The following is a 72,089-nucleotide window of genomic DNA, read 5'->3' on the forward strand; positions in this document are numbered from 1 at the left end:
TTGTTGTGTATATGTTTCTCGAACTTGGAGATGCGCCCAAGGACCAACAGGGAGGGGACACTAGATCATTAAAACTGTTGGGTAGGTGTGATGTCGTCCGACCCCCACTCGCCGACGCTGAACCGAGACAACATTGAGCCCGAGAATATGGAGCTAGACCGGGAGATCGGGGAGTTCCTGGGGGCCAACTGGGCTTGGCCTTTCCGGGTGGACCCTGGGGACGTCCTCGAGCTGGACTGCTCCGACCTCGAAGACGGGGAGGAAACGTCGTGGCCATTTTCACCGGAAGCGGAGCCGCTACCACGGGCAGAACGACCGCCATCTCCGGCGGTGGATCCCCAGCCGGCTGGCGGCCATCTAACAGTTCCGCCACCTCGCCGCCGAGTTAGATTTGCTTCGCCACCTTCACCCAATTCTATCCGCCCCGACCGCACATTCGCCCTGCACCTATACCCCGTCCACGCCCTCACCCAGTCTCACCGCTCCGTCATCGTCGGCGTCCCGCCTCGCCGTCCCGCCTCGCCGCCCCGTGGATGGGTGGACACTATCACTAAGCTAATATTCAATTGTAATTTTTTAATATTTTCCACAGGTAGCAAAAGCCAAAAAAAAGGAAAAAAACTTAATTGGTGTTACTACTGCTGTAGTATGCAAAGCCGACTGATGGCAACCTCTGCTCCTCGGCATATGATTGCTAAACATCAAAAACTGTGATGAAGGGAAGAAATACTTGAAAATAAATTATAGAGACCCGAAACACCAACTAATAAACGGAAAGAAGCGTGCAAGTGTATTATCAATCAAGCAAACAAAAGATTTAACAAATAAGCGCTTTACATAGAAGATTCAACTGCATTAATTCCTGTAAAAAAACCTAAAGACAAAAGGCCAACATCCAAGACCCACACAATTTGCTACGTCTGAGGTGGGTTAATGCCAAAGAATTATTTTAAGCATCACCGTGATTTTTGCATAAAAAGAACGTCACTTGTGGGTGATAAAAATCAAGACTCGCCCAAAAACACTTTTTATGCAAACCTTTGGATGCCAAGTTCTTAATACGTACTGCAAAAAAGATCCTAATTAACATATATCATGCCAGAATTAATGAAGTAGTCGTGTCCGACCCATTGATATTGGAATGATTTTTGAATTTTGGAAGAACTCTCTGAAATGAAAAGAAGTAAATCAAAACACAAACAGTTCATGGCATTGATGAATAGTGATTGCAGTGTAAATGCATTTTACTGTATTTATACAAATAGTATAAATAGTACAGTAATGATATTGTTTCTTTACTATGATACTTGTTTTTATTTATGTATTATATTTTATTATTTATTGTTTTATTTATTATGATAATTGTTGACACCAGTTGTTTTCATTATAAACTGATATTGAAGTGCTTCACACTCTTCACTGGGCAACACTGCAGAATCGCAGGCTGCAGCGCTGTCTGACATGCAGCGCAGTAAGCATAGACTCAGCTCGAAATTCCAAAATATGTCTGTTTTGTAGTGGGTGAGTAGAGTAAACAATAAGCCTCATGAAATAGTTCTAAATTTTACATTCTTGTATTACTGTTAGTATTGTTATTTGGTGTGTGGAGTCAATCTCCACAACACAACACTGTTTGAATGTCCCGCCAATCTCAACCCCTACCGCTGCTCGCGCATGCGCAGGGAGCAGGCGGGTAAGACGAGTGAGAAATCGCTCTGTCGTGCACCTGACTTCGGACATCATGGAAGGCTAAGTTCTTTTGGGAAATGGGGGGACGCCCCCTTAAGGTATTGTGTCGTAGTAGTAGAATTAAATAATATGTAATTTCAGATCATCACATCAAATCCAATATATCATTCATTGCATCATTAATTATCAGTCATTTATTCAGATGTTAGTTCACGTTGTGTCCAGTCAACTTATATATTAGTTATATTTCATATGTTGAACCAAGTACATATTTCTCAGATATAAATGCATTAATTAATCAAACAATCATCAAAGCTGGCTCTTGGGGCCTGTGAATTTCGGTAAATTGTCTCCTCTGTTTTATATAATGTGTTCAGTTTACGTTTCCAACAAGAACGATTTGGTCTGGAATTTGATTCACATGACCAGATCACCAAAATGTGCCACCATTATGCCACAAGTGGTAGCAGAGCAAAAGCGTTCGATCCAATTTTATAGACAAACCGCAATTTTAGCAGGTCCGAAGTCATTAAAAAAATGTTTTAAATTAAATTTGCCTACACGTGTTGTGCGATCTGGCATGTGTCGACAGGAAACGATGACTCATGTCCCAGCCGGTCAAGGTTACGCAATACGTGTGGTAGTTTCCATTGCAGTTCAAACTCTTGCTGAACGCATTTTACTCCGATCAAAGTTGTTAAAATAGCTATGTAGGCCCAGTGATTTAAATTTTTTCCCGTAACTACGCAATTGTAAGTTGTAATATCACATAGTTAATTTTGTCACTTTTGTAGTTTGTCAGTTTGTGTATTCAGGCAAAAAAAATATAAATAAATATTAATAGATCAGTGTAGGACAAAAAAATGAATAATACTTGATTGCTAGCAGTAAATATTTTATTCTAGTATGACCTTGGAGGATTGTTGGATCTACATAATTTAATGATTATTTTCAGAAGCTTCATATCTTGTTCATGTCTATTACTTGGTAACTAATTAATTGTTGTATAATTGTCATATTTAATATTTATTGTGTTACCAATATTTGAAGTTTAAGATCCAGCAATATCTCTGGTCTTAGTTTTAAGTGTAATCAGGTGTTGTTTATTTGTGGACAGGAGATTTAAATGAGTGCTATTTTGCAACAATAGATACTTTACAACTTTGTAATATGTCCACGAGCTAGAGAGTTGTAATTGTTCAACATTGATCGTGAAAATAAAAATATAAAAAAAAAATAATAAAAATGTAAAAAGGTAAAAAAAAAAATCTGAATACACGAATCGTTAAGCTTTAATTGGAGTCCAACAGAGTTCAATCAACCCAGTATTATTTATGTGTATTTTCAGCAGTATGTCACCGTATGTTTAATTCACGAGTTTAATTTAGTATTTGTAGTTAATTTAATTGGTAAATATTTAATTCAATTTCATTGCTTAGTCACTAGGATTTTTTCAATATTGTGTTTATTACACCAGCATTTTACAAACACATTTACATTAGTTTTCAACAATACAGTTTTCAATTTATGCTACTCTTGAGAACAGCGCAAACATCGAACCAATAGATTTAATATCCTGCCGACAGTAGCCAAACAGCTGACTATCATTTGACCGGGTTTGACCTTGGCCCACATAGTTTCCTTTGTTCGCGCGGAACTCGTTTGTTTACTAACACAGCCGTAGCATTGAACACTGTCCAATATCAACTACAGACATTCGCATCAGAATAAAATTGAGTCTTTAGGATTACTCTCGTCGCACAAATCTTGTTAATGCATTTCCCACGAACATAATAGGTTGACAGATTTACAATCGCAGCTATTTACCACCACAATCCATACCATTTGTATTATATTTGTATTACTGTATTTGTGCTATTTATTCTGACTTGTCATTACATTGTTCATTAACTTGTCATTACATTGCTCATTACATTTGCATCTCTCATTAATTTGTTCGTCATATTGTTAGATACATTATTAATTATGCAACGACAATTACCCGAGATATTATTGGTAGGGGATTCCCAATTTTGTAGGTACAGAGATTATTTAAATAAACTTCCTTCGCACATGCAACAATTGAAGGTCAATTCGAATAGCATAACAGTGTCTGGAACTACGACGGCCAACTTGAAGGCAATTTTAAAACAACGTCGCCGACAATTAGCTAGTATGTGTGTTAGGCCAATTGTAGTTTTATTCGCAGCTACGAATGACATTGCGAGGCAAACACCAAGTGAGCATTTACACGCACAATATTCATCACTTGTTCGACTCATCATTAAGCTCTGTCACCCACAATACATTATCACACTCACCTTACCAATGTATCCTAGGTACCTTTATTCACCCTCCCACATGCAGCGATTAGCCGAATTCAATAAATTTCTCGCAACCTTGCAAAGCGAAACCATCTTTGTTCTACGATTGTGTTTTCATGAGTCTACAAATGAGTTATTTTTCGAACAGCAATACAAGTATTCACGTCGACTGGACCAACTACATTTGAATAAGAGAGCCTTTGAAATTTTAACACAACAGTTATCAAACATAATAGGGACAAAATAAATATTAGTTAGTAGTAAAATAAAATAAAATGTGTTTTTCTTTTTTTTTGAAACCAAAGCTGGCTGAATAGGAGAATTTTGCAAACTCCAGGATCCTACAAAACACAATCAGCACATATCTCACAAACACGACTTCTTATCGCGCTTACCTGAGTTACGATATTGTTCAAGCACACGTCGCTGCAATGTCGTTAACTTCTCCAATCTTCTCAATGCTTGTTAGCATTGAACCAAAATAATTTTGTTTTATAGATACCAACCCACAACCCTACCTACCTTAATTATACACCCAGGCTTTAAGACTGTCTTTAGGCTTAGATTAGAATTTGTCTCTATCAAACAAGGGTCAACCTCTGTAACCTATTGCCACTAGGATTTTTTTTTATATACCGGGATATTAGAAGGTATGTCTACACGTCATCATGCACAATGATATTTTGTTTCAAGTTTCAATAAACAAGTGCTAGCTAAAAAGAAAAAAAAAAAAAAAAAGTGCACATTACCCTCTCACTCCTTGAATATCCACATGAATAAATGGCCGAATAAGTGTGTCGTACTTGACTAATAAATAATAAGCACCTGCAACTTGCAATTAATAATGGTGCAGACAACTGGATTATGGATTTGGCCGCCCTGGCATTTAAATGTAAACTCATCAATGGATTGTAACGACACACACTTGCATAGTAACTTACCCACAATCCTTACCCTAAACCCTGTAAAAAAAAAGAAAAAAAAAAAGCTTGCATTTGTTGTAGAGTATCAAATTGTTATCATGTGTATCGTGATGTTGGACATACCTGGTGCACCATAATTAATTTTATTTTTACCATTTTTTGTACTTTCATTTTCAAATGCGATGGTAACTAGTATTTGTTTACCCAACTCTGGGTTTTCTACTCAAAAAAAAAAAAAAAAACGAGTGTCGACGTTGCATGGTTGTCTTGGTAGATGTGGCAAAAAGGTCAGAGAACCCAGGGCGTATATTTCTCTGTCTTGTATATTGTTGTTCCGCATTTACTAGGGCGTCTGGGTGTAACCAAACCATTTCCTTACCCCACCAAATGATCAAGTAAATAAACAGAAAATAAATAAAATCTCACCACATCCCAGGTGAAATCAAACCTCATTCAAATATTCCAATTGCATCAAATGGCAATGGAATGTGAAGTGTGTTCATTAGCACACAACCATACACAAGTTAGGTATTACTGTCACATTACACGTCGAGTTTGTCAAAATAACTCCTCAGCCCAGCTCAAATCAGTATGATAGCTTACATTATTTTTAGTGCAATAGTCAAAACCCTTTTTTTTTAAAAAACAATCTACTTGTGTATATGTATATATCTATATGTGCTTATATGTATGCAGTTCAAAAATGTATAAATGTTAATAATAATCAACACTGAAATCTACACACACACTGACCTCACAGGGAAGCTACCCCCACCCTCATTCAAATGATTAATATGCCTATACATGAAACAAATGATATTCCCTCAACCCGCTCTTGGGTAAAGGATCTAAATGCTGCAGAAGCAGTTGCACAGTGCAAGGCTTGGAATCTTAATCCGGCGAACACACTGGCAGAAAATAGGGTAATTCTGCGCCAATTCATAATGGACTCAAAGACTACCAATGATGTAACCGCTAGCGATAGTGACAGCGATGCGCGCGACAACGAGCAGCAAGTCGCGCGCACCGGCCAAAGCGTTGCCGGGGAACCTCACTCCGAAAACCAAACCCCGCAACCTACTCAACCCGACCAGAACCTAACGCTACCCGACCAGAACCTAACGCTACCCAACCAACAACCCCTGTGTACCCCAACCAACCTAAATGATACCAATTTGCAAACCCTGATAACTTCACTACAATCGATGACCCTCAATGCCGTAGCCCAGACCACAGCTGCCTTTTCAAGCCAAATACAGATGATTGCCAAACCCTCTTCACCAGTGGAATCAATCTCATGCCCACCTCTTGTGAGAGAATTATTAAAAGAGATACCCAGAGCATCTGGTCACGACCCTAACCAGGTCGTGATTTTTTGTAAACTGATACACAAAATCATTGAAATGCAAATCGCACCAGATAAAGCTGTATTGATGAATGTTCTCCCATACACGACGGATAGGTTCAGACAATTTTGGATGGCCTCCATCTCACACATTACAGATTGGGCATCTATTTTACAAAACATTAATAAAAATTTTTTCACTCCCGAGGTCCTGAGGCAGCTTCAAAGCCAACTGCTTTACAGACAACAATCCTCAGATGAGCACCTGGCTGACTACGTCCGCGACATCCAAATATCGTATTTGATTTTATCCCCATCCACTCAACCACAAGAGATATTCCAAAACATATTCCGGGGAATAAACCCCCAAACCAGGATCACCTTTGCCGGCCTTAAGCCCATAACCAGCATACAGGAGTTACTCGAAATTGCCCCTTTTGCCCAAAGCGTCACTCATCAATCAATCATCCCACATCCTGAAACCAACACACCCTCCAACAGCAATCAATTCAGCCATCAAAAGCGAACGTCTCATGGCCATCAGCTCAGTCATCATTCCGATTCCCGTCCCAGATTCCAACCCCGAAATTACTCAAATCAACCTGCATTCCAACCCCGAAATTATCCAAACCAACCCAGATTCCAACCCCGAACACCTCAACCATGGAGGTCACCCTTCTTCCTCTTAGCTGCTCGGGGGAGGGGGGGAGATCTTGTGGAGTCAATCTCCACAACACAACACTGTTTGAATGTCCCGCCAATCTCAACCCCTACCGCTGCTCGCGCATGCGCAGGGAGCAGGCGGGTAAGACGAGTGAGAAATCGCTCTGTCGTGCACCTGACTTCGGACATCATGGAAGGCTAAGTTCTTTTGGGAAATGGGGGGACGCCCCCTTAAGGTATTGTGTCGTAGTAGTAGAATTAAATAATATGTAATTTCAGATCATCACATCAAATCCAATATATCATTCATTGCATCATTAATTATCAGTCATTTATTCAGATGTTAGTTCACGTTGTGTCCAGTCAACTTATATATTAGTTATATTTCATATGTTGAACCAAGTACATATTTCTCAGATATAAATGCATTAATTAATCAAACAATCATCAAAGCTGGCTCTTGGGGCCTGTGAATTTCGGTAAATTGTCTCCTCTGTTTTATATAATGTGTTCAGTTTACGTTTCCAACAAGAACGATTTGGTCTGGAATTTGATTCACATGACCAGATCACCAAAATGTGCCACCATTATGCCACAGGTGTAAAAGATTATTGGAGACATTTTCCATCTCGGATTCTGAAAGCAAGGAACATTTAACATTTTGAAAGCTCATTTGATGTTGTGCTCGAATATTATCAGAGCTTCAAATAACGACAGGCAACACAAATTAGGGTGTCTAGTAGTCGGGAAAATCGGGAAAGTCGGGAATTAGTATTGAATTTCAAAACGGTCTTGAAAAGTCGGTATTTAGTCTTAAATTTGAATTCAAAGTCGGGAATTTCCATGATTTTGCCGTGATCGTCGTCTAGCGCTTACGTAATATGAAATAAATTAGTTTATTTCTTAGTATGGTTCTGTTATAATTTTTACAAAATGTAATAGCTTGAAACTTAAAATAAAAGAATTTAGGGAAGATTTTATGAACCTTGAAGAGGCATATCTCTCAGTGTGTTATGCCATTTTGGTCTTAAATTGTGAGTAATTTAATGTAGTTTTAAAGTAATTATGGTCGTTTTTATGAATAATAATTAGAAAGTTATGCTTTAGGGTTGACGCAACGGTTAACGTTTGCCAAACTAAAAAAGATCAAAACGTTGTAATTTTAGCCGTTGTTTGCGGAGTCATATCTTGAAAACTATTAGGCCTGTAATAATCATTTTGGTCTTAAATGATAGGTAATGTAATGTACTTTAAAAATGGTCATGGTTGTTCTGTATGAAAAAGTGATGCTTCAGGGTCAAAATCGGACAAACGTAAAAATAATGCGAAATTCCACCGAATTTTAAGCTTTTTGGAGGTGATTCGGAAGGTCGCCGAGGTCTAAAATTTGGATTTAGCAACTCGGTACTATTACAAACAACATAAAAAAACCTACTACCCCATTTCATGCAAGGTAAAATGTGTTAGGTTACTGGGTTAAATGATGCATCTTCCCAGTTTTCTATGATACTTGTTGACACCAGTTGTTTTCATTATAAACTGATATTGAAGTGCTTCACACTCTTAACTGGGCAACTTGGCCATTAGGTGGATCATATTTAATCCAAACGCATCCAGTTCACTGCTCACTTCTTGTTATTTTTTTTTTATTTTGAAAACTGAGTTTATTAATAAACTTTGCCTATTAGACACAGTAAAAAAAAACTTAAATTTACGATATAAATAACATGTAACATAGATTAATAACGTTGTCCATATAAATGATTTTGAATGATTTTACATGATTCTTTTCGCACTTTTATGACTATTTCATTTTTTAATTTTGATGGAAGATTATATTTTTTTAAAAATTCGTCAAAAAATTTTGTAATAGTCCCTCTTGCACCAATCATTATGCCAATTACTGATATTGAATTTAGATTATATTTGTTTCTTAAATAAGTTTCACATTTACTATACATTTTCCTCTTTTCTTCATCTACTTCTAGGGGTTGGTTTGATGATGTTTCGAACCTTATTGTTGGATCAATTACAATTCCACTTTTAGATTTTGTATCATAAATTAAAATGTCCAATCTTCTGTTCGATCCACCATCTTCAGTGCAATGTATTTCTTCTACTACTTGCCAGCCTTTTTTTCGTAGTTCTTCTGCGATCATTGCTCTTACAGCATGGTGTCTTGCATTACGCAGTAAGGCACCAAAGGGACAAGAGCCAAGGACATGCGGAAGGGTTTCAGGCTCCTTGCAATGTCTGCAAAGGGTTCCATCCTGGCTTCGCCCTGGTACGCTGCGTACTGGTACAACACCAGATATCATTTTTAATGAAGTGATCCATTCTCCTGTAGTAAGGCCATTTTTTAAATAAATCCATGTGTTGCTACTAGGCACTTCTTTGAATAATTCTATTCCTCTACCTTTACATGGTAATTTAGACCAAAGTTCAAATTCTTTCAACTGTAATTTTGATCTCAAATTTAAACCAATTCTTTTTTTCTCTTTAAATTCAAAATCATGTGTAAAAATATCATCAATTTCTATTTGAAGTTTTTGAAGTGACATGGTAATTCTTTGGGGGATGTTTATTAGCTCGTTTACATGGCTATTTTGTACGTTTTTTTAGAATTACACACATATTTATATGCTGTATAGAACTTTCCCATTTTGCTCGAATTATTCCCAGACCTTTGAACCTTTTAGGGGAATATAAGAAAGAATTGGGTGTGTCACTTGGTAGAGTGAGAATTTCTTTTACTGCACTTCTAATAATTTTATCGATGTCCTCAAGAAATGTAATACTTATTAATTCGTTTGGTGTTACTTGCAAAATATATGTTAGTCTAGGCCAGAGGTACTGATTTATGATATTCAATTTCTGATTTGGGCCTAAAACATTAGTTCCAACTAATCTTTCTAGATCTTTATGAAAGTTTTGTATAACTTCACACCTATCAAAAACTATTTCATTTTCAAAATTTACACCAAGATATTTAATTTTTTCCCCAAGTTTTAGAGTATTGAATTTAATAACATTTTGTTCATTTTCAATGTAGATGTCCTCTTCAACAAGTTTACCTTTCTTAATATTAATTATTTTTGATTTATTTATATTAATATCAAGGTCAATTTGAGAAAGTAGTTCTTTTGTTGGAACTAAACCCAGCTCGAGTTTTCATCCAGGCAACCTCTTTAAGACGTTACCCTTTGCTTAAAAATCTCACTCGAGCAAAAATACGTCACACAATTTTGGCGCCCGAACAGGGACTGGTCAAAGGTCAACCAGGAAAAAAATTTTTTTTCTTGTTAGAAGCAAATTCTTTTTGAGAGTAGGTTACACTGTTGACACCTCATTACATAGAAAATTTTTATAAACAGGACACAAAATGCTCCCAAACTCATTTACACGTTTGTTGAACGTTACCCTACAGTTATTACAACTTCACATCTATCCTGGACCAAACACTCCTAGAAAAGACCATGAACCTCCGAATCCGCCTCTCCCTACTGTGACGGAACCTAGTAAAACTACTGTTACTGAGACGAGTAGGAAAGGTGAAATACCTGGAGGTGCAATACCCTCTGTGCAAATGCAGGCAACGTCGAAGAAACAGAAAGAAAAATGGAAGAGAAGAAAGAAGAAAAGAAAGAAAAGGAAAGGATTAACATTTATGAAGATAGTACACTTACAGTAAAATGAATCTAATCTGGTTATAAAAAAAAGCTATCCTAAAAAAACCAAAAAAGAGAAACACTAAAAAAAGAAAGTTATAATTTGAAAAATGGTTAGGAAACCGCAAAAAAGTAAAAAAAAGGAAAAAGAAAAATGTTTACAAAAGTTTGTTTTGTTTTGAAGGTAGTTTGTTTGTTTTTAAAGAAGATTTTTGTTTTGTTTTCAAAGAAGTTTGTTTTGTTTTCGAGGAAGGTTTTTACGTTAAAGAGGAGTTTTAGTTTGTTAGCTCCAAGTACCCCGCATTTTTTTTCACAGTTTTTTTTCTTTGTTAAAGTAAGAGGGGGGTGTAACGGTAGTAAAATTTAGGTGTGTATTTTTTTGCTCAACGCAATCAGTTTGGTAGTTATAAAGTTGCTCTTGGGATCAAGATAGACAAGCGGTGTGAGCCTTTGGTAGCTAGCTAACGAAATGTCAACATCAAATGCCCAGATCTCCAGGCCAGGTGGACCCTGCGATGTTGCAGTACCAATTAACCCAGAGAATCCTGGAACTGGCTCGGCCCGCACTCAAGGAGAAGGCCGTCAAGAAACCAACAAGATACAAGAAATCACCTTCTGCTTTCTACGTGTTTCTCGTTGTAACGGCTTACTGCAGCGTAAGCCCCATGGTAGAAGGCCAGGAGATTGTGCATCTATATGAACCAGTTTTCAGAGACCTGAAAACCGGTTTACTGAACACGCTGTACATTCTACTTCTAATTGCCACATCTCCAGTGGTTGTCAGAACAATTAAATTATCCGTCTGGCTATACCAAAAATGCCGACGGAATCAACCCCCTTCGACACCTCCGACACCTCCGCAACCGACAGTTAACAGTGAGATGACGGGCTCCGGTAACGTGGCTGGGGGAATGAACCAAAGTGCCAAACCAGGCCGATTAGTGAACCAACAGCAGATTAATATCTGTCCATTGGTTATTAATCAAAGAAGAAAGGACTCAGAACCATACGCAAGACATCCACCGCCAGCACCCACCAAAGAATCACAGGAGCCCAAAGCAAAATAAATTTTAGTGTTCTGTTCCTCTACTTAATTAGTATATTCTGTTTATGAGTGAAAATTAAAAAACGTAAGTTTTCAGAAAAAAAAGGTGTAACGGTAGTAAAATTTAGGTGTGTATTTTTTTAAATCAACATAATGTGAAGGGGATTTGAATTATAAACTGAGCATATATTTTTTTCAATGAAGTAATAGTAGCCAGATTGCCAATTTCTAACAATCAGTAAGATAATCAGTCCTCAAGTCGGAGGTCAAGGGCCATAGTCAATATCAGTCAGGACGGCTGCATGAGCTCCGTGATGTCTCACTGAGTACTGGTCTGTCCCCTCCACCAAGGAGTGGGCACGGCGCGCATGCGCACCAAGGTACGCTCTGGGTAATTACTTAATAGTCTAGGACTTGTAAAAACTAATCAGTTGAGAGTCATAGTTGAAATCAAATTTAATAGTAATATTTCGATCATTTAACTTTTGAATTAATTTCAGTATTAAAATCTTATTTAAAATATTTAAATAAATATTAACAGTAAATTAAAGTTTCTTTTACTTTAAACAATCTTATTCAGGTCCGTGCGAACACGGTACCCTCGGGATTTGTTAAACAGTAACATATAACTCAGTTAACGTCAAAAATAAACCAACTAAACCATAATCATTCAGGTCCGTGCAAGCACGGTTGATTAAATCAGTATTTTAATAAAAGCTAAAATAGTGAATTAAACTTAAATTATACAGGTCCGTGAGAACACGGTGCCGTAGGGAATTGCTAAACAGTAACAGTCAATTTATTTAACGTTTAAAGAAACAACTAAACTAATCTCTATAGGTTCGTGCAAGCACGGATGATTAATTAAGTGTTTTGCTCAAAGTTAGGAACAAACCTTAAATCATACAGGTCCGTGAGAACACGGTACCATAGGGATTACGTAATAAATCAATCCAGTTAGGCCTATAGAATATTAATTATCAGAGGAATAATAACCTATTAAACGTTTGTAAAATAGAGGTTCCTAGCAGACACGGACTAATTTTAGATAGTTGAAATAGCCTAAAATCAGAGTAGGCCCGTGCTGACTAAATAATACCTTGAGTATTGATTTGTGGGTTAAATAATATTTACTAAATGATTCTGGAAAGGTTAGTGTAGTGGCGGATGATTAATTAAGTATTGTACTCGCAGAATAGAGGCAAACTTAGATCATACAGGTCCGTGCAAACACGGTAACCTTTAATCAGCAGATAATCATTGTAAATCGTCGGTAAAATAATTATTAAACCATCCAATACAGGTTCGTGAGATCACGGAAGGTTAATTAAGTCTATTTTAATCACATAATTGTTGATAATAGCTTAAACCAAAGATCCGTGTAAAGAATACTGAAGGATAGGTGCAGTATATTTAAATAAATAAAAGGTTGTTAATAATCCTCTGCAGGTCCGTGAGAACACGGTGCCCTATAATAATTAATTATTCTTGCTAACTGAGAGCCGTTATCAAAAACTAAATCCAGGTCCGTGAGAACACGGTACTGTAGGAACAGTTTAGGCTTCGAGTGAACTTATAAAAATCTAAAAATAAACGTCTAAATAAATCTAGATAGCTGAATTACTTTCAGGAGAAGTTTTAAGCCCAATAATAAGCTATATTCAGGTCCGTGACAATACGGTACCATAAATATACCATAGGCTTCAATTCATCGTGTCATTAAACCATTACCAATAATAATTAAACTTAATTACACCCTTGTGAGTAAACTAAATCCAGGTCCGTGCGAACACGGTACTATAGGACTAGTGTTGGATCTGTCTGATTGATTCATAAAAGTATAAACCACTATAAACTTGATTAATACAATAAAGCATTAATAATTCACTGTGTGAAGTAGGATATATTTGTTAACAAGTTGAAGGCAATAGTTTTAAACACAAGCTTACAATAAATCAACAGTAAACCCAGTGATATTCCAGAGTGAGATATCGTAAAGATAACAAGGTACACGACCCAGGACTTGACCAAAAGTGTGATTCATGAAATATACGATTATTATCCTTTAATCATTGTTTTATACTGGTTGTAGACACTAATGAGTAAATAGTAATTGGAACAGAAGAATCAAATATTTTATTTTATATATATACTGAAGTTACTCTGGCTACATACAACTGAACATCAATAATTGATTTTACGTTAGAACATTATTTACATACACACCAAGGCATTGTTAGGTCCGTGACAAAACGGTTCCTGCCACTTTAATAAAGATCTTGATAATTGGAGGTCCGTGAGAACACGGTACTTATTGATTATTGCTTATTGCTTGCTTGCTTACATCAATTGCACGTTGTTAAATGTAGTAGTGATTGTTACACTGACACCTACACTTTTGGTACTGCAACAATTATTTACTACCTTGTACTGTCACCGATTATACAATACACAGTACCGTCAATACCAATTGTGACATTGACACTTTGGAAAATCAACGCAAGCTAGAAATATTAACTGCCAATAACAGTAAGTGCCCATAGAGCCACCAAGTATCAATTTTATATTGAAAAATATTAAAAGAATTTATTTTCTGGGAATCTTGAAACACAATTAAAATCATATCAAATTATTCCAGTCTTATTGTAAGACCACAACTTTACCTTAACTGACTCTCTTCTCTGTTGATATTCTTATCTATACTATCATACTTAATTATAGCTAGGACTAACTCTTTGTTAACACCTATCCTAGTTAACTACCAATTAACTACCTAACCATCTATTCTGTTGCTATGTTCGTGCCATACGGACTTATAACATTCAATTAACCGAATATCACATACTAATTCTCTATATACAACTTCTGGTACTATACTTTATCTATGTTCGTGCAAGGCGGACATACATAGTTAGTAGTCTGTCAAGAGCTAGGACTATCTCTATCTCTTTCTAACCACTGAGATAACTTCTACTCAGTTCGTGGCACACGGACGCTAACCCTCTAATCAGTTAACCAAAAGTTGCAACAACGGGACGAGCGACGGCAATGAAGTCCTCACATTCAAGTACGACGGCAAGTCCCAATCGACATCCGACGCAATTTTATTAATAAGAACTCCATCCCGGGGGCCGTGTTTCAAAACACGCTGCTAACTAACCCCGATGCGATAATACCTGCCGCGTACGGTCCTGAAGACCTACGCAACGACCTCTACGCTGTGAAGAACTGGATCGAAACAGCCACCGACCTACGAGGAAGTCGAGAGAAATGGTCTACACAGTTACATGCTTCTGAACTTGAACATGGAAACGAGAGTGTGCCGACGTCATGTCAATCAGAAAACCTTCGGATCTCACTGGACGCAGATGAAAATTCGATGATCGAAGGTGATGTCACAGAATTTTGGTTTCGTAGCGCTATGTCGGACCAAATGATCTTTTACGGAACATACCATCTTGCTAGCGAATTTGCATCAACAGTTCGATACATCTATCCTGGCTACTGCTCAAGAGTTAAAAGCGCAAATGGCGTGGTCACAAAGCGCAGCTTTCGTGGAGGCGGAATGTAGCGAAACCGACGTCCTAACAGAGGACCAATTACATCTAACTCAATCGAACAACGGGACGAGCGACAGCGAGGCCGAGGCAGAATGTAGCGAAACCAACGTCCTAACAGAGGACCAATTACATCTAACTCAATCGAACAACGGGACGAGCGACAACGGGACGAGCGACAGCGAGGCCGAGGCAGAATGTACCGAAACCGACGTCCTAATAGAGGACCAATTACATCTAACTCAATCGAACAACGGGACGAGCGATAGCGAGGCCGAGGCAGAATGTAGCGAAACCAACGTCCTAACAGAGGACCAATTACATCTAACTCAATCGAACAACGGGACGAGCGATAGCGAGGTCGAGGCAGAATGTAGCGAAACCAACGTCCTAACAGAGGACCAATTACATCTAACTCAATCGAACAACGGGACGAGCGATAGCGAGGTCGACGCAGAATGTAGCGAAACCAACGTCCTAACAGAGGACCAATTACATCTAACTCAATCGAACAACGGGACGAGCGACAACGGGACGAGCGACAACGGGACGAGCGACAGCGAGGCCGAGGCAGAATGTACCGAAACCGACGTCCTAACAGAGGACCAATTACATCTAACTCAATCAAACAACGGGACGAGCGATAGCGAGGCCGAGGCAGAATGTAGCGAAACCAACGTCCTAACAGAGGACCAATTACATCTATCTCAATCGAACAACGGGACGAGCGATAGCGAGGTCGAGGCAGAATGTAGCGAAACCAACGTCCTAACAGAGGACCAATTACATCTAACTCAATCGAACAACGGGACGAGCGATAGCGAGGTCGACGCAGAATGTAGCGAAACCAACGTCCTAACAGAGGACCAATTACATCTAACTCAATCGAACAACGGGACGAGCGACAGCGAGGCCGAGGCAGAATGTACCGAAACCGACGTCCTAACAGAGGACCAATTACATCTAACTCAATCGAACAACGGCACGAGCGATAGCGAGGCCGAGGCAGAATGTAGCAAAACCAACGTCCTAACAGAGGACCAATTACATCTAACTCAATCGAACAACGGGACGAGCGATAGCGAGGCCGAGGCAGAATGTAGCGAAACCAACGTCCTAACAGAGGACCAATTACATCTAACTCAATCGAACAACGGGACGAGCGATAGCGAGGCCGAGGCAGAATGTAGCGAAACCAACGTCCTGACAGAGGACCAATTACATCTAACTCAATCGAACAACGGGACGAACGATAGCGAGGTCGAGGCAGAATGTAGCGAAACCAACGTCCTAACAGAGGACCAATTACATCTAACTCAATCGAACAACGGGACGAGCGATAGCGAGGTCGACGCAGAATGTAGCGAAACCAACGTCCTAACAGAGGACCAATTACATCTAACTCAATCGAACAACGGGACAACCGACAGCGAGGCCGAGGCAGAATGTAGCGAAACCAACGTCCTAACAGAGGACTTATTACATCTAACGCAATTGAACAACGGGACGAGCGACGGCAATGAAGTCGCCACATTCAAGTACGACGGCAAGTCCCAATCGACATCCGACGCAATTTTATTAATAAGAACTCCATCCCGGGGGCCGTGTTTCAAAACACGCTGCTAACTAACCCCGATGCGATAATACCTGCCGCGTACGGTCCTGAAGACCTACGCCACGACCTCTACGCTGTGAAGAACTGGATCGAAACAGCCACCGACCTACGAGGAAGTCGAGAGAAATGGTCTACACAGTTACATGCTTCTGAACTTGAACATGGAAACGAGAGTGTGCCGACGTCATGTCAATCAGAAAACCTTCGGATCTCACTGGACGCAGATGGAAATTCGATGATCGAAGGCGATGTCACAGAATTTTGGTTTCGTAGCGCTATGCCGGACCTAATGTTCTTTTACGAAATATACGATCTTGCTGGCGAACTTGCATCAACAGTTCGATACATCTATCCTGGCTACTGCTCAAGTTAAAAGTGTCATAACCAGCATGAACTTATGTACACAGCAAGTCGGCGCTCTGTTTCAATGCATCGCCACATTCAAGTACGACGACGTCCAATTTGTGCCGCTCTTTCCATCACATCAGTATGATAACAGGCGTAGACTGATCCCTGTGCCCGAGGTCGTCTATCTAACCAGTCTACGGCAGACGGTTGAGAGTCTTAGCGATCGGCAAGTCCCAATCGACATCCGACGCAATTTTATTAATAAGAACTCCATCCCGGGGGCCGTGTTTCAAAACACGCTGCTAACTAACCCCGATGCGATAATACCTGCCGCGTACGGTCCTGAAGACCTACGCAACGACCTCTACGCTGTGAAGAACTGGATCGAAACAGCCACCGACCTACGAGGAAGTCGAGAGAAATGGTCTACACAGTTACATGCTTCTAAACTTGAACATGGAAACGAGAGTGTGCCGACGTCATGTCAATCAGAAAACCTTCGGATCTCACTGGACGCAGATGGAAATTCGATGATCGAAGGCGATGTCACAGAATTTTGGTTTCGTAGCGCTATGTCGGACCTAATGTTCTTTTACGAAATATACGATCTTGCTGGCGAACTTGCATCAACAGTTCGATACATCTATCCTGGCTACTGCTCAAGTTAAAAGTGTCATAACCAGCATGAACTTATGTACACAGCAAGTCGGCGCTCTGTTTCAATGCATCGCCACATTCAAGTACGACGACGTCCAATTTGTGCCGCTCTTTCCATCACATCAGTATGATAACAGGCGTAGACTGATCCCTGTGCCCGAGGTCGTCTATCTAACAAGTCTACGGCAGACGGTTGAGAGTCTTAGCGATCGGCAAGTCCCAATCGACATCCGACGCAATTTTATTAATAAGAACTCCATCCCGGGGGCCGTGTTTCAAAACACGCTGCTACCTAAACCCGATGCGATAATACCTGCCGCGTACGTCCTGAAGACCTACGCAACGACCTCTACGCTGTGAAGAACTGGATCGAAACAGCCACCGACTTACGAGGAAGTCGAGAGAAATGGTCTACACAGTTACATGCTTCTGAACTTGAACATAGAAACGAGAGTGTGCCGACGTCATGTCAATCAGAAAACTTTCGGATCTCACTGGACGCAGATGGAAATTCGATGATCGAAGGTGATGGCACAGAATTTTGGTTTCGTAGCGCTATGTCGGACCAAATGATCTTTTACGGAACATACCATCTTGCTGGCGAATTTGCATCAACTGTTCGATACATCTATCCTGGCTACTGCTCAAGAGTTAAAAGCGCAAATGGCGTGGTCACAAAGCGCAGCTTTCGTGACGTATTGTTAGCCATAGAGTCCTAAGGCTAACGCCAGGAGGCCGAGGCAGAATGTAGCGAAACCGACGTCCTAACAGAGGACCAATTACCTCTAACTCAATCGAACAACGGGACGAGCGAAAGCGAGGCCGAGGCAGAATGTAGCGAAGACAACGTCCTAACAGAGGACCAATTACATCTAACTCAATCGAACAACGGGACGAGCGATAGCGAGGCCGAGGCAGAATGTAGCGAAGCCAACGTCCTAACAGAGGACCAATTACATCTAACTCAATCGAACAACGGGACGAGCGATAGCGAGGCCGAGGCGGAATGTAGCGAAACCGACGTCCTAACAGAGGACCAATTACATCTAACTCAATCGAACAACGGGACGAGCGACAGCGAGGCCGAGGCAGAATGTACCGAAACCGACGTCCTAACAGAGGACCAATTACATCTAACTCAATCGAACAACGGGACGAGCAACAGCGAGGCCGAGGCAGAATGTAGCGAAACCGACGTCCTAAAAGAGGACCAATTACATCTAACTCAATCGAACAACGGGACGAGCGATAGCGAGGCCGAGGCAGAATGTAGCGAAACCAACGTCCTAACAGAGGACCAATAACATCTATCTCAATCGAACAACGGGACGAGCGATAGCGAGGTCGAGGCAGAATGTAGCAAAATCAACGTCCTAACAGAGGACCAATTACATCTAACTCAATCGAACAACGGGACGAGCGATAGCGAGGTCGACCCAGAATGTAGCAAAACCAACGTCCTAACAGAGGACCAATTACATCTAACTCAATCGAACAACGGGACGAGCGACAGCGAGGCTGAGGCTGAATGTACCGAAACCGACGTCCTAACAGAGGACCAATTACATCTAACTCAATCGAACAACGGGACGAGCGACAGCGAGGCCGAGGCAGAATGTAGCGAAACCAACGTCCTAACAGAGGACCAATTACATCTAACTCAATCGAACAACGGGACGAGCGATAGCGAGGCCGAGGCAGAATGTAGCGAAACCAACGTCCTAACAGAGGACCAATTACATCTAACTCAATCGAACAACGGGGCGAGCGATAGCGAGGTCGAGGCAGAATGTAGCGAAACCAACGTCCTAACAGAGGACCAATTACATCTAACTCAATTGAACAACGGGACGAGCGATAGCGAGGTCGACGCAGAATGTAGCGAAACCAACGTCCTAACAGAGGACCAATTACGTCTAACTCAATCGAACAACGGGACAAGCGACAGCGAGGCCGAGGCAGAATGTAGCGAAACCAACGTCCTAACAGAGGACCAATTACATCTAACGCAACTGAACAACGGGACGAGCGACGTCAATGAAGTCGCCACATTCAAGTACGACGGCAAGTCCCAATCGACATCCGACGCAATTTTATTAATAAGAACTCCATCCCGGGGGCCGTGTTTCAAAACACGCTGCTAACTAACCCCGATGCGATAATACCTGCCGCGTACGGTCCTGAAGACCTACGCAACGACCTATACGCTGTGAAGAACTGGATCGAAACAGCCACCGACCTACGAGGAAGTCGAGAGAAATGGTCTACACAGTTACACGCTTCTGAACTTGAACATGGAAACGAGAGTGTGCCGACGTCATGTCAATCAGAAAACCTTCGGATCTCACTGGACGCAGATGGAAATTCGATGATCGAAGGCGATGTCACAGAATTTTGGTTTCGTAGCGCTATGTCGGACCTAATGTTCTTTTACGAAATATACGATCTTGCTGGCGAACTTGCATCAACAGTTCGATACATCTATCCTGGCTACTGCTCAAGTTAAAAGTGTCATAACCAGTATGAACTTATGTACACAGCAAGTCGGCGCTCTGTTTCAATGCATCGCCACATTCAAGTACGACGACGTCCAATTTGTGCCGCTCTTTCCATCACATCAGTATGATAACAGGCGTAGACTGATCCCTGTGCCCGAGGTCGTCTATCTAACCAGTCTACGGCAGACGGTTGAGAGTCTTAGCGATCGGCAAGTCCCAATCGACATCCGACGCAATTTTATTAATAAGAACTCCATCCCGGGGGCCGTGTTTCAAAACACGCTGCTACCTAACCCCGATGCGATAATACCTGCCGCGTACGGTCCTGAAGACCTACGCAACGACCTCTACGCTGTGAAGAACTGGATCGAAACAGCCACCGACTTACGAGGAAGTCGAGAGAAATGGTCTACACAGTTACATGCTTCTGAACTTGAACATGGAAACGAGAGTGTGCCGACGTCATGTCAATCAGAAAACCTTCGGATCTCACTGGACGCAGATGGAAATTCGATGATCGAAGGCGATGTCACAGAATTTTGGTTTCGTAGCGCTATGTCGGACCTAATGTTCTTTTACGAAATATACGATCTTGCTGGCGAACTTGCATCAACAGTTCGATACATCTATCCTGGCTACTGCTCAAGTTAAAAGTTTCATAACCAGCATGAACTTATGTACACAGCAAGTCGGCGCTCTGTTTCAATGCATCGCCACATTCAAGTACGACGACGTCCAATTTGTGCCGCTCTTTCCATCACATCAGTATGATAACAGGCGTAGACTGATCCCTGTGCCCGAGGTCGTCTATCTAACCAGTCTACGGCAGACGGTTGAGAGTCTTAGCGATCGGCAAGTCCCAATCGACATCCGACGCAATTTTATTAATAAGAACTCCATCCCGGGGGCCGTGTTTCAAAACACGCTGCTACCTAAACCCGATGCGATAATACCTGCCGCGTACGTCCTGAAGACCTACGCAACGACCTCTACGCTGTGAAGAACTGGATCGAAACAGCCACCGACTTACGAGGAAGTCGAGAGAAATGGTCTACACAGTTACATGCTTCTGAACTTGAACATAGAAACGAGAGTGTGCCGACGTCATGTCAATCAGAAAACTTTCGGATCTCACTGGACGCAGATGGAAATTCGATGATCGAAGGTGATGGCACAGAATTTTGGTTTCGTAGCGCTCATTTGATGTTGTGCTCGAATATTATCAGAGCTTCAAATAACGACAGGCAACACAAATTAGGGTGTCTAGTAGTCGGGAAAATCGGGAAAGTCGGGAATTAGTATTGAATTTCAAAACGGTCTTGAAAAGTCGGTATTTAGTCTTAAATTTGAATTCAAAGTCGGGAATTTCCATGATTTTGCCGTGATCGTCGTCTAGCGCTTACGTAATATGAAATAAATTAGTTTATTTCTTAGTATGGTTCTGTTATAATTTTTACAAAATGTAATAGCTTGAAACTTAAAATAAAAGAATTTAGGGAAGATTTTATGAACCTTGAAGAGGCATATCTCTCAGTGTGTTATGCCATTTTGGTCTTAAATTGTGAGTAATTTAATGTAGTTTTAAAGTAATTATGGTCGTTTTTATGAATAATAATTAGAAAGTTATGCTTTAGGGTTGACGCAACGGTTAACGTTTGCCAAACTAAAAAAGATCAAAACGTTGTAATTTTAGCCGTTGTTTGCGGAGTCATATCTTGAAAACTATTAGGCCTGTAATAATCATTTTGGTCTTAAATGATAGGTAATGTAATGTACTTTAAAAATGGTCATGGTTGTTCTGTATGAAAAAGTGATGCTTCAGGGTCAAAATCGGACAAACGTAAAAATAATGCGAAATTCCACCGAATTTTAAGCTTTTTGGAGGTGATTCGGAAGGTCGCCGAGGTCTAAAATTTGGATTTAGCAACTCGGTACTATTACAAACAACATAAAAAAACCTACTACCCCATTTCATGCAAGGTAAAATGTGTTAGGTTACTGGGTTAAATGATGCATCTTCCCAGTTTTCTATGATACTTGTTGACACCAGTTGTTTTCATTATAAACTGATATTGAAGTGCTTCACACTCTTAACTGGGCAACTTGGCCATTAGGTGGATCATATTTAATCCAAACGCATCCAGTTCACTGCTCACTTCTTGTTATTTTTTTTTATTTTGAAAACTGAGTTTATTAATAAACTTTGCCTATTAGACACAGTAAAAAAAAACTTAAATTTACGATATAAATAACATGTAACATAGATTAATAACGTTGTCCATATAAATGATTTTGAATGATTTTACATGATTCTTTTAGCACTTTTATGACTATTTCATTTTTTAATTTTGATGGAAGATTATATTTTTTTAAAAATTCGTCAAAAAATTTTGTAATAGTCCCTCTTGCACCAATCATTATGCCAATTACTGATATTGAATTTAGATTATATTTGTTTCTTAAATAAGTTTCACATTTACTATACATTTTCCTCTTTTCTTCATCTACTTCTAGGGGTTGGTTTGATGATGTTTCGAACCTTATTGTTGGATCAATTACAATTCCACTTTTAGATTTTGTATCATAAATTAAAATGTCCAATCTTCTGTTCGATCCACCATCTTCAGTGCAATGTATTTCTTCTACTACTTGCCAGCCTTTTTTTCGTAGTTCTTCTGCGATCATTGCTCTTACAGCATGGTGTCTTGCATTACGCAGTAAGGCACCAAAGGGACAAGAGCCAAGGACATGCGGAAGGGTTTCAGGCTCCTTGCAATGTCTGCAAAGGGTTCCATCCTGGCTTCGCCCTGGTACGCTGCGTACTGGTACAACACCAGATATCATTTTTAATGAAGTGATCCATTCTCCTGTAGTAAGGCCATTTTTTAAATAAATCCATGTGTTGCTACTAGGCACTTCTTTGAATAATTCTATTCCTCTACCTTTACATGGTAATTTAGACCAAAGTTCAAATTCTTTCAACTGTAATTTTGATCTCAAATTTAAACCAATTCTTTTTTTCTCTTTAAATTCAAAATCATGTGTAAAAATATCATCAATTTCTATTTGAAGTTTTTGAAGTGACATGGTAATTCTTTGGGGGATGTTTATTAGCTCGTTTACATGGCTATTTTGTACGTTTTTTTAGAATTACACACATATTTATATGCTGTATAGAACTTTCCCATTTTGCTCGAATTATTCCCAGACCTTTGAACCTTTTAGGGGAATATAAGAAAGAATTGGGTGTGTCACTTGGTAGAGTGAGAATTTCTTTTACTGCACTTCTAATAATTTTATCGATGTCCTCAAGAAATGTAATACTTATTAATTCGTTTGGTGTTACTTGCAAAATATATGTTAGTCTAGGCCAGAGGTACTGATTTATGATATTCAATTTCTGATTTGGGCCTAAAACATTAGTTCCAACTAATCTTTCTAGATCTTTATGAAAGTTTTGTATAACTTCACACCTATCAAAAACTATTTCATTTTCAAAATTTACACCAAGATATTTAATTTTTTCCCCAAGTTTTAGAGTATTGAATTTAATAACATTTTGTTCATTTTCAATGTAGATGTCCTCTTCAACAAGTTTACCTTTCTTAATATTAATTATTTTTGATTTATTTATATTAATATCAAGGTCAATTTGAGAAAGTAGTTCTTTTGTTGGAACTAAACCCAGCTCGAGTTTTCATCCAGGCAACCTCTTTAAGACGTTACCCTTTGCTTAAAAATCTCACTCGAGCAAAAATACGTCACACAATTTTGGCGCCCGAACAGGGACTGGTCAAAGGTCAACCAGGAAAAAAATTTTTTTTCTTGTTAGAAGCAAATTCTTTTTGAGAGTAGGTTACACTGTTGACACCTCATTACATAGAAAATTTTTATAAACAGGACACAAAATGCTCCCAAACTCATTTACACGTTTGTTGAACGTTACCCTACAGTTATTACAACTTCACATCTATCCTGGACCAAACACTCCTAGAAAAGACCATGAACCTCCGAATCCGCCTCTCCCTACTGTGACGGAACCTAGTAAAACTACTGTTACTGAGACGAGTAGGAAAGGTGAAATACCTGGAGGTGCAATACCCTCTGTGCAAATGCAGGCAACGTCGAAGAAACAGAAAGAAAAATGGAAGAGAAGAAAGAAGAAAAGAAAGAAAAGGAAAGGATTAACATTTATGAAGATAGTACACTTACAGTAAAATGAATCTAATCTGGTAATAAAAAAAAGCTATCCTAAAAAAACCAAAAAAGAGAAAAACTAAAAAAAGAAAGTTATAATTTGAAAAATGGTTAGGAAACCGCAAACAAGTAAAAAAAAGGAAAAAGAAAAATGTTTACAAAAGTTTGTTTTGTTTTGAAGGTAGTTTGTTTGTTTTTAAAGAAGATTTTTGTTTTGTTTTCAAAGAAGTTTGTTTTGTTTTCGAGGAAGGTTTTTACGTTAAAGAGGAGTTTTAGTTTGTTAGCTCCAAGTACCCCGCATTTTTTTTCACAGTTTTTTTTCTTTGTTAAAGTAAGAGGGGGGTGTAACGGTAGTAAAATTTAGGTGTGTATTTTTTTGCTCAACGCAATCAGTTTGGTAGTTATAAAGTTGCTCTTGGGATCAAGATAGACAAGCGGTGTGAGCCTTTGGTAGCTAGCTAACGAAATGTCAACATCAAATGCCCAGATCTCCAGGCCAGGTGGACCCTGCGATGTTGCAGTACCAATTAACCCAGAGAATCCTGGAACTGGCTCGGCCCGCACTCAAGGAGAAGGCCGTCAAGAAACCAACAAGATACAAGAAATCACCTTCTGCTTTCTACGTGTTTCTCGTTGTAACGGCTTACTGCAGCGTAAGCCCCATGGTAGAAGGCCAGGAGATTGTGCATCTATATGAACCAGTTTTCAGAGACCTGAAAACCGGTTTACTGAACACGCTGTACATTCTACTTCTAATTGCCACATCTCCAGTGGTTGTCAGAACAATTAAATTATCCGTCTGGCTATACCAAAAATGCCGACGGAATCAACCCCCTTCGACACCTCCGACACCTCCGCAACCGACAGTTAACAGTGAGATGACGGGCTCCGGTAACGTGGCTGGGGGAATGAACCAAAGTGCCAAACCAGGCCGATTAGTGAACCAACAGCAGATTAATATCTGTCCATTGGTTATTAATCAAAGAAGAAAGGACTCAGAACCATACGCAAGACATCCACCGCCAGCACCCACCAAAGAATCACAGGAGCCCAAAGCAAAATAAATTTTAGTGTTCTGTTCCTCTACTTAATTAGTATATTCTGTTTATGAGTGAAAATTAAAAAACGTAAGTTTTCAGAAAAAAAAGGTGTAACGGTAGTAAAATTTAGGTGTGTATTTTTTTAAATCAACATAATGTGAAGGGGATTTGAATTATAAACTGAGCATATATTTTTTTCAATGAAGTAATAGTAGCCAGATTGCCAATTTCTAACAATCAGTAAGATAATCAGTCCTCAAGTCGGAGGTCAAGGGCCATAGTCAATATCAGTCAGGACGGCTGCATGAGCTCCGTGATGTCTCACTGAGTACTGGTCTGTCCCCTCCACCAAGGAGTGGGCACGGCGCGCATGCGCACCAAGGTACGCTCTGGGTAATTACTTAATAGTCTAGGACTTGTAAAAACTAATCAGTTGAGAGTCATAGTTGAAATCAAATTTAATAGTAATATTTCGATCATTTAACTTTTGAATTAATTTCAGTATTAAAATCTTATTTAAAATATTTAAATAAATATTAACAGTAAATTAAAGTTTCTTTTACTTTAAACAATCTTATTCAGGTCCGTGCGAACACGGTACCCTCGGGATTTGTTAAACAGTAACATATAACTCAGTTAACGTCAAAAATAAACCAACTAAACCATAATCATTCAGGTCCGTGCAAGCACGGTTGATTAAATCAGTATTTTAATAAAAGCTAAAATAGTGAATTAAACTTAAATTATACAGGTCCGTGAGAACACGGTGCCGTAGGGAATTGCTAAACAGTAACAGTCAATTTATTTAACGTTTAAAGAAACAACTAAACTAATCTCTATAGGTTCGTGCAAGCACGGATGATTAATTAAGTGTTTTGCTCAAAGTTAGGAACAAACCTTAAATCATACAGGTCCGTGAGAACACGGTACCATAGGGATTACGTAATAAATCAATCCAGTTAGGCCTATAGAATATTAATTATCAGAGGAATAATAACCTATTAAACGTTTGTAAAATAGAGGTTCCTAGCAGACACGGACTAATTTTAGATAGTTGAAATAGCCTAAAATCAGAGTAGGCCCGTGCTGACTAAATAATACCTTGAGTATTGATTTGTGGGTTAAATAATATTTACTAAATGATTCTGGAAAGGTTAGTGTAGTGGCGGATGATTAATTAAGTATTGTACTCGCAGAATAGAGGCAAACTTAGATCATACAGGTCCGTGCAAACACGGTAACCTTTAATCAGCAGATAATCATTGTAAATCGTCGGTAAAATAATTATTAAACCATCCAATACAGGTTCGTGAGATCACGGAAGGTTAATTAAGTCTATTTTAATCACATAATTGTTGATAATAGCTTAAACCAAAGATCCGTGTAAAGAATACTGAAGGATAGGTGCAGTATATTTAAATAAATAAAAGGTTGTTAATAATCCTCTGCAGGTCCGTGAGAACACGGTGCCCTATAATAATTAATTATTCTTGCTAACTGAGAGCCGTTATCAAAAACTAAATCCAGGTCCGTGAGAACACGGTACTGTAGGAACAGTTTAGGCTTCGAGTGAACTTATAAAAATCTAAAAATAAACGTCTAAATAAATCTAGATAGCTGAATTACTTTCAGGAGAAGTTTTAAGCCCAATAATAAGCTATATTCAGGTCCGTGACAATACGGTACCATAAATATACCATAGGCTTCAATTCATCGTGTCATTAAACCATTACCAATAATAATTAAACTTAATTACACCCTTGTGAGTAAACTAAATCCAGGTCCGTGCGAACACGGTACTATAGGACTAGTGTTGGATCTGTCTGATTGATTCATAAAAGTATAAACCACTATAAACTTGATTAATACAATAAAGCATTAATAATTCACTGTGTGAAGTAGGATATATTTGTTAACAAGTTGAAGGCAATAGTTTTAAACACAAGCTTACAATAAATCAACAGTAAACCCAGTGATATTCCAGAGTGAGATATCGTAAAGATAACAAGGTACACGACCCAGGACTTGACCAAAAGTGTGATTCATGAAATATACGATTATTATCCTTTAATCATTGTTTTATACTGGTTGTAGACACTAATGAGTAAATAGTAATTGGAACAGAAGAATCAAATATTTTATTTTATATATATACTGAAGTTACTCTGGCTACATACAACTGAACATCAATAATTGATTTTACGTTAGAACATTATTTACATACACACCAAGGCATTGTTAGGTCCGTGACAAAACGGTTCCTGCCACTTTAATAAAGATCTTGATAATTGGAGGTCCGTGAGAACACGGTACTTATTGATTATTGCTTATTGCTTGCTTGCTTACATCAATTGCACGTTGTTAAATGTAGTAGTGATTGTTACACTGACACCTACACTTTTGGTACTGCAACAATTATTTACTACCTTGTACTGTCACCGATTATACAATACACAGTACCGTCAATACCAATTGTGACATTGACACTTTGGAAAATCAACGCAAGCTAGAAATATTAACTGCCAATAACAGTAAGTGCCCATAGAGCCACCAAGTATCAATTTTATATTGAAAAATATTAAAAGAATTTATTTTCTGGGAATCTTGAAACACAATTAAAATCATATCAAATTATTCCAGTCTTATTGTAAGACCACAACTTTACCTTAACTGACTCTCTTCTCTGTTGATATTCTTATCTATACTATCATACTTAATTATAGCTAGGACTAACTCTTTGTTAACACCTATCCTAGTTAACTACCAATTAACTACCTAACCATCTATTCTGTTGCTATGTTCGTGCCATACGGACTTATAACATTCAATTAACCGAATATCACATACTAATTCTCTATATACAACTTCTGGTACTATACTTTATCTATGTTCGTGCAAGGCGGACATACATAGTTAGTAGTCTGTCAAGAGCTAGGACTATCTCTATCTCTTTCTAACCACTGAGATAACTTCTACTCAGTTCGTGGCACACGGACGCTAACCCTCTAATCAGTTAACCAAAAGTTGCAACAACGGGACGAGCGACGGCAATGAAGTCCTCACATTCAAGTACGACGGCAAGTCCCAATCGACATCCGACGCAATTTTATTAATAAGAACTCCATCCCGGGGGCCGTGTTTCAAAACACGCTGCTAACTAACCCCGATGCGATAATACCTGCCGCGTACGGTCCTGAAGACCTACGCAACGACCTCTACGCTGTGAAGAACTGGATCGAAACAGCCACCGACCTACGAGGAAGTCGAGAGAAATGGTCTACACAGTTACATGCTTCTGAACTTGAACATGGAAACGAGAGTGTGCCGACGTCATGTCAATCAGAAAACCTTCGGATCTCACTGGACGCAGATGAAAATTCGATGATCGAAGGTGATGTCACAGAATTTTGGTTTCGTAGCGCTATGTCGGACCAAATGATCTTTTACGGAACATACCATCTTGCTAGCGAATTTGCATCAACAGTTCGATACATCTATCCTGGCTACTGCTCAAGAGTTAAAAGCGCAAATGGCGTGGTCACAAAGCGCAGCTTTCGTGGAGGCGGAATGTAGCGAAACCGACGTCCTAACAGAGGACCAATTACATCTAACTCAATCGAACAACGGGACGAGCGACAGCGAGGCCGAGGCAGAATGTAGCGAAACCAACGTCCTAACAGAGGACCAATTACATCTAACTCAATCGAACAACGGGACGAGCGACAACGGGACGAGCGACAGCGAGGCCGAGGCAGAATGTACCGAAACCGACGTCCTAATAGAGGACCAATTACATCTAACTCAATCGAACAACGGGACGAGCGATAGCGAGGCCGAGGCAGAATGTAGCGAAACCAACGTCCTAACAGAGGACCAATTACATCTAACTCAATCGAACAACGGGACGAGCGATAGCGAGGTCGAGGCAGAATGTAGCGAAACCAACGTCCTAACAGAGGACCAATTACATCTAACTCAATCGAACAACGGGACGAGCGATAGCGAGGTCGACGCAGAATGTAGCGAAACCAACGTCCTAACAGAGGACCAATTACATCTAACTCAATCGAACAACGGGACGAGCGACAACGGGACGAGCGACAACGGGACGAGCGACAGCGAGGCCGAGGCAGAATGTACCGAAACCGACGTCCTAACAGAGGACCAATTACATCTAACTCAATCAAACAACGGGACGAGCGATAGCGAGGCCGAGGCAGAATGTAGCGAAACCAACGTCCTAACAGAGGACCAATTACATCTATCTATATCGAACAACGGGACGAGCGATAGCGAGGTCGAGGCAGAATGTAGCGAAACCAACGTCCTAACAGAGGACCAATTACATCTAACTCAATCGAACAACGGGACGAGCGATAGCGAGGTCGACGCAGAATGTAGCGAAACCAACGTCCTAACAGAGGACCAATTACATCTAACTCAATCGAACAACGGGACGAGCGACAGCGAGGCCGAGGCAGAATGTACCGAAACCGACGTCCTAACAGAGGACCAATTACATCTAACTCAATCGAACAACGGCACGAGCGATAGCGAGGCCGAGGCAGAATGTAGCAAAACCAACGTCCTAACAGAGGACCAATTACATCTAACTCAATCGAACAACGGGACGAGCGATAGCGAGGCCGAGGCAGAATGTAGCGAAACCAACGTCCTAACAGAGGACCAATTACATCTAACTCAATCGAACAACGGGACGAGCGATAGCGAGGCCGAGGCAGAATGTAGCGAAACCAACGTCCTGACAGAGGACCAATTACATCTAACTCAATCGAACAACGGGACGAACGATAGCGAGGTCGAGGCAGAATGTAGCGAAACCAACGTCCTAACAGAGGACCAATTACATCTAACTCAATCGAACAACGGGACGAGCGATAGCGAGGTCGACGCAGAATGTAGCGAAACCAACGTCCTAACAGAGGACCAATTACATCTAACTCAATCGAACAACGGGACAACCGACAGCGAGGCCGAGGCAGAATGTAGCGAAACCAACGTCCTAACAGAGGACTTATTACATCTAACGCAATTGAACAACGGGACGAGCGACGGCAATGAAGTCGCCACATTCAAGTACGACGGCAAGTCCCAATCGACATCCGACGCAATTTTATTAATAAGAACTCCATCCCGGGGGCCGTGTTTCAAAACACGCTGCTAACTAACCCCGATGCGATAATACCTGCCGCGTACGGTCCTGAAGACCTACGCCACGACCTCTACGCTGTGAAGAACTGGATCGAAACAGCCACCGACCTACGAGGAAGTCGAGAGAAATGGTCTACACAGTTACATGCTTCTGAACTTGAACATGGAAACGAGAGTGTGCCGACGTCATGTCAATCAGAAAACCTTCGGATCTCACTGGACGCAGATGGAAATTCGATGATCGAAGGCGATGTCACAGAATTTTGGTTTCGTAGCGCTATGCCGGACCTAATGTTCTTTTACGAAATATACGATCTTGCTGGCGAACTTGCATCAACAGTTCGATACATCTATCCTGGCTACTGCTCAAGTTAAAAGTGTCATAACCAGCATGAACTTATGTACACAGCAAGTCGGCGCTCTGTTTCAATGCATCGCCACATTCAAGTACGACGACGTCCAATTTGTGCCGCTCTTTCCATCACATCAGTATGATAACAGGCGTAGACTGATCCCTGTGCCCGAGGTCGTCTATCTAACCAGTCTACGGCAGACGGTTGAGAGTCTTAGCGATCGGCAAGTCCCAATCGACATCCGACGCAATTTTATTAATAAGAACTCCATCCCGGGGGCCGTGTTTCAAAACACGCTGCTAACTAACCCCGATGCGATAATACCTGCCGCGTACGGTCCTGAAGACCTACGCAACGACCTCTACGCTGTGAAGAACTGGATCGAAACAGCCACCGACCTACGAGGAAGTCGAGAGAAATGGTCTACACAGTTACATGCTTCTAAACTTGAACATGGAAACGAGAGTGTGCCGACGTCATGTCAATCAGAAAACCTTCGGATCTCACTGGACGCAGATGGAAATTCGATGATCGAAGGCGATGTCACAGAATTTTGGTTTCGTAGCGCTATGTCGGACCTAATGTTCTTTTACGAAATATACGATCTTGCTGGCGAACTTGCATCAACAGTTCGATACATCTATCCTGGCTACTGCTCAAGTTAAAAGTGTCATAACCAGCATGAACTTATGTACACAGCAAGTCGGCGCTCTGTTTCAATGCATCGCCACATTCAAGTACGACGACGTCCAATTTGTGCCGCTCTTTCCATCACATCAGTATGATAACAGGCGTAGACTGATCCCTGTGCCCGAGGTCGTCTATCTAACAAGTCTACGGCAGACGGTTGAGAGTCTTAGCGATCGGCAAGTCCCAATCGACATCCGACGCAATTTTATTAATAAGAACTCCATCCCGGGGGCCGTGTTTCAAAACACGCTGCTACCTAAACCCGATGCGATAATACCTGCCGCGTACGTCCTGAAGACCTACGCAACGACCTCTACGCTGTGAAGAACTGGATCGAAACAGCCACCGACTTACGAGGAAGTCGAGAGAAATGGTCTACACAGTTACATGCTTCTGAACTTGAACATAGAAACGAGAGTGTGCCGACGTCATGTCAATCAGAAAACTTTCGGATCTCACTGGACGCAGATGGAAATTCGATGATCGAAGGTGATGGCACAGAATTTTGGTTTCGTAGCGCTATGTCGGACCAAATGATCTTTTACGGAACATACCATCTTGCTGGCGAATTTGCATCAACTGTTCGATACATCTATCCTGGCTACTGCTCAAGAGTTAAAAGCGCAAATGGCGTGGTCACAAAGCGCAGCTTTCGTGACGTATTGTTAGCCATAGAGTCCTAAGGCTAACACCAGGAGGCCGAGGCAGAATGTAGCGAAACCGACGTCCTAACAGAGGACCAATTACCTCTAACTCAATCGAACAACGGGACGAGCGAAAGCGAGGCCGAGGCAGAATGTAGCGAAGACAACGTCCTAACAGAGGACCAATTACATCTAACTCAATCGAACAACGGGACGAGCGATAGCGAGGCCGAGGCAGAATGTAGCGAAGCCAACGTCCTAACAGAGGACCAATTACATCTAACTCAATCGAACAACGGGACGAGCGATAGCGAGGCCGAGGCGGAATGTAGCGAAACCGACGTCCTAACAGAGGACCAATTACATCTAACTCAATCGAACAACGGGACGAGCGACAGCGAGGCCGAGGAAGAATGTACCGAAACCGACGTCCTAACAGAGGACCAATTACATCTAACTCAATCGAACAACGGGACGAGCAACAGCGAGGCCGAGGCAGAATGTAGCGAAACCGACGTCCTAAAAGAGGACCAATTACATCTAACTCAATCGAACAACGGGACGAGCGATAGCGAGGCCGAGGCAGAATGTAGCGAAACCAACGTCCTAACAGAGGACCAATAACATCTAACTCAATCGAACAACGGGACGAGCGATAGCGAGGTCGAGGCAGAATGTAGCGAAACCAACGTCCTAACAGAGGACCAATTACATCTAACTCAATCGAACAACGGGACGAGCGATAGCGAGGTCGACGCAGAATGTAGCAAAACCAACGTCCTAACAGAGGACCAATTACATCTAACTCAATCGAACAACGGGACGAGCGACAGCGAGGCTGAGGCTGAATGTACCGAAACCGACGTCCTAACAGAGGACCAATTACATCTAACTCAATCGAACAACGGGACGAGCGACAGCGAGGCCGAGGCAGAATGTAGCGAAACCAACGTCCTAACAGAGGACCAATTACATCTAACTCAATCGAACAACGGGACGAGCGATAGCGAGGCCGAGGCAGAATGTAGCGAAACCAACGTCCTAACAGAGGACCAATTACATCTAACTCAATCGAACAACGGGGCGAGCGATAGCGAGGTCGAGGCAGAATGTAGCGAAACCAACGTCCTAACAGAGGACCAATTACATCTAACTCAATTGAACAACGGGACGAGCGATAGCGAGGTCGACGCAGAATGTAGCGAAACCAACGTCCTAACAGAGGACCAATTACGTCTAACTCAATCGAACAACGGGACAAGCGACAGCGAGGCCGAGGCAGAATGTAGCGAAACCAACGTCCTAACAGAGGACCAATTACATCTAACGCAATTGAACAACGGGACGAGCGACGTCAATGAAGTCGCCACATTCAAGTACGACGGCAAGTCCCAATCGACATCCGACGCAATTTTATTAATAAGAACTCCATCCCGGGGGCCGTGTTTCAAAACACGCTGCTAACTAACCCCGATGCGATAATACCTGCCGCGTACGGTCCTGAAGACCTACGCAACGACCTATACGCTGTGAAGAACTGGATCGAAACAGCCACCGACCTACGAGGAAGTCGAGAGAAATGGTCTACACAGTTACACGCTTCTGAACTTGAACATGGAAACGAGAGTGTGCCGACGTCATGTCAATCAGAAAACCTTCGGATCTCACTGGACGCAGATGGAAATTCGATGATCGAAGGCGATGTCACAGAATTTTGGTTTCGTAGCGCTATGTCGGACCTAATGTTCTTTTACGAAATATACGATCTTGCTGGCGAACTTGCATCAACAGTTCGATACATCTATCCTGGCTACTGCTCAAGTTAAAAGTGTCATAACCAGTATGAACTTATGTACACAGCAAGTCGGCGCTCTGTTTCAATGCATCGCCACATTCAAGTACGACGACGTCCAATTTGTGCCGCTCTTTCCATCACATCAGTATGATAACAGGCGTAGACTGATCCCTGTGCCCGAGGTCGTCTATCAAACCAGTCTACGGCAGACGGTTGAGAGTCTTAGCGATCGGCAAGTCCCAATCGACATCCGACGCAATTTTATTAATAAGAACTCCATCCCGGGGGCCGTGTTTCAAAACACGCTGCTACCTAACCCCGATGCGATAATACCTGCCGCGTACGGTCCTGAAGACCTACGCAACGACCTCTACGCTGTGAAGAACTGGATCGAAACAGCCACCGACTTACGAGGAAGTCGAGAGAAATGGTCTACACAGTTACATGCTTCTGAACTTGAACATGGAAACGAGAGTGTGCCGACGTCATGTCAATCAGAAAACCTTCGGATCTCACTGGACGCAGATGGAAATTCGATGATCGAAGGCGATGTCACAGAATTTTGGTTTCGTATCGCTATGTCGGACCTAATGTTCTTTTACGAAATATACGATCTTGCTGGCGAACTTGCATCAACAGTTCGATACATCTATCCTGGCTACTGCTCAAGTTAAAAGTGTCATAACCAGCATGAACTTATGTACACAGCAAGTCGGCGCTCTGTTTCAATGCATCGCCACATTCAAGTACGACGACGTCCAATTTGTGCCGCTCTTTCCATCACATCAGTATGATAACAGGCGTAGACTGATCCCTGTGCCCGAGGTCGTCTATCTAACCAGTCTACGGCAGACGGTTGAAAGTCTTAGCGATCGGCAAGTCCCAATCGACATCCGACGCAATTTTATTAATAAGAACTCCATCCCGGGGGCCGTGTTTCAAAACACGCTGCTACCTAAACCCGATGCGATAATACCTGCCGCGTACGTCCTGAAGACCTACGCAACGACCTCTACGCTGTGAAGAACTGGATCGAAACAGCCACCGACTTACGAGGAAGTCGAGAGAAATGGTCTACACAGTTACATGCTTCTGAACTTGAACATAGAAACGAGAGTGTGCCGACGTCATGTCAATCAGAAAACTTTCGGATCTCACTGGACGCAGATGGAAATTCGATGATCGAAGGTGATGGCACAGAATTTTGGTTTCGTAGCGCTATGTCGGACCAAATGATCTTTTACGGAACATACCATCTTGCTGGCGAATTTGCATCAACTGTTCGATACATCTATCCTGGCTACTGCTCAAGAGTTAAAAGCGCAAATGGCGTGGTCACAAAGCGCAGCTTTCGTGACGTATTGTTAGCCATAGAGTCCTAAGGCTAACACCAGGAGGCCGAGGCAGAATGTAGCGAAACCGACGTCCTAACAGAGGACCAATTACCTCTAACTCAATCGAACAACGGGACGAGCGAAAGCGAGGCCGAGGCAGAATGTAGCGAAGACAACGTCCTAACAGAGGACCAATTACATCTAACTCAATCGAACAACGGGACGAGCGATAGCGAGGCCGAGGCAGAATGTAGCGAAGCCAACGTCCTAACAGAGGACCAATTACATCTAACTCAATCGAACAACGGGACGAGCGATAGCGAGGCCGAGGCGGAATGTAGCGAAACCGACGTCCTAACAGAGGACCAATTACATCTAACTCAATCGAACAACGGGACGAGCGACAGCGAGGCCGAGGCAGAATGTAGCGAAACCAACGTCCTAACAGAGGACCAATAACATCTAACTCAATCGAACAACGGGACGAGCGATAGCGAGGTCGAGGCAGAATGTAGCGAAACCAACGTCCTAACAGTGGACCAATTACATCTAACTCAATCGAACAACGGGACGAGCGATAGCGAGGTCGACGCAGAATGTAGCAAAACCAACGTCCTAACAGAGGACCAATTACATCTAACTCAATCGAACAACGGGACAAGCGACAGCGAGGCTGAGGCTGAATGTACTGAAACCGACGTCCTAACAGAGGACCAATTACATCTAACTCAATCGAACAACGGGACGAGCGACAGCGAGGCCGAGGCAGAATGTAGCGAAACCGACGTCCTAAAAGAGGACCAATTACATCTAACTCAATCGAACAACGGGACGAGCGATAGCGAGGCCGAGGCAGAATGTAGCGAAACCAACGTCCTAACAGAGGACCAATAACATCTAACTCAATCGAACAACGGGACGAGCGATAGCGAGGTCGAGGCAGAATGTAGCGAAACCAACGTCCTAACAGAGGACCAATTACATCTAACTCAATCGAACAACGGGACGAGCGATAGCGAGGTCGACGCAGAATGTAGCAAAACCAACGTCCTAACAGAGGACCAATTACATCTAACTCAATCGAACAACGGGACGAGCGACAGCGAGGCTGAGGCTGAATGTACCGAAACCGACGTCCTAACAGAGGACCAATTACATCTAACTCAATCGAACAACGGGACGAGCGACAGCGAGGCCGAGGCAGAATGTAGCGAAACCAACGTCCTAACAGAGGACCAATTACATCTAACTCAATCGAACAACGGGACGAGCGATAGCGAGGCCGAGGCAGAATGTAGCGAAACCAACGTCCTAACAGAGGACCAATTACATCTAACTCAATCGAACAACGGGACGAGCGATAGCGAGGTCGACGCAGAATGTAGCGAAACCAACGTCCTAACAGAGGACCAATTACGTCTAACTCAATCGAACAACGGGACAAGCGACAGCGAGGCCGAGGCAGAATGTAGCGAAACCAACGTCCTAACAGAGGACCAATTACATCTAACTCAATTGAACAACGGGACGAGCGATAGCGAGGTCGACGCAGAATGTAGCGAAACCAACGTCCTAACAGAGGACCAATTACGTCTAACTCAATCGAACAACGGGACAAGCGACAGCGAGGCCGAGGCAGAATGTAGCGAAACCAACGTCCTAACAGAGGACCAATTACATCTAACGCAATTGAACAACGGGACGAGCGACGTCAATGAAGTCGCCACATTCAAGTACGACGGCAAGTCCCAATCGACATCCGACGCAATTTTATTAATAAGAACTCCATCCCGGGGGCCGTGTTTCAAAACACGCTGCTAACTAACCCCGATGCGATAATACCTGCCGCGTACGGTCCTGAAGACCTACGCAACGACCTATACGCTGTGAAGAACTGGATCGAAACAGCCACCGACCTACGAGGAAGTCGAGAGAAATGGTCTACACAGTTACACGCTTCTGAACTTGAACATGGAAACGAGAGTGTGCCGACGTCATGTCAATCAGAAAACCTTCGGATCTCACTGGACGCAGATGGAAATTCGATGATCGAAGGCGATGTCACAGAATTTTGGTTTCGTAGCGCTATGTCGGACCTAATGTTCTTTTACGAAATATACGATCTTGCTGGCGAACTTGCATCAACAGTTCGATACATCTATCCTGGCTACTGCTCAAGTTAAAAGTGTCATAACCAGTATGAACTTATGTACACAGCAAGTCGGCGCTCTGTTTCAATGCATCGCCACATTCAAGTACGACGACGTCCAATTTGTGCCGCTCTTTCCATCACATCAGTATGATAACAGGCGTAGACTGATCCCTGTGCCCGAGGTCGTCTATCTAACCAGTCTACGGCAGACGGTTGAGAGTCTTAGCGATCGGCAAGTCCCAATCGACATCCGACGCAATTTTATTAATAAGAACTCCATCCCGGGGGCCGTGTTTCAAAACACGCTGCTACCTAACCCCGATGCGATAATACCTGCCGCGTACGGTCCTGAAGACCTACGCAACGACCTCTACGCTGTGAAGAACTGGATCGAAACAGCCACCGACTTACGAGGAAGTCGAGAGAAATGGTCTACACAGTTACATGCTTCTGAACTTGAACATGGAAACGAGAGTGTGCCGACGTCATGTCAATCAGAAAACCTTCGGATCTCACTGGACGCAGATGGAAATTCGATGATCGAAGGCGATGTCACAGAATTTTGGTTTCGTAGCGCTATGTCGGACCTAATGTTCTTTTACGAAATATACGATCTTGCTGGCGAACTTGCATCAACAGTTCGATACATCTATCCTGGCTACTGCTCAAGTTAAAAGTGTCATAACCAGCATGAACTTATGTACACAGCAAGTCGGCGCTCTGTTTCAATGCATCGCCACATTCAAGTACGACGACGTCCAATTTGTGCCGCTCTTTCCATCACATCAGTATGATAACAGGCGTAGACTGATCCCTGTGCCCGAGGTCGTCTATCTAACCAGTCTACGGCAGACGGTTGAGAGTCTTAGCGATCGGCAAGTCCCAATCGACATCCGACGCAATTTTATTAATAAGAACTCCATCCCGGGGGCCGTGTTTCAAAACACGCTGCTACCTAAACCCGATGCGATAATACCTGCCGCGTACGTCCTGAAGACCTACGCAACGACCTCTACGCTGTGAAGAACTGGATCGAAACAGCCACCGACTTACGAGGAAGTCGAGAGAAATGGTCTACACAGTTACATGCTTCTGAACTTGAACATAGAAACGAGAGTGTGCCGACGTCATGTCAATCAGAAAACTTTCGGATCTCACTGGACGCAGATGGAAATTCGATGATCGAAGGTGATGGCACAGAATTTTGGTTTCGTAGCGCTATGTCGGACCAAATGATCTTTTACGGAACATACCATCTTGCTGGCGAATTTGCATCAACTGTTCGATACATCTATCCTGGCTACTGCTCAAAAGTTAAAAGCGCAAATGGCGTGGTCACAAAGCGCAGCTTTCGTGACGTATTGTTAGCCATAGAGTCCTAAGGCTAACACCAGGAGGCCGAGGCAGAATGTAGCGAAACCGACGTCCTAACAGAGGACCAATTACCTCTAACTCAATCGAACAACGGGACGAGCGAAAGCGAGGCCGAGGCAGAATGTAGCGAAGACAACGTCCTAACAGAGGACCAATTACATCTAACTCAATCGAACAACGGGACGAGCGATAGCGAGGCCGAGGCAGAATGTAGCGAAGCCAACGTCCTAACAGAGGACCAATTACATCTAACTCAATCGAACAACGGGACGAGCGATAGCGAGGCCGAGGCGGAATGTAGCGAAACCGACGTCCTAACAGAGGACCAATTACATCTAACTCAATCGAACAACGGGACGAGCGACAGCGAGGCCGAGGCAGAATGTACCGAAACCGACGTCCTAACAGAGGACCAATTACATCTAACTCAATCGAACAACGGGACGAGCAACAGCGAGGCCGAGGCAGAATGTAGCGAAACCGACGTCCTAAAAGAGGACCAATTACATCTAACTCAATCGAACAACGGGACGAGCGATAGCGAGGCCGAGGCAGAATGTAGCGAAACCAACGTCCTAACAGAGGACCAATAACATCTAACTCAATCGAACAACGGGACGAGCGATAGCGAGGTCGAGGCAGAATGTAGCGAAACCAACGTCCTAACAGAGGACCAATTACATCTAACTCAATCGAACAACGGGACGAGCGATAGCGAGGTCGACGCAGAATGTAGCAAAACCAACGTCCTAACAGAGGACCAATTACATCTAACTCAATCGAACAACGGGACGAGCGACAGCGAGGCTGAGGCTGAATGTACCGAAACCGACGTCCTAACAGAGGACCAATTACATCTAACTCAATCGAACAACGGGACGAGCGACAGCGAGGCCGAGGCAGAATGTAGCGAAACAAACGTCCTAACAGAGGACCAATTACATCTAACTCAATCGAACAACGGGACGAGCGACAGCGAGGCCGAGGCAGAATGTAGCGAAACCAACGTCCTAACAGAGGACCAATTACATCTAACTCAATCGAACAACGGGGCGAGCGATAGCGAGGTCGAGGCAGAATGTAGCGAAACCAACCTCCTAACAGAGGACCAATTACATCTAACTCAATTGAACAACGGGACGAGCGATAGCGAGGTCGACGCAGAATGTAGCGAAACCAACGTCCTAACAGAGGACCAATTACGTCTAACTCAATCGAACAACGGGACAAGCGACAGCGAGGCCGAGGCAGAATGTAGCGAAACCAACGTCCTAACAGAGGACCAATTACATCTAACGCAATTGAACAACGGGACGAGCGACGTCAATGAAGTCGCCACATTCAAGTACGACGGCAAGTCCCAATCGACATCCGACGCAATTTTATTAATAAGAACTCCATCCCGGGGGCCGTGTTTCAAAACACGCTGCTAACTAACCCCGATGCGATAATACCTGCCCCGTACGGTCCTGAAGACCTACGCAACGACCTATACGCTGTGAAGAACTGGATCGAAACAGCCACCGACCTACGAGGAAGTCGAGAGAAATGGTCTACACAGTTACACGCTTCTGAACTTGAACATGGAAACGAGAGTGTGCCGACGTCATGTCAATCAGAAAACCTTAGGATCTCACTGGACGCAGATGGAAATTCGATGATCGAAGGCGATGTCACAGAATTTTGGTTTCGTAGCGCTATGTCGGACCTAATGTTCTTTTACGAAATATACGATCTTGCTGGCGAACTTGCATCAACAGTTCGATACATCTATCCTGGCTACTGCTCAAGTTAAAAGTGTCATAACCAGTATGAACTTATGTACACAGCAAGTCGGCGCTCTGTTTCAATGCATCGCCACATTCAAGTACGACGACGTCCAATTTGTGCCGCTCTTTCCATCACATCAGTATGATAACAGGCGTAGACTGATCCCTGTGCCCGAGGTCGTCTATCTAACCAGTCTACGGCAGACGGTTGAGAGTCTTAGCGATCGGCAAGTCCCAATCGACATCCGACGCAATTTTATTAACGCTTCTGAACTTGAACATGGAAACGAGAGTGTGCCGACGTCATGTCAATCAGAAAACCTTAGGATCTCACTGGACGCAGATGGAAATTCGATGATCGAAGGCGATGTCACAGAATTTTGGTTTCGTAGCGCTATGTCGGACCTAATGTTCTTTTACGAAATATACGATCTTGCTGGCGAACTTGCATCAACAGTTCGATACATCTATCCTGGCTACTGCTCAAGTTAAAAGTGTCATAACCAGTATGAACTTATGTACACAGCAAGTCGGCGCTCTGTTTCAATGCATCGCCACATTCAAGTACGACGACGTCCAATTTGTGCCGCTCTTTCCATCACATCAGTATGATAACAGGCGTAGACTGATCCCTGTGCCCGAGGTCGTCTATCTAACCAGTCTACGGCAGACGGTTGAGAGTCTTAGCGATCGGCAAGTCCCAATCGACATCCGACGCAATTTTATTAATAAGAACTCCATCTCGGGGGCCGTGTTTCAAAACACGCTGCTACCTAACCCCGATGCGATAATACCTGCCGCGTACGGTCCTGAAGACCTACGCAACGACCTATACGCTGTGAAGAACTGGATCGAAACAGCCACCGACTTACGAGGAAGTCGAGAGAAATGGTCTACACAGTTACATGCTTCTGAACTTGAACATGGAAACGAGAGTGTGCCGACGTCATGTCAATCAGAAAACCTTCGGATCTCACTGGACGCAGATGGAAATTCGATGATCGAAGGCGATGTCACAGAATTTTGGTTTCGTAGCGCTATGTCGGACCTAATGTTCTTTTACGAAATATACGATCTTGCTGGCGAACTTGCATCAACAGTTCGATACATCTATCCTGGCTACTGCTCAAGTTAAAAGTGTCATAACCAGCATGAACTTATGTACACAGCAAGTCGGCGCTCTGTTTCAATGCATCGCCACATTCAAGTACGACGACGTCCAATTTGTGCCGCTCTTTCCATCACATCAGTATGATAACAGGCGTAGACTGATCCCTGTGCCCGAGGTCGTCTATCTAACCAGTCTACGGCAGACGGTTGAGAGTCTTAGCGATCGGCAAGTCCCAATCGACATCCGACGCAATTTTATTAATAAGAACTCCATCCCGGGGGCCGTGTTTCAAAACACGCTGCTACCTAAACCCGATGCGATAATACCTGCCGCGTACGTCCTGAAGACCTACGCAACGACCTCTACGCTGTGAAGAACTGGATCGAAACAGCCACCGACTTACGAGGAAGTCGAGAGAAATGGTCTACACAGTTACATGCTTCTGAACTTGAACATAGAAACGAGAGTGTGCCGACGTCATGTCAATCAGAAAACTTTCGGATCTCACTGGACGCAGATGGAAATTCGATGATCGAAGGTGATGGCACAGAATTTTGGTTTCGTAGCGCTATGTCGGACCAAATGATCTTTTACGGAACATACCATCTTGCTGGCGAATTTGCATCAACTGTTCGATACATCTATCCTGGCTACTGCTCAAGAGTTAAAAGCGCAAATGGCGTGGTCACAAAGCGCAGCTTTCGTGACGTATTGTTAGCCATAGAGTCCTAAGGCTAACACCAGGAGGCCGAGGCAGAATGTAGCGAAACCGACGTCCTAACAGAGGACCAATTACCTCTAACTCAATCGAACAACGGGACGAGCGAAAGCGAGGCCGAGGCAGAATGTAGCGAAGACAACGTCCTAACAGAGGACCAATTACATCTAACTCAATCGAACAACGGGACGAGCGATAGCGAGGCCGAGGCAGAATGTAGCGAAGCCAACGTCCTAACAGAGGACCAATTACATCTAACTCAATCGAACAACGGGACGAGCGATAGCGAGGCCGAGGCGGAATGTAGCGAAACCGACGTCCTAACAGAGGACCAATTACATCTAACTCAATCGAACAACGGGACGAGCGACAGCGAGGCCGAGGCAGAATGTACCGAAACCGACGTCCTAACAGAGGACCAATTACATCTAACTCAATCGAACAACGGGACGAGCAACAGCGAGGCCGAGGCAGAATGTAGCGAAACCGACGTCCTAAAAGAGGACCAATTACATCTAACTCAATCGAACAACGGGACGAGCGATAGCGAGGCCGAGGCAGAATGTAGCGAAACCAACGTCCTAACAGAGGACCAATAACATCTAACTCAATCGAACAACGGGACGAGCGATAGCGAGGTCGAGGCAGAATGTAGCGAAACCAACGTCCTAACAGTGGACCAATTACATCTAACTCAATCGAACAACGGGACGAGCGATAGCGAGGTCGACGCAGAATGTAGCAAAACCAACGTCCTAACAGAGGACCAATTACATCTAACTCAATCGAACAACGGGACGAGCGACAGCGAGGCTGAGGCTGAATGTACTGAAACCGACGTCCTAACAGAGGACCAATTACATCTAACTCAATCGAACAACGGGACGAGCGACAGCGAGGCCGAGGCAGAATGTAGCGAAACCAACGTCCTAACAGAGGACCAATTACATCTAACTCAATCGAACAACGGGACGAGCGATAGCGAGGCCGAGGCAGAATGTAGCGAAACCAACGTCCTAACAGAGGACCAATTACATCTAACTCAATCGAACAACGGGGCGAGCGATAGCGAGGTCGAGGCAGAATGTAGCGAAACCAACGTCCTAACAGAGGACCAATTACATCTAACTCAATTGAACAACGGGACGAGCGATAGCGAGGTCGACGCAGAATGTAGCGAAACCAACGTCCTAACAGAGGACCAATTACATCTAACTCAATTGAACAACGGGACGAGCGATAGCGAGGTCGACGCAGAATGTAGCGAAACCAACGTCCTAACAGAGGACCAATTACGTCTAACTCAATCGAACAACGGGACAAGCGACAGCGAGGCCGAGGCAGAATGTAGCGAAACCAACGTCCTAACAGAGGACCAATTACATCTAACGCAATTGAACAACGGGACGAGCGACGTCAATGAAGTCGCCACATTCAAGTACGACGGCAAGTCCCAATCGACATCCGACGCAATTTTATTAATAAGAACTCCATCCCGGGGGCCGTGTTTCAAAACACGCTGCTAACTAACCCCGATGCGATAATACCTGCCGCGTACGGTCCTGAAGACCTACGCAACGACCTATACGCTGTGAAGAACTGGATCGAAACAGCCACCGACCTACGAGGAAGTCGAGAGAAATGGTCTACACAGTTACACGCTTCTGAACTTGAACATGGAAACGAGAGTGTGCCGACGTCATGTCAATCAGAAAACCTTCGGATCTCACTGGACGCAGATGGAAATTCGATGATCGAAGGCGATGTCACAGAATTTTGGTTTCGTAGCGCTATGTCGGACCTAATGTTCTTTTACGAAATATACGATCTTGCTGGCGAACTTGCATCAACAGTTCGATACATCTATCCTGGCTACTGCTCAAGTTAAAAGTGTCATAACCAGTATGAACTTATGTACACAGCAAGTCGGCGCTCTGTTTCAATGCATCGCCACATTCAAGTACGACGACGTCCAATTTGTGCCGCTCTTTCCATCACATCAGTATGATAACAGGCGTAGACTGATCCCTGTGCCCGAGGTCGTCTATCTAACCAGTCTACGGCAGACGGTTGAGAGTCTTAGCGATCGGCAAGTCCCAATCGACATCCGACGCAATTTTATTAATAAGAACTCCATCCCGGGGGCCGTGTTTCAAAACACGCTGCTACCTAAACCCGATGCGATAATACCTGCCGCGTACGTCCTGAAGACCTACGCAACGACCTCTACGCTGTGAAGAACTGGATCGAAACAGCCACCGACTTACGAGGAAGTCGAGAGAAATGGTCTACACAGTTACATGCTTCTGAACTTGAACATAGAAACGAGAGTGTGCCGACGTCATGTCAATCAGAAAACTTTCGGATCTCACTGGACGCAGATGGAAATTCGATGATCGAAGGTGATGGCACAGAATTTTGGTTTCGTAGCGCTATGTCGGACCAAATGATCTTTTACGGAACATACCATCTTGCTGGCGAATTTGCATCAACTGTTCGATACATCTATCCTGGCTACTGCTCAAGAGTTAAAAGCGCAAATGGCGTGGTCACAAAGCGCAGCTTTCGTGACGTATTGTTAGCCATAGAGTCCTAAGGCTAACACCAGGAGGCCGAGGCAGAATGTAGCGAAACCGACGTCCTAACAGAGGACCAATTACCTCTAACTCAATCGAACAACGGGACGAGCGAAAGCGAGGCCGAGGCAGAATGTAGCGAAGACAACGTCCTAACAGAGGACCAATTACATCTAACTCAATCGAACAACGGGACGAGCGATAGCGAGGCCGAGGCAGAATGTAGCGAAGCCAACGTCCTAACAGAGGACCAATTACATCTAACTCAATCGAACAACGGGACGAGCGATAGCGAGGCCGAGGCGGAATGTAGCGAAACCGACGTCCTAACAGAGGACCAATTACATCTAACTCAATCGAACAACGGGACGAGCGACAGCGAGGCCGAGGCAGAATGTACCGAAACCGACGTCCTAACAGAGGACCAATTACATCTAACTCAATCGAACAACGGGACGAGCAACAGCGAGGCCGAGGCAGAATGTAGCGAAACCGACGTCCTAAAAGAGGACCAATTACATCTAACTCAATCGAACAACGGGACGAGCGATAGCGAGGCCGAGGCAGAATGTAGCGAAACCAACGTCCTAACAGAGGACCAATAACATCTAACTCAATCGAACAACGGGACGAGCGATAGCGAGGTCGAGGCAGAATGTAGCGAAACCAACGTCCTAACAGTGGACCAATTACATCTAACTCAATCGAACAACGGGACGAGCGATAGCGAGGTCGACGCAGAATGTAGCAAAACCAACGTCCTAACAGAGGACCAATTACATCTAACTCAATCGAACAACGGGACGAGCGACAGCGAGGCTGAGGCTGAATGTACTGAAACCGACGTCCTAACAGAGGACCAATTACATCTAACTCAATCGAACAACGGGACGAGCGACAGCGAGGCCGAGGCAGAATGTAGCGAAACCAACGTCCTAACAGAGGACCAATTACATCTAACTCAATCGAACAACGGGACGAGCGATAGCGAGGCCGAGGCAGAATGTAGCGAAACCAACGTCCTAACAGAGGACCAATTACATCTAACTCAATCGAACAACGGGGCGAGCGATAGCGAGGTCGAGGCAGAATGTAGCGAAACCAACGTCCTAACAGAGGACCAATTACATCTAACTCAATTGAACAACGGGACGAGCGATAGCGAGGTCGACGCAGAATGTAGCGAAACCAACGTCCTAACAGAGGACCAATTACATCTAACTCAATTGAACAACGGGACGAGCGATAGCGAGGTCGACGCAGAATGTAGCGAAACCAACGTCCTAACAGAGGACCAATTACGTCTAACTCAATCGAACAACGGGACAAGCGACAGCGAGGCCGAGGCAGAATGTAGCGAAACCAACGTCCTAACAGAGGACCAATTACATCTAACGCAATTGAACAACGGGACGAGCGACGTCAATGAAGTCGCCACATTCAAGTACGACGGCAAGTCCCAATCGACATCCGACGCAATTTTATTAATAAGAACTCCATCCCGGGGGCCGTGTTTCAAAACACGCTGCTAACTAACCCCGATGCGATAATACCTGCCGCGTACGGTCCTGAAGACCTACGCAACGACCTATACGCTGTGAAGAACTGGATCGAAACAGCCACCGACCTACGAGGAAGTCGAGAGAAATGGTCTACACAGTTACACGCTTCTGAACTTGAACATGGAAACGAGAGTGTGCCGACGTCATGTCAATCAGAAAACCTTCGGATCTCACTGGACGCAGATGGAAATTCGATGATCGAAGGCGATGTCACAGAATTTTGGTTTCGTAGCGCTATGTCGGACCTAATGTTCTTTTACGAAATATACGATCTTGCTGGCGAACTTGCATCAACAGTTCGATACATCTATCCTGGCTACTGCTCAAGTTAAAAGTGTCATAACCAGTATGAACTTATGTACACAGCAAGTCGGCGCTCTGTTTCAATGCATCGCCACATTCAAGTACGACGACGTCCAATTTGTGCCGCTCTTTCCATCACATCAGTATGATAACAGGCGTAGACTGATCCCTGTGCCCGAGGTCGTCTATCTAACCAGTCTACGGCAGACGGTTGAGAGTCTTAGCGATCGGCAAGTCCCAATCGACATCCGACGCAATTTTATTAATAAGAACTCCATCCCGGGGGCCGTGTTTCAAAACACGCTGCTACCTAAACCCGATGCGATAATACCTGCCGCGTACGTCCTGAAGACCTACGCAACGACCTCTACGCTGTGAAGAACTGGATCGAAACAGCCACCGACTTACGAGGAAGTCGAGAGAAATGGTCTACACAGTTACATGCTTCTGAACTTGAACATAGAAACGAGAGTGTGCCGACGTCATGTCAATCAGAAAACTTTCGGATCTCACTGGACGCAGATGGAAATTCGATGATCGAAGGTGATGGCACAGAATTTTGGTTTCGTAGCGCTATGTCGGACCAAATGATCTTTTACGGAACATACCATCTTGCTGGCGAATTTGCATCAACTGTTCGATACATCTATCCTGGCTACTGCTCAAGAGTTAAAAGCGCAAATGGCGTGGTCACAAAGCGCAGCTTTCGTGACGTATTGTTAGCCATAGAGTCCTAAGGCTAACACCAGGAGGCCGAGGCAGAATGTAGCGAAACCGACGTCCTAACAGAGGACCAATTACCTCTAACTCAATCGAACAACGGGACGAGCGAAAGCGAGGCCGAGGCAGAATGTAGCGAAGACAACGTCCTAACAGAGGACCAATTACATCTAACTCAATCGAACAACGGGACGAGCGATAGCGAGGCCGAGGCAGAATGTAGCGAAGCCAACGTCCTAACAGAGGACCAATTACATCTAACTCAATCGAACAACGGGACGAGCGATAGCGAGGCCGAGGCGGAATGTAGCGAAACCGACGTCCTAACAGAGGACCAATTACATCTAACTCAATCGAACAACGGGACGAGCGACAGCGAGGCCGAGGCAGAATGTACCGAAACCGACGTCCTAACAGAGGACCAATTACATCTAACTCAATCGAACAACGGGACGAGCAACAGCGAGGCCGAGGCAGAATGTAGCGAAACCGACGTCCTAAAAGAGGACCAATTACATCTAACTCAATCGAACAACGGGACGAGCGATAGCGAGGCCGAGGCAGAATGTAGCGAAACCAACGTCCTAACAGAGGACCAATAACATCTAACTCAATCGAACAACGGGACGAGCGATAGCGAGGTCGAGGCAGAATGTAGCGAAACCAACGTCCTAACAGAGGACCAATTACATCTAACTCAATCGAACAACGGGACGAGCGATAGCGAGGTCGACGCAGAATGTAGCAAAACCAACGTCCTAACAGAGGACCAATTACATCTAACTCAATCGAACAACGGGACGAGCGACAGCGAGGCTGAGGCTGAATGTACCGAAACCGACGTCCTAACAGAGGACCAATTACATCTAACTCAATCGAACAACGGGACGAGCGACAGCGAGGCCGAGGCAGAATGTAGCGAAACCAACGTCCTAACAGAGGACCAATTACATCTAACTCAATCGAACAACGGGACGAGCGATAGCGAGGCCGAGGCAGAATGTAGCGAAACCAACGTCCTAACAGAGGACCAATTACATCTAACTCAATCGAACAACGGGGCGAGCGATAGCGAGGTCGAGGCAGAATGTAGCGAAACCAACGTCCTAACAGAGGACCAATTACATCTAACTCAATTGAACAACGGGACGAGCGATAGCGAGGTCGACGCAGAATGTAGCGAAACCAACGTCCTAACAGAGGACCAATTACGTCTAACTCAATCGAACAACGGGTTAAGCGACAGCGAGGCCGAGGCAGAATGTAGCGAAACCAACGTCCTAACAGAGGACCAATTACATCTAACGCAATTGAACAACGGGACGAGCGACGTCAATGAAGTCGCCACATTCAAGTACGACGGCAAGTCCCAATCGACATCCGACGCAATTTTAATAAGAACTCCATCCCGGGGGCCGTGTTTCAAAACACGCTGCTAACTAACCCCGATGCGATAATACCTGCCGCGTACGGTCCTGAAGACCTACGCAACGACCTATACGCTGTGAAGAACTGGATCGAAACAGCCACCGACCTACGAGGAAGTCGAGAGAAATGGTCTACACAGTTACACGCTTCTGAACTTGAACATGGAAACGAGAGTGTGCCGACGTCATGTCAATCAGAAAACCTTCGGATCTCACTGGACGCATATGGAAATTCGATGATCGAAGGCGATGTCACAGAATTTTGGTTTCGTAGCGCTATGTCGGACCTAATGTTCTTTTACGAAATATACGATCTTGCTGGCGAACTTGCATCAACAGTTCGATACATCTATCCTGGCTACTGCTCAAGTTAAAAGTGTCATAACCAGTATGAACTTATGTACACAGCAAGTCGGCGCTCTGTTTCAATGCATCGCCACATTCAAGTACGACGACGTCCAATTTGTGCCGCTCTTTCCATCACATCAGTATGATAACAGGCGTAGACTGATCCCTGTGCCCGAGGTCGTCTATCTAACCAGTCTACGGCAGACGGTTGAGAGTCTTAGCGATCGGCAAGTCCCAATCGACATCCGACGCAATTTTATTAATAAGAACTCCATCTCGGGGGCCGTGTTTCAAAACACGCTGCTACCTAACCCCGATGCGATAATACCTGCCGCGTAAGTCCTGAAGACCTACGCAACGACCTCTACGCTGTGAAGAACTGGATCGAAACAGCCACCGACTTACGAGGAAGTCGAGAGAAATGGTCTACACAGTTACATGCTTCTGAACTTGAACATGGAAACGAGAGTGTGCCGACGTCATGTCAATCAGAAAACCTTCGGATCTCACTGGACGCAGATGGAAATTCGATGATCGAAGGCGATGTCACAGAATTTTGGTTTCGTAGCGCTATGTCGGACCTAATGTTCTTTTACGAAATATACGATCTTGCTGGCGAACTTGCATCAACAGTTCGATACATCTATCCTGGCTACTGCTCAAGTTAAAAGTGTCATAACCAGCATGAACTTATGTACACAGCAAGTCGGCGCTCTGTTTCAATGCATCGCCACATTCAAGTACGACGACGTCCAATTTGTGCCGCTCTTTCCATCACATCAGTATGATAACAGGCGTAGACTGATCCCTGTGCCCGAGGTCGTCTATCTAACCAGTCTACGGCAGACGGTTGAGAGTCTTAGCGATCGGCAAGTCCCAATCGACATCCGACGCAATTTTATTAATAAGAACTCCATCCCGGGGGCCGTGTTTCAAAACACGCTGCTACCTAAACCCGATGCGATAATACCTGCCGCGTACGTCCTGAAGACCTACGCAACGACCTCTACGCTGTGAAGAACTGGATCGAAACAGCCACCGACTTACGAGGAAGTCGAGAGAAATGGTCTACACAGTTACATGCTTCTGAACTTGAACATAGAAACGAGAGTGTGCAAACGTCATGTCAATCAGAAAACTTTCGGATCTCACTGGACGCAGATGGAAATTCGATGATCGAAGGTGATGGCACAGAATTTTGGTTTCGTAGCGCTATGTCGGACCAAATGATCTTTTACGGAACATACCATCTTGCTGGCGAATTTGCATCAACTGTTCGATACATCTATCCTGGCTACTGCTCAAGAGTTAAAAGCGCAAATGGCGTGGTCACAAAGCGCAGCTTTCGTGACGTATTGTTAGCCATAGAGTCCTAAGGCTAACACCAGGAGGCCGAGGCAGAATGTAGCGAAACCGACGTCCTAACAGAGGACTAATTACCTCTAACTCAATCGAACAACGGGACGAGCGAAAGCGAGGCCGAGGCAGAATGTAGCGAAGACAACGTCCTAACAGAGGACCAATTACATCTAACTCAATCGAACAACGGGACGAGCGATAGCGAGGCCGAGGCAGAATGTAGCGAAGCCAACGTCCTAACAGAGGACCAATTACATCTAACTCAATCGAACAACGGGACGAGCGATAGCGAGGCCGAGGCGGAATGTAGCGAAACCGACGTCCTAACAGAGGACCAATTACATCTAACTCAATCGAACAACGGGACGAGCGACAGCGAGGCCGAGGCAGAATGTACCAAAACCGACGTCCTAACAGAGGACCAATTACATCTAACTCAATCGAACAACGGGACGAGCAACAGCGAGGCCGAGGCAGAATGTAGCGAAACCGACGTCCTAAAAGAGGACCAATTACATCTAACTCAATCGAACAACGGGACGAGCGATAGCGAGGCCGAGGCAGAATGTAGCGAAACCAACGTCCTAACAGAGGACCAATAAAATCTAACTCAATCGAACAACGGGACGAGCGATAGCGAGGTCGAGGCAGAATGTAGCGAAACCAACGTCCTAACAGAGGACCAATTACATCTAACTCAATCGAACAACGGGACGAGCGATAGCGAGGTCGACGCAGAATGTAGCAAAACCAACGTCCTAACAGAGGACCAATTACATCTAACTCAATCGAACAACGGGACGAGCGACAGCGAGGCTGAGGCTGAATGTACCGAAACCGACGTCCTAACAGAGGACCAATTACATCTAACTCAATCGAACAACAGGACGAGCGACAGCGAGGCCGAGGCAGAATGTAGCGAAACCAACGTCCTAACAGAGGACCAATTACATCTAACTCAATCGAACAACGGGACGAGCGATAGCGAGGCCGAGGCAGAATGTAGCGAAACCAACGTCCTAACAGAGGACCAATTACATCTAACTCAATCGAACAACGGGGCGAGCGATAGCGAGGTCGAGGCAGAATGTAGCGAAACCAACGTCCTAACAGAGGACCAATTACATCTAACTCAATTGAACAACGGGACGAGCGATAGCGAGGTCGACGCAGAATGTAGCGAAACCAACGTCCTAACAGAGGACCAATTACGTCTAACTCAATCGAACAACGGGACAAGCGACAGCGAGGCCGAGGCAGAATGTAGCGAAACCAACGTCCTAACAGAGGACCAATTACATCTAACGCAATTGAACAACGGGACGAGCGACGTCAATGAAGTCGCCACATTCAAGTACGACGGCAAGTCCCAATCGACATCCGACGCAATTTTATTAATAAGAACTCCATCCCGGGGGCCGTGTTTCAAAACACGCTGCTAACTAACCCCGATGCGATAATACCTGCCGCGTACGGTCCTGAAGACCTACGCAACGACCTATACGCAGTGAAGAACTGGATCGAAACAGCCACCGACCTACGAGGAAGTCGAGAGAAATGGTCTACACAGTTACACGCTTCTGAACTTGAACATGGAAACGAGAGTGTGCCGACGTCATGTCAATCAGAAAACCTTCGGATCTCACTGGACGCAGATGGAAATTCGATGATCGAAGGCGATGTCACAGAATTTTGGTTTCGTAGCGCTATGTCGGACCTAATGTTCTTTTACGAAATATACGATCTTGCTGGCGAACTTGCATCAACAGTTCGATACATCTATCCTGGCTACTGCTCAAGTTAAAAGTGTCATAACCAGTATGAACTTATGTACACAGCAAGTCGGCGCTCTGTTTCAATGCATCGCCACATTCAAGTACGACGACGTCCAATTTGTGCCGCTCTTTCCATCACATCAGTATGATAACAGGCGTAGACTGATCCCTGTGCCCGAGGTCGTCTATCTAACCAGTCTACGGCAGACGGTTGAGAGTCTTAGCGATCGGCAAGTCCCAATCGACATCCGACGCAATTTTATTAATAAGAACTCCATCCCGGGGGCCGTGTTTCAAAACACGCTGCTACCTAAACCCGATGCGATAATACCTGCCGCGTACGTCCTGAAGACCTACGCAACGACCTCTACGCTGTGAAGAACTGGATCGAAACAGCCACCGACTTACGAGGAAGTCGAGAGAAATGGTCTACACAGTTACATGCTTCTGAACTTGAACATAGAAACGAGAGTGTGCCGACGTCATGTCAATCAGAAAACTTTCGGATCTCACTGGACGCAGATGGAAATTCGATGATCGAAGGTGATGGCACAGAATTTTGGTTTCGTAGCGCTATGTCGGACCAAATGATCTTTTACGGAACATACCATCTTGCTGGCGAATTTGCATCAACTGTTCGATACATCTATCCTGGCTACTGCTCAAGAGTTAAAAGCGCAAATGGCGTGGTCACAAAGCGCAGCTTTCGTGACGTATTGTTAGCCATAGAGTCCTAAGGCTAACACCAGGAGGCCGAGGCAGAATGTAGCGAAACCGACGTCCTAACAGAGGACCAATTACCTCTAACTCAATCGAACAACGGGACGAGCGAAAGCGAGGCCGAGGCAGAATGTAGCGAAGACAACGTCCTAACAGAGGACCAATTACATCTAACTCAATCGAACAACGGGACGAGCGATAGCGAGGCCGAGGCAGAATGTAGCGAAGCCAACGTCCTAACAGAGGACCAAATACATCTAACTCAATCGAACAACGGGACGAGCGATAGCGAGGCCGAGGCAGAATGTAGCGAAACCAACGTCCTAACAGAGGACCAATTACATCTAACTCAATTGAACAACGGGACGAGCGATAGCGAGGTCGACGCAGAATGTAGCGAAACCAACGTCCTAACAGAGGACCAATTACGTCTAACTCAATCGAACAACGGGACAAGCGACAGCGAGGCCGAGGCAGAATGTAGCGAAACCAACGTCCTAACAGAGGACCAATTACATCTAACGCAATTGAACAACGGGACGAGCGACGTCAATGAAGTCGCCACATTCAAGTACGACGGCAAGTCCCAATCGACATCCGACGCAATTTTATTAATAAGAACTCCATCCCGGGGGCCGTGTTTCAAAACACGCTGCTAACTAACCCCGATGCGATAATACCTGCCGCGTACGGTCCTGAAGACCTACGCAACGACCTATACGCTGTGAAGAACTGGATCGAAACAGCCACCGACCTACGAGGAAGTCGAGAGAAATGGTCTACACAGTTACACGCTTCTGAACTTGAACATGGAAACGAGAGTGTGCCGACGTCATGTCAATCAGAAAACCTTCGGATCTCACTGGACGCAGATGGAAATTCGATGATCGAAGGCGATGTCACAGAATTTTGGTTTCGTAGCGCTATGTCGGACCTAATGTTCTTTTACGAAATATACGATCTTGCTGGCGAACTTGCATCAACAGTTCGATACATCTATCCTGGCTACTGCTCAAGTTAAAAGTGTCATAACCAGTATGAACTTATGTACACAGCAAGTCGGCGCTCTGTTTCAATGCATCGCCACATTCAAGTACGACGACGTCCAATTTGTGCCGCTCTTTCCATCACATCAGTATGATAACAGGCGTAGACTGATCCCTGTGCCCGAGGTCGTCTATCTAACCAGTCTACGGCAGACGGTTGAGAGTCTTAGCGATCGGCAAGTCCCAATCGACATCCGACGCAATTTTATTAATAAGAACTCCATCCCGGGGGCCGTGTTTCAAAACACGCTGCTACCTAAACCCGATGCGATAATACCTGCCGCGTACGTCCTGAAGACCTACGCAACGACCTCTACGCTGTGAAGAACTGGATCGAAACAGCCACCGACTTACGAGGAAGTCGAGAGAAATGGTCTACACAGTTACATGCTTCTGAACTTGAACATAGAAACGAGAGTGTGCCGACGTCATGTCAATCAGAAAACTTTCGGATCTCACTGGACGCAGATGGAAATTCGATGATCGAAGGTGATGGCACAGAATTTTGGTTTCGTAGCGCTATGTCGGACCAAATGATCTTTTACGGAACATACCATCTTGCTGGCGAATTTGCATCAACTGTTCGATACATCTATCCTTGCTACTGCTCAAGAGTTAAAAGCGCAAATGGCGTGGTCACAAAGCGCAGCTTTCGTGACGTATTGTTAGCCATAGAGTCCTAAGGCTAACACCAGGAGGCCGAGGCAGAATGTAGCGAAACCGACGTCCTAACAGAGGACCAATTACCTCTAACTCAATCGAACAACGGGACGAGCGAAAGCGAGGCCGAATGTAGCGAAGACAACGTCCTAACAGAGGACCAATTACATCTAACTCAATCGAACAACGGGACGAGCGATAGCGAGGCCGAGGCAGAATGTAGCGAAGCCAACGTCCTAACAGAGGACCAAATACATCTAACTCAATCGAACAACGGGACGAGCGATAGCGAGGCCGAGGCAGAATGTAGCGAAGCCAACGTCCTAACAGAGGACCAATTACATCTAACTCAATCGAACAACGGGACGAGCGATAGCGAGGCCGAGGCGGAATGTAGCGAAACCGACGTCCTAACAGAGGACCAATTACATCTAACTCAATCGAACAACGGGACGAGCGACAGCGAGGCCGAGGCAGAATGTACCGAAACCGACGTCCTAACAGAGGACCAATTACATCTAACTCAATCGAACAACGGGACGAGCAACAGCGAGGCCGAGGCAGAATGTAGCGAAACCGACGTCCTAAAAGAGGACCAATTACATCTAACTCAATCGAACAACGGGACGAGCGATAGCGAGGCCTAGGCAGAATGTAGCGAAACCAACGTCCTAACAGAGGACCAATAACATCTAACTCAATCGAACAACGGGACGAGCGATAGCGAGGTCGAGGCAGAATGTAGCGTAACCAACGTCCTAACAGAGGACCAATTACATCTAACTCAATCGAACAACGGGACGCGCGATAGCGAGGTCGACGCAGAATGTAGCAAAACCAACGTCCTAACAGAGGACCAATTACATCTAACTCAATCGAACAACGGGACGAGCGACAGCGAGGCTGAGGCTGAATGTACCGAAACCGACGTCCTAACAGAGGACCAATTACATCTAACTCAATCGAACAACGGGACGAGCGACAGCGAGGCCGAGGCAGAATGTAGCGAAACCAACGTCCTAACAGAGGACCAATTACATCTAACTCAATCGAACAACGGGACGAGCGATAGCGAGGTCGAGGCAGAATGTAGCGAAACCAACGTCCTAACAGAGGACCAATTACATCTAACTCAATCGAACAACGGGACGCGCGATAGCGAGGTCGACGCAGAATGTAGCAAAACCAACGTCCTAACAGAGGACCAATTACATCTAACTCAATCGAACAACGGGACGAGCGACAGCGAGGCTGAGGCTGAATGTACCGAAACCGACGTCCTAACAGAGGACCAATTACATCTAACTCAATCGAACAACGGGACGAGCGATAGCGAGGCCGAGGCAGAATGTAGCGAAACCAACGTCCTAACAGAGGACCAATTACATCTAACTCAATCGAACAACGGGACGAGCGATAGCGAGGCCGAGGCAGAATGTAGCGAAACCAACGTCCTAACAGAGGACCAATTACATCTAACTCAATCGAACAACGGGGCGAGCGATAGCGAGGTCGAGGCAGAATGTAGCGAAACCAACGTCCTAACAGAGGACCAATTACATCTAACTCAATTGAACAACGGGACGAGCGATAGCGAGGTCGACGCAGAATGTAGCGAAACCAACGTCCTAACGGAGGACCAATTACGTCTAACTCAATCGAACAACGGGACAAGCGACAGCGAGGCCGAGGCAGAATGTAGCGAAACCAACGTCCTAACAGAGGACCAATTACATCTAACTCAATTGAACAACGGGACGAGCGATAGCGAGGTCGACGCAGAATGTAGCGAAACCAACGTCCTAACAGAGGACCAATTACGTCTAACTCAATCGAACAACGGGACAAGCGACAGCGAGGCCGAGGCAGAATGTAGCGAAACCAACGTCCTAACAGAGGACCAATTACATCTAACGCAATTGAACAACGGGACGAGCGACGTCAATGAAGTCGCCACATTCAAGTACGACGGCAAGTCCCAATCGACATCCGACGCAATTTTAATAAGAACTCCATCCCGGGGGCCGTGTTTCAAAACACGCTGCTAACTAACCCCGATGCGATAATACCTGCCGCGTACGGTCCTGAAGACCTACGCAACGACCTATACGCTGTGAAGAACTGGATCGAAACAGCCACCGACCTACGAGGAAGTCGAGAGAAATGGTCTACACAGTTACACGCTTCTGAACTTGAACATGGAAACGAGAGTGTGCCGACGTCATGTCAATCAGAAAACCTTCGGATCTCACTGGACGCATATGGAAATTCGATGATCGAAGGCGATGTCACAGAATTTTGGTTTCGTAGCGCTATGTCGGACCTAATGTTCTTTTACGAAATATACGATCTTGCTGGCGAACTTGCATCAACAGTTCGATACATCTATCCTGGCTACTGCTCAAGTTAAAAGTGTCATAACCAGTATGAACTTATGTACACAGCAAGTCGGCGCTCTGTTTCAATGCATCGCCACATTCAAGTACGACGACGTCCAATTTGTGCCGCTCTTTCCATCACATCAGTATGATAACAGGCGTAGACTGATCCCTGTGCCCGAGGTCGTCTATCTAACCAGTCTACGGCAGACGGTTGAGAGTCTTAGCGATCGGCAAGTCCCAATCGACATCCGACGCAATTTTATTAATAAGAACTCCATCCCGGGGGCCGTGTTTCAAAACACGCTGCTACCTAAACCCGATGCGATAATACCTGCCGCGTACGTCCTGAAGACCTACGCAACGACCTCTACGCTGTGAAGAACTGGATCGAAACAGCCACCGACTTACGAGGAAGTCGAGAGAAATGGTCTACACAGTTACATGCTTCTGAACTTGAACATAGAAACGAGAGTGTGCCGACGTCATGTCAATCAGAAAACTTTCGGATCTCACTGGACGCAGATGGAAATTCGATGATCGAAGGTGATGGCACAGAATTTTGGTTTCGTAGCGCTATGTCGGACCAAATGATCTTTTACGGAACATACCATCTTGCTGGCGAATTTGCATCAACTGTTCGATACATCTATCCTGGCTACTGCTCAAGAGTTAAAAGCGCAAATGGCGTGGTCACAAAGCGCAGCTTTCGTGACGTATTGTTAGCCATAGAGTCCTAAGGCTAACACCAGGAGGCCGAGGCAGAATGTAGCGAAACCGACGTCCTAACAGAGGACTAATTACCTCTAACTCAATCGAACAACGGGACGAGCGAAAGCGAGGCCGAGGCAGAATGTAGCGAAGACAACGTCCTAACAGAGGACCAATTACATCTAACTCAATCGAACAACGGGACGAGCGATAGCGAGGCCGAGGCAGAATGTAGCGAAGCCAACGTCCTAACAGAGGACCAATTACATCTAACTCAATCGAACAACGGGACGAGCGATAGCGAGGCCGAGGCGGAATGTAGCGAAACCGACGTCCTAACAGAGGACCAATTACATCTAACTCAATCGAACAACGGGACGAGCGACAGCGAGGCCGAGGCAGAATGTACCGAAACCGACGTCCTAACAGAGGACCAATTACATCTAACTCAATCGAACAACGGGACGAGCAACAGCGAGGCCGAGGCAGAATGTAGCGAAACCGACGTCCTAAAAGAGGACCAATTACATCTAACTCAATCGAACAACGGGACGAGCGATAGCGAGGCCGAGGCAGAATGTAGCGAAACCAACGTCCTAACAGAGGACCAATAACATCTAACTCAATCGAACAACGGGACGAGCGATAGCGAGGTCGAGGCAGAATGTAGCGAAACCAACGTCCTAACAGAGGACCAATTACATCTAACTCAATCGAACAACGGGACGAGCGATAGCGAGGTCGACGCAGAATGTAGCAAAACCAACGTCCTAACAGAGGACCAATTACATCTAACTCAATCGAACAACGGGACGAGCGACAGCGAGGCTGAGGCTGAATGTACCGAAACCGACGTCCTAACAGAGGACCAATTACATCTAACTCAATCGAACAACAGGACGAGCGACAGCGAGGCCGAGGCAGAATGTAGCGAAACCAACGTCCTAACAGAGGACCAATTACATCTAACTCAATCGAACAACGGGACGAGCGATAGCGAGGCCGAGGCAGAATGTAGCGAAACCAACGTCCTAACAGAGGACCAATTACATCTAACTCAATCGAACAACGGGGCGAGCGATAGCGAGGTCGAGGCAGAATGTAGCGAAACCAACGTCCTAACAGAGGACCAATTACATCTAACTCAATTGAACAACGGGACGAGCGATAGCGAGGTCGACGCAGAATGTAGCGAAACCAACGTCCTAACAGAGGACCAATTACGTCTAACTCAATCGAACAACGGGACAAGCGACAGCGAGGCCGAGGCAGAATGTAGCGAAACCAACGTCCTAACAGAGGACCAATTACATCTAACGCAATTGAACAACGGGACGAGCGACGTCAATGAAGTCGCCACATTCAAGTACGACGGCAAGTCCCAATCGACATCCGACGCAATTTTATTAATAAGAACTCCATCCCGGGGGCCGTGTTTCAAAACACGCTGCTAACTAACCCCGATGCGATAATACCTGCCGCGTACGGTCCTGAAGACCTACGCAACGACCTATACGCTGTGAAGAACTGGATCGAAACAGCCACCGACCTACGAGGAAGTCGAGAGAAATGGTCTACACAGTTACACGCTTCTGAACTTGAACATGGAAACGAGAGTGTGCCGACGTCATGTCAATCAGAAAACCTTCGGATCTCACTGGACGCAGATGGAAATTCGATGATCGAAGGCGATGTCACAGAATTTTGGTTTCGTAGCGCTATGTCGGACCTAATGTTCTTTTACGAAATATACGATCTTGCTGGCGAACTTGCATCAACAGTTCGATACATCTATCCTGGCTACTGCTCAAGTTAAAAGTGTCATAACCAGTATGAACTTATGTACACAGCAAGTCGGCGCTCTGTTTCAATGCATCGCCACATTCAAGTACGACGACGTCCAATTTGTGCCGCTCTTTCCATCACATCAGTATGATAACAGGCGTAGACTGATCCCTGTGCCCGAGGTCGTCTATCTAACCAGTCTACGGCAGACGGTTGAGAGTCTTAGCGATCGGCAAGTCCCAATCGACATCCGACGCAATTTTATTAATAAGAACTCCATCCCGGGGGCCGTGTTTCAAAACACGCTGCTACCTAACCCCGATGCGATAATACCTGCCGCGTACGGTCCTGAAGACCTACGCAACGACCTCTACGCTGTGAAGAACTGGATCGAAACAGCCACCGACTTACGAGGAAGTCGAGAGAAATGGTCTACACAGTTACATGCTTCTGAACTTGAACATGGAAACGAGAGTGTGCCGACGTCATGTCAATCAGAAAACCTTCGGATCTCACTGGACGCAGATGGAAATTCGATGATCGAAGGCGATGTCACAGAATTTTGGTTTCGTAGCGCTATGTCGGACCTAATGTTCTTTTACGAAATATACGATCTTGCTGGCGAACTTGCATCAACAGTTCGATACATCTATCCTGGCTACTGCTCAAGTTAAAAGTGTCATAACCAGCATGAACTTATGTACACAGCAAGTCGGCGCTCTGTTTCAATGCATCGCCACATTCAAGTACGACGACGTCCAATTTGTGCCGCTCTTTCCATCACATCAGTATGATAACAGGCGTAGACTGATCCCTGTGCCCGAGGTCGTCTATCTAACCAGTCTACGGCAGACGGTTGAGAGTCTTAGCGATCGGCAAGTCCCAATCGACATCCGACGCAATTTTATTAATAAGAACTCCATCCCGGGGGCCGTGTTTCAAAACACGCTGCTACCTAAACCCGATGCGATAATACCTGCCGCGTACGTCCTGAAGACCTACGCAACGACCTCTACGCTGTGAAGAACTGGATCGAAACAGCCACCGACTTACGAGGAAGTCGAGAGAAATGGTCTACACAGTTACATGCTTCTGAACTTGAACATAGAAACGAGAGTGTGCCGACGTCATGTCAATCAGAAAACTTTCGGATCTCACTGGACGCAGATGGAAATTCGATGATCGAAGGTGATGGCACAGAATTTTGGTTTCGTAGCGCTATGTCGGACCAAATGATCTTTTACGGAACATACCATCTTGCTGGCGAATTTGCATCAACTGTTCGATACATCTATCCTGGCTACTGCTCAAGAGTTAAAAGCGCAAATGGCGTGGTCACAAAGCGCAGCTTTCGTGACGTATTGTTAGCCATAGAGTCCTAAGGCTAACACCAGGAGGCCGAGGCAGAATGTAGCGAAACCGACGTCCTAACAGAGGACTAATTACCTCTAACTCAATCGAACAACGGGACGAGCGAAAGCGAGGCCGAGGCAGAATGTAGCGAAGACAACGTCCTAACAGAGGACCAATTACATCTAACTCAATCGAACAACGGGACGAGCGATAGCGAGGCCGAGGCAGAATGTAGCGAAGCCAACGTCCTAACAGAGGACCAATTACATCTAACTCAATCGAACAACGGGACGAGCGATAGCGAGGCCGAGGCGGAATGTAGCGAAACCGACGTCCTAACAGAGGACCAATTACATCTAACTCAATCGAACAACGGGACGAGCGACAGCGAGGCCGAGGCAGAATGTACCGAAACCGACGTCCTAACAGAGGACCAATTACATCTAACTCAATCGAACAACGGGACGAGCAACAGCGAGGCCGAGGCAGAATGTAGCGAAACCGACGTCCTAAAAGAGGACCAATTACATCTAACTCAATCGAACAACGGGACGAGCGATAGCGAGGCCGAGGCAGAATGTAGCGAAACCAACGTCCTAACAGAGGACCAATAACATCTAACTCAATCGAACAACGGGACGAGCGATAGCGAGGTCGAGGCAGAATGTAGCGAAACCAACGTCCTAACAGAGGACCAATTACATCTAACTCAATCGAACAACGGGACGAGCGATAGCGAGGTCGACGCAGAATGTAGCAAAACCAACGTCCTAACAGAGGACCAATTACATCTAACTCAATCGAACAACGGGACGAGCGACAGCGAGGCTGAGGCTGAATGTACCGAAACCGACGTCCTAACAGAGGACCAATTACATCTAACTCAATCGAACAACAGGACGAGCGACAGCGAGGCCGAGGCAGAATGTAGCGAAACCAACGTCCTAACAGAGGACCAATTACATCTAACTCAATCGAACAACGGGACGAGCGATAGCGAGGCCGAGGCAGAATGTAGCGAAACCAACGTCCTAACAGAGGACCAATTACATCTAACTCAATCGAACAACGGGGCGAGCGATAGCGAGGTCGAGGCAGAATGTAGCGAAACCAACGTCCTAACAGAGGACCAATTACATCTAACTCAATTGAACAACGGGACGAGCGATAGCGAGGTCGACGCAGAATGTAGCGAAACCAACGTCCTAACAGAGGACCAATTACGTCTAACTCAATCGAACAACGGGACAAGCGACAGCGAGGCCGAGGCAGAATGTAGCGAAACCAACGTCCTAACAGAGGACCAATTACATCTAACGCAATTGAACAACGGGACGAGCGACGTCAATGAAGTCGCCACATTCAAGTACGACGGCAAGTCCCAATCGACATCCGACGCAATTTTATTAATAAGAACTCCATCCCGGGGGCCGTGTTTCAAAACACGCTGCTAACTAACCCCGATGCGATAATACCTGCCGCGTACGGTCCTGAAGACCTACGCAACGACCTATACGCTGTGAAGAACTGGATCGAAACAGCCACCGACCTACGAGGAAGTCGAGAGAAATGGTCTACACAGTTACACGCTTCTGAACTTGAACATGGAAACGAGAGTGTGCCGACGTCATGTCAATCAGAAAACCTTCGGATCTCACTGGACGCAGATGGAAATTCGATGATCGAAGGCGATGTCACAGAATTTTGGTTTCGTAGCGCTATGTCGGACCTAATGTTCTTTTACGAAATATACGATCTTGCTGGCGAACTTGCATCAACAGTTCGATACATCTATCCTGGCTACTGCTCAAGTTAAAAGTGTCATAACCAGTATGAACTTATGTACACAGCAAGTCGGCGCTCTGTTTCAATGCATCGCCACATTCAAGTACGACGACGTCCAATTTGTGCCGCTCTTTCCATCACATCAGTATGATAACAGGCGTAGACTGATCCCTGTGCCCGAGGTCGTCTATCTAACCAGTCTACGGCAGACGGTTGAGAGTCTTAGCGATCGGCAAGTCCCAATCGACATCCGACGCAATTTTATTAATAAGAACTCCATCCCGGGGGCCGTGTTTCAAAACACGCTGCTACCTAACCCCGATGCGATAATACCTGCCGCGTACGGTCCTGAAGACCTACGCAACGACCTCTACGCTGTGAAGAACTGGATCGAAACAGCCACCGACTTACGAGGAAGTCGAGAGAAATGGTCTACACAGTTACATGCTTCTGAACTTGAACATGGAAACGAGAGTGTGCCGACGTCATGTCAATCAGAAAACCTTCGGATCTCACTGGACGCAGATGGAAATTCGATGATCGAAGGCGATGTCACAGAATTTTGGTTTCGTAGCGCTATGTCGGACCTAATGTTCTTTTACGAAATATACGATCTTGCTGGCGAACTTGCATCAACAGTTCGATACATCTATCCTGGCTACTGCTCAAGTTAAAAGTGTCATAACCAGCATGAACTTATGTACACAGCAAGTCGGCGCTCTGTTTCAATGCATCGCCACATTCAAGTACGACGACGTCCAATTTGTGCCGCTCTTTCCATCACATCAGTATGATAACAGGCGTAGACTGATCCCTGTGCCCGAGGTCGTCTATCTAACCAGTCTACGGCAGACGGTTGAGAGTCTTAGCGATCGGCAAGTCCCAATCGACATCCGACGCAATTTTATTAATAAGAACTCCATCCCGGGGGCCGTGTTTCAAAACACGCTGCTACCTAAACCCGATGCGATAATACCTGCCGCGTACGTCCTGAAGACCTACGCAACGACCTCCACGCTGTGAAGAACTGGATCGAAACAGCCACCGACTTACGAGGAAGTCGAGAGAAATGGTCTACACAGTTACATGCTTCTGAACTTGAACATAGAAACGAGAGTGTGCAAAAATCATGTCAATCAGAAAACTTTCGGATCTCACTGGACGCAGATGGAAATTCGATGATCGAAGGTGATGGCACAGAATTTTGGTTTCGTAGCGCTATGTCGGACCAAATGATCTTTTACGGAACATACCATCTTGCTGGCGAATTTGCATCAACTGTTCGATACATCTATCCTGGCTACTGCTCAAGAGTTAAAAGCGCAAATGGCGTGGTCACAAAGCGCAGCTTTCGTGACGTATTGTTAGCCATAGAGTCCTAAGGCTAACACCAGGAGGCCGAGGCAGAATGTAGCGAAACCGACGTCCTAACAGAGGACCAATTACCTCTAACTCAATCGAACAACGGGACGAGCGAAAGCGAGGCCGAGGCAGAATGTAGCGAAGACAACGTCCTAACAGAGGACCAATTACATCTAACTCAATCGAACAACGGGACGAGCGATAGCGAGGCCGAGGCAGAATGTAGCGAAGCCAACGTCCTAACAGAGGACCAATTACATCTAACTCAATCGAACAACGGGACGAGCGATAGCGAGGCCGAGGCGGAATGTAGCGAAACCGACGTCCTAACAGAGGACCAATTACATCTAACTCAATCGAACAACGGGACGAGCGACAGCGAGGCCGAGGCAGAATGTACCGAAACCGACGTCCTAACAGAGGACCAATTACATCTAACTCAATCGAACAACGGGACGAGCAACAGCGAGGCCGAGGCAGAATGTAGCGAAACCGACGTCCTAAAAGAGGACCAATTACATCTAACTCAATCGAACAACGGGACGAGCGATAGCGAGGCCGAGGCAGAATGTAGCGAAACAAACGTCCTAACAGAGGACCAATAACATCTAACTCAATCGAACAACGGGACGAGCGATAGCGAGGTCGAGGCAGAATGTAGCGAAACCAACGTCCTAACAGAGGACCAATTACATCTAACTCAATCGAACAACGGGACGAGCGATAGCGAGGTCGACGCAGAATGTAGCAAAACCAACGTCCTAACAGAGGACCAATTACATCTAACTCAATCGAACAACGGGACGAGCGACAGCGAGGCTGAGGCTGAATGTACCGAAACCGACGTCCTAACAGAGGACCAATTACATCTAACTCAATCGAACAACGGGACGAGCGAAAGCGAGGCCGAGGCAGAATGTAGCGAAACCAACGTCCTAACAGAGGACCAATTACATCTAACTCAATCGAACAACGGGACGAGCGATAGCGAGGCCGAGGCAGAATGTAGCGAAACCAACGTCCTAACAGAGGACCAATTACATCTAACTCAATCGAACAACGGGGCGAGCGATAGCGAGGTCGAGGCAGAATGTAGCGAAACCAACGTCCTAACAGAGGACCAATTACATCTAACTCAATTGAACAACGGGACGAGCGATAGCGAGGTCGACGCAGAATGTAGCGAAACCAACGTCCTAACAGAGGACCAATTACGTCTAACTCAATCGAACAACGGGACAAGCGACAGCGAGGCCGAGGCAGAATGTAGCGAAACCAACGTCCTAACAGAGGACCAATTACATCTAACGCAATTGAACAACGGGACGAGCGACGTCAATGAAGTCGCCACATTCAAGTACGACGGCAAGTCCCAATCGACATCCGACGCAATTTTATTAATAAGAACTCCATCCCGGGGGCCGTGTTTCAAAACACGCTGCTAACTAACCCCGATGCGATAATACCTGCCGCGTACGGTCCTGAAGACCTACGCAACGACCTATACGCTGTGAAGAACTGGATCGAAACAGCCACCGACCTACGAGGAAGTCGAGAGAAATGGTCTACACAGTTACACGCTTCTGAACTTGAACATGGAAACGAGAGTGTGCCGACGTCATGTCAATCAGAAAACCTTCGGATCTCACTGGACGCAGATGGAAATTCGATGATCGAAGGCGATGTCACAGAATTTTGGCGATGTCACAGAATTTTGGTTTCGTAGCGCTATGTCGGACCTAATGTTCTTTTACGAAATATACGATCTTGCTGGCGAACTTGCATCAACAGTTCGATACATCTATCCTGGCTACTGCTCAAGTTAAAAGTGTCATAACCAGTATGAACTTATGTACACAGCAAGTCGGCGCTCTGTTTCAATGCATCGCCACATTCAAGTACGACGACGTCCAATTTGTGCCGCTCTTTCCATCACATCAGTATGATAACAGGCGTAGACTGATCCCTGTGCCCGAGGTCGTCTATCTAACCAGTCTACGGCAGACGGTTGAGAGTCTTAGCGATCGGCAAGTCCCAATCGACATCCGACGCAATTTTATTAATAAGAACTCCATCCCGGGGGCCGTGTTTCAAAACACGCTGCTACCTAACCCCGATGCGATAATACCTGCCGCGTACGGTCCTGAAGACCTACGCAACGACCTCTACGCTGTGAAGAACTGGATCGAAACAGCCACCGACTTACGAGGAAGTCGAGAGAAATGGTCTACACAGTTACATGCTTCTGAACTTGAACATAGAAACGAGAAAACCTTCGGATCTCACTGGACGCAGCTGGAAATTCGATGATCGAAGGTGATGGCACAGAATTTTGGTTTCGTAGCGCTATGTCGGACCAAATGATCTTTTACGGAACATACCATCTTGCTGGCGAATTTGCATCAACAGTTCGATACATATATCCTGGCTACTGCTCAAGAGTTAGAAGCGCAAATGGCGTGGTCACAAAGCGCAGCTTTCGTGACGTATTGTTAGCCATAGAGTCCTAAGGCTAACACCAGAAGGAGGCCGAGGCAGAATGTAGCGAAACCGACGTCCTAACAGAGGACCAATTACTTCTAACTCAATCGAACAACGGGACGAGCAATAGCGAGGCCGATGCAGAATGTAGCGAAGCCAACGTCCTAACAGAGGACCAATTACATCTAACTCAATCGAACAACGGGACGAGCGATAGCGAGGTCGAGGCAGAATGTAGCGAAACCAACGTCCTAACAGAGGACCAATTACATCTAACTCAATCGAACAACGGGACGAGCGATAGCGAGGTCGACGCAGAATGTAGCAAAACCAACGTCCTAACAGAGGACCAATTACATCTAACTCAATCGAACAACGGGACGAGCGACAGCGAGGCTGAGGCTGAATGTACCGAAACCGACGTCCTAACAGAGGACCAATTACATCTAACTCAATCGAACAACGGGACGAGCGAAAGCGAGGCCGAGGCAGAATGTAGCGAAACCAACGTCCTAACAGAGGACCAATTACATCTAACTCAATCGAACAACGGGACGAGCGATAGCGAGGCCGAGGCAGAATGTAGCGAAACCAACGTCCTAACAGAGGACCAATTACATCTAACTCAATCGAACAACGGGGCGAGCGATAGCGAGGTCGAGGCAGAATGTAGCGAAACCAACGTCCTAACAGAGGACCAATTACATCTAACTCAATTGAACAACGGGACGAGCGATAGCGAGGTCGACGCAGAATGTAGCGAAACCAACGTCCTAACAGAGGACCAATTACGTCTAACTCAATCGAACAACGGGACAAGCGACAGCGAGGCCGAGGCAGAATGTAGCGAAACCAACGTCCTAACAGAGGACCAATTACATCTAACGCAATTGAACAACGGGACGAGCGACGTCAATGAAGTCGCCACATTCAAGTACGACGGCAAGTCCCAATCGACATCCGACGCAATTTTATTAATAAGAACTCCATCCCGGGGGCCGTGTTTCAAAACACGCTGCTAACTAACCCCGATGCGATAATACCTGCCGCGTACGGTCCTGAAGACCTACGCAACGACCTATACGCTGTGAAGAACTGGATCGAAACAGCCACCGACCTACGAGGAAGTCGAGAGAAATGGTCTACACAGTTACACGCTTCTGAACTTGAACATGGAAACGAGAGTGTGCCGACGTCATGTCAATCAGAAAACCTTCGGATCTCACTGGACGCAGATGGAAATTCGATGATCGAAGGCGATGTCACAGAATTTTGGTTTCGTAGCGCTATGTCGGACCTAATGTTCTTTTACGAAATATACGATCTTGCTGGCGAACTTGCATCAACAGTTCGATACATCTATCCTGGCTACTGCTCAAGTTAAAAGTGTCATAACCAGTATGAACTTATGTACACAGCAAGTCGGCGCTCTGTTTCAATGCATCGCCACATTCAAGTACGACGACGTCCAATTTGTGCCGCTCTTTCCATCACATCAGTATGATAACAGGCGTAGACTGATCCCTGTGCCCGAGGTCGTCTATCTAACCAGTCTACGGCAGACGGTTGAGAGTCTTAGCGATCGGCAAGTCCCAATCGACATCCGACGCAATTTTATTAATAAGAACTCCATCCCGGGGGCCGTGTTTCAAAACACGCTGCTACCTAACCCCGATGCGATAATACCTGCCGCGTACGGTCATGAAGACCTACGCAACGACCTCTACGCTGTGAAGAACTGGATCGAAACAGCCACCGACTTACGAGGAAGTCGAGAGAAATGGTCTACACAGTTACATGCTTCTGAACTTGAACATGGAAACGAGAGTGTGCCGACGTCATGTCAATCAGAAAACCTTCGGATCTCACTGGACGCAGATGGAAATTCGATGATCGAAGGCGATGTCACAGAATTTTGGTTTCGTAGCGCTATGTCGGACCTAATGTTCTTTTACGAAATATACGATCTTGCTGGCGAACTTGCATCAACAGTTCGATACATCTATCCTGGCTACTGCTCAAGTTAAAAGTGTCATAACCAGCATGAACTTATGTACACAGCAAGTCGGCGCTCTGTTTCAATGCATCGCCACATTCAAGTACGACGACGTCCAATTTGTGCCGCTCTTTCCATCACATCAGTATGATAACAGGCGTAGACTGATCCCTGTGCCCGAGGTCGTCTATCTAACCAGTCTACGGCAGACGGTTGAGAGTCTTAGCGATCGGCAAGTCCCAATCGACATCCGACGCAATTTTATTAATAAGAACTCCATCCCGGGGGCCGTGTTTCAAAACACGCTGCTACCTAAACCCGATGCGATAATACCTGCCGCGTACGTCCTGAAGACCTACGCAACGACCTCTACGCTGTGAAGAACTGGATCGAAACAGCCACCGACTTACGAGGAAGTCGAGAGAAATGGTCTACACAGTTACATGCTTCTGAACTTGAACATAGAAACGAGAGTGTGCCGACGTCATGTCAATCAGAAAACTTTCGGATCTCACTGGACGCAGATGGAAATTCGATGATCGAAGGTGATGGCACAGAATTTTGGTTTCGTAGCGCTATGTCGGACCAAATGATCTTTTACGGAACATACCATCTTGCTGGCGAATTTGCATCAACAGTTCGATACATATATCCTGGCTACTGCTCAAGAGTTAGAAGCGCAAATGGCGTGGTCACAAAGCGCAGCTTTCGTGACGTATTGTTAGCCATAGAGTCCTAAGGCTAACACCAGAAGGAGGCCGAGGCAGAATGTAGCGAAACCGACGTCCTAACAGAGGACCAATTACTTCTAACTCAATCGAACAACGGGACGAGCAATAGCGAGGCCGATGCAGAATGTAGCGAAGCCAACGTCCTAACAGAGGACCAATTACATCTAACTCAATCGAACAACGGGACGAGCGATAGCGAGGCCGAGGCGGAATGTAGCGAAACCGACGTCCTAACAGAGGACAAATTACATCTAACTCAATCGAACAACGGGACGAGCGACAGCGAGGCCGAGGCAGAATGTACCGAAACCGGCGTCCTAACAGAGGACCAATTACATCTAACTCAATCGAACAACGGGACGAGCGACAGCGAGGCCGAGGCAGAATGTAGCGAAACCGACGTCCTAACAGAGGACCAATTACATCTAACTCAATCGAACAACGGGACGAGCGATGGCGAGGCCGAGGCAGAATGTAGCGAAACCAACGTCCTAACAGAGGACCAATTACATCTAACTCAATCGAACAACGGGACGAGCGATAGCGAGGTCGAGGCAGTATGTAACGAAACCAACGTCCTAACAGAGGACCAATTACATCCAACTCAATCGAACAACGGGACGAGCGATAGCGAGGTCGACGCAGAATGTAGCGAAACCAACGTCCTAACAGAGGACCAATTACATCTAACTCAATCGAACAACGGGACGAGCGACAGCGAGGCCGAGGCAGAATGTAGCGAAACCAACGTCCTAACAGAGGACCAATTACATCTAACTCAATCGAACAACGGGGCGAGCGATAGCGAGGTCGAGGCAGAATGTAGCGAAACCAACGTCCTAACAGAGGACCAATTACATCTAACTCAATTGAACAACGGGACGAGCGATAGCGAGGTCGACGCAGAATGTAGCGAAACCAACGTCCTAACAGAGGACCAATTACGTCTAACTCAATCGAACAACGGGACAAGCGACAGCGAGGCCGAGGCAGAATGTAGCGAAACCAACGTCCTAACAGAGGACCAATTACATCTAACGCAATTGAACAACGGGACGAGCGACGTCAATGAAGTCGCCACATTCAAGTACGACGGCAAGTCCCAATCGACATCCGACGCAATTTTATTAATAAGAACTCCATCCCGGGGGCCGTGTTTCAAAACACGCTGCTAACTAACCCCGATGCGATAATACCTGCCGCGTACGGTCCTGAAGACCTACGCAACGACCTATACGCTGTGAAGAACTGGATCGAAACAGCCACCGACCTACGAGGAAGTCGAGAGAAATGGTCTACACAGTTACACGCTTCTGAACTTGAACATGGAAACGAGAGTGTGCCGACGTCATGTCAATCAGAAAACCTTCGGATCTCACTGGACGCAGATGGAAATTCGATGATCGAAGGCGATGTCACAGAATTTTGGTTTCGTAGCGCTATGTCGGACCTAATGTTCTTTTACGAAATATACGATCTTGCTGGCGAACTTGCATCAACAGTTCGATACATCTATCCTGGCTACTGCTCAAGTTAAAAGTGTCATAACCAGTATGAACTTATGTACACAGCAAGTCGGCGCTCTGTTTCAATGCATCGCCACATTCAAGTACGACGACGTCCAATTTGTGCCGCTCTTTCCATCACATCAGTATGATAACAGGCGTAGACTGATCCCTGTGCCCGAGGTCGTCTATCTAACCAGTCTACGGCAGACCGTTGAGAGTCTTAGCGATCGGCAAGTCCCAATCGACATCCGACGCAATTTTATTAATAAGAACTCCAACCCGGGGGCCGTGTTTCAAAACACGCTGCTACCTAACCCCGATGCGATAATACCTGCCGCGTACGGTCCTGAAGACCTACGCAACGACCTCTACGCTGTGAAGAACTGGATCGAAACAGCCACCGACTTACGAGGAAGTCGAGAGAAATGGTCTACACAGTTACATGCTTCTGAACTTGAACATAGAAACGAGAAAACCTTCGGATCTCACTGGACGCAGCTGGAAATTCGATGATCGAAGGTGATGGCACAGAATTTTGGTTTCGTAGCGCTATGTCGGACCAAATGATCTTTTACGGAACATACCATCTTGCTGGCGAATTTGCATCAACAGTTCGATACATATATCCTGGCTACTGCTCAAGAGTTAGAAGCGCAAATGGCGTGGTCACAAAGCGCAGCTTTCGTGACGTATTGTTAGCCATAGAGTCCTAAGGCTAACACCAGAAGGAGGCCGAGGCAGAATGTAGCGAAACCGACGTCCTAACAGAGGACCAATTACTTCTAACTTAATCGAACAACGGGACGAGCAATAGCGAGGCCG

The sequence above is a fragment of the Macrosteles quadrilineatus genome, unplaced genomic scaffold (assembly GCF_028750875.1).
Source record: "Macrosteles quadrilineatus isolate MER2022 unplaced genomic scaffold, UCM_ALF_1.0 Scaffold_33__1_contigs__length_1397503, whole genome shotgun sequence".
Taxonomy (NCBI): domain Eukaryota; kingdom Metazoa; phylum Arthropoda; class Insecta; order Hemiptera; family Cicadellidae; genus Macrosteles; species Macrosteles quadrilineatus.